Source organism: Budorcas taxicolor, chromosome 4 (genome assembly GCF_023091745.1).
Source record: "Budorcas taxicolor isolate Tak-1 chromosome 4, Takin1.1, whole genome shotgun sequence".
NCBI lineage: Eukaryota > Metazoa > Chordata > Mammalia > Artiodactyla > Bovidae > Budorcas > Budorcas taxicolor.
Window position 1 is genome coordinate 33,247,414 of NC_068913.1, and position 72,089 is coordinate 33,319,502.

Genomic DNA, 72,089 nt, shown 5'->3' on the forward strand with positions numbered 1-72,089 from the left:
GTCTTCCCCTCACTGTTAAGAGCTTCTCCATCCTTCCAGGTGCTCCAGCCAAAGGCCACGGTGCAGTCCTTGATGCCTTTCCTTCTCTGATACCCAGATTGCTTATTGTCCACAGAACATCTGCTGACTTCAAACTGTACCCAGAATCAAACTCTTCCTCAGTGCCTCCAATACACTGCCCTCCCTGTTTCATTCAAAGGGAAAGCCAAGGATTTAGAGTGGTCTACAGGGCCCTATCACGCTTTTTCTCTCTGACCCCTCCTCCTGCTTGTCTTCAGCCACACTGGCCTCCTGCCTGCTCTTGAAGCACAAAGGACACCTCCCACCCTAGAATCCTGGCACTGGCTAGTCCCACCTGCTTTAGGACTTTATTTAGATGTTATCTGCTCAGTGAGGCTCACCTGGCTGTCTTACTTAAATTCAAGCTGCAGGTCCCTTTGCCCACACTCTCAGTTCCCTATTGGCAATGCTTTTTCACAGGTCTTACCTACAACAATGTAACTTCCATGAGAGTAAGGGTATTTTTTCTGTTTTGTTCACTGTGTATTCCAAAGGCCTACAACAGCTTCTGGGTATAGAGTAGATATTTAATAAATATCTCTTGAATGAGTGAATGAACACACACCTTACATTTGAAACTTAATAAGGGAAATAACATCTTGGAATTCTTACTAGGATGTGCTGACCCTCCAGCACAACAAAGCCATTCTTCCACGTAACCCTGAATTCTACTGTTATAGAAACATCTCCACATATCTGAAATGAAGCTGAAAGAAAGTGTAATACTTTCATTTCTGCCTCTTGAATACCCAGCTCTCCACACTCTAGCAGCTCTCCTATCCTAACTTTGCCCAGAGCCACATGCCCACTTAAGGACCAGGCACCCATCTTGAACCCTTGGATAGACATGTTTGAGCACTGACTTCCCTTGGCTCAAATGACCAGGGATTGACCTCAGTTTTCAAGAATTTCACTTCATTACAAACATATTTTTGTTGCACTGGTTTCCAACAAGGATGTACAGTGTTTACACTGGTTCTGTTTCAATCTTGACTCCAGCAAGACTGTTTCTCAACCTCTCTGTGTCTCTCTCTGTTTCCTCATCTGTAAAATGAAGATTGTGGTAATGGTACCTGAGTCACTTGTGCTGAGGAATGATGAGTGAATAGATACAAAATACTTAGAACAGCACAGGGCACACCCTCCAGTGCTCAGTAAATGTTAGCTGTTATTATCAGCATTGTTACTCTCATTGTTAACACTAAACACAGTACCTTATTTGGCCTTTTATTTCTAGCACCTAGTACACTGCCTGGGACAAGGGATGTGCTTAGGAAAACTCTGCTTGATAGATGAACGAATGGATGAGGATGAGCTTTTTCAGTGCAGAGGCTATACATTTTCACTCCATTTAGCAGCTAACAATTCTCTGGAAAGACTTGTTGAATTCTGAATGAATGGCACACAGGAAGGTTCCTGTACATACTCTGTACAGCAGAGAATGTTGAAAGAGGATTAAAAAAAATGAAACTAATGCAGGCATTGAATGATCTGATACTTCAGAAGTGCTGGGACACAAAGCAGAGCAAATCTGTGACTTTGGGCAAATTTTTTTTTAATGATTTTGTATCTCACTGTTATTCCCTAACAACTGGGGCTAAGTAGTCTTTGTGTGCCAGGAAGACTACACTAGACAATGCCTACAACACGTACAATTCAGGGCCTGACACCTGGAAAATCTCATTCAATATATACTGGCTTTAAAATCACATGGCAAGAATAACCAACGCGTGCAGCCCTACACACAAGGCCCAGGAGCCCAAAGGTAAGGCAAGGTGCCCAGGGTTCGGGGACAAGAGCTAAATCTCCAGGGAGCCTTCTTTCTATGATGTCTCTTCCTGTTTGCCTATATAGACACCATCACCAAAGGCACATGTTTCTCACTCCCTGCTGCCCATGACCCCAGGGACAGTCTATATAATTCTCACTTCTATAACCAGAGCTTCTCCCTTTGTCACGTGTGAGGTATTTCTCCAAAACGTTACAAGCAAGTCCAGACAAATTAGCCCTTCAGGAAGCTTGAGTACAAAACTGGTCATTCTCCACTGGCTTCCTCTCCCCGTTTCCTCCACTGGACCCTTGCCAAGTCTGAGCAAGCAAGTAGACAGTGGAAAGGGGACCCGGAGCATGACGAATCTAGCGCTTAACCACAGACGGCATGTGTCTTCAATGCTCGCCCAATATGGACCCAGCTTCTGCTGTAGGTGGTCTAAATCCAGATTACCCAGCAGTTTATAACTCATTATATGACCGTCTGAAAGGTCTGTGTGTGATTCCTTTTATTTTTTTTAATGCCACGTAATATTTTGAATTGTTGGTCTTCTCTGAAAATCTGTGGTTATTTAGAGAGAAAAAAACTGAGAAAAAAGTTGTCTTGCCCTTGGATGAGAGGAGAGGAGGACTGGCTGTCTCGCTGGTGCTTTGGGGTATCTGAACAGGGGAACTGGGAGAAGGATGGAGGAATCAGCTTATCTCTTTGCCTTTCAAAATTAAAAGCTGAAAGCTATTTACATGACAACTGTAAGGAGTTAGAACAATACCAACTCAGCAACAGGCAACTAAATTTGTCCTCCTCCCATGAACTTTGCGAAGCAGACTTAAAAGAGTTCTCAATCTTAAAAGTTGAAAGACGAAAATACTGAAAACCAAACAATGGAATGATGGAGGGGTTAATTCTTATTATCTAAAAATGTCCCCATATTTTTCCATTTTATCCAATAAACGAAAAAGCCATCAAAAGAAAATACAGTTTTCACAGAGCCCATCACCTCAGTGACCACTGAATATCGTCACTCCTTAGTATCTTCATTTTGAAGATACATTCATTTAATTCATTTAACAAATGAATTAAAAGTCTATAGTTGGGGCTTTAGTAATATATTTGTCATATGTGTATCTAGCAATGAGTGTGCATATACACATGTATTAATCTGATGATTCATCCTTTAAGAATCAACTTGAAAATATTATTTCGAGTAGGAGTTGTTGAAGAGAATGGTAGTAAAGTATCAGGGATTTGGTCAGCCTTGTCTCCTACCAAATCTCCATACTGAGAATTATATTCAGTAAATATGTGTTGACTGTATGGACAAATGATATGGTACATTTAACCAAAATTGTGTATTGAAATGCAGTGCTAGTGTGTGCCAGATTCAAGGAAAGAAATTCAAGCAAGCAGGAGAAGGCTTCCGCAATGATACATGACACACTGGTACTGCCATTCTGGGGCGGTTGTTGATTTCAGAAACAAGCCATTGAACTCTCAACTTCTTTTTATCACCATTAAATCTGTGCGCTAGATGCCCTCACTCCTCCACCCCACCAACTGCCTGAAAATTGGCCTTTCCCAGTCCCTACCTCGCAAGCCCATCCTTGCCCCTCACCTTATCACTCCTTTGAATTCCCATATCCTTTACTCCACACTTCCAGGTGCCCCCAAGTCAAAACAGCCTTGGTGTTCAAAGTGTCACCCAGTGTTAATACATGGACCACCAATGGCCTGACCACCGAAGGACGCCTGCAGTGGACACAGAAGAGGCAGAGTGAGAAGAAATTGGAAGGAGTAATCCACAAGGCCTGGCATCCAAGTAGCGGAAGCCATGCAGAGAGTGGCTAAAGTGGGCTGTCTGCCCTGTGCGAGAAGAGAAGAATGAAGACCGTGGGGGCGGTGCCGGGCAGAAGAGGGTGTGAGAGGGTGAGGGTGAGTTGGGCTGGGGCGCGCCACGGTCAGCAGCAACATCAAAGCCTGCACAACTTCACACAGATTACAGATGGCACAGCTCGCACAAAATGCTTCGAACCCATAGTGGGGGGTGTGGTGGTCAGGCTCTGGCAGGGCTGGGGAGCAGAGAGCCCTAAGAAGGAGGTCCCCAAATGACAGCTGTGTCGAGGCTGCGGAGGCCACACTGCAGGCCACAGCCCCTGGTTCTCACCTCTGAGGGCCCCAAACACTTCCTCCCTCTCGTTTATTAGCAAAGTCCCTGCCCATCTGAGGGTTGAGGGGAGGTCAGTCTCACAAGCCACGTGCTGCTGAGGAAACCATCAGAGCTTTACCAGAGAAAAACGCTCATTAGTCTTCTATATCTCACTTTTTCAAACGAAGAACCCCTTAGTAAGAATTCTTCCCCTGAGTGAAAGCGGGGCTGTGATTGGAAACCTGAAGGCAAGCGTACTAGGGCCACCGTGACAAGAGACGCACACATGGAGTGGCTTGAGCAACAGGCAAAGCTTTCCTCAAAGTTCTGTAGGTGAGAAGTCCAAAAGCACTGTGGGTTCCTCCTGAGGTCCTGAGGGCTGTGAGGGACAGATCTATTCCAGGCCTCCCTCCTTGGCTTACAAATGCCTGTCCTCATACTCACATGGCCTTCTCCCTGCATCTTTACCCAGTCTTCCTTCTGCATGCATCCTTGTGTCCAAACTTCCCTTTTTCATAAGGACACCAGACATGCTGGGTTTACACCCATGCTAATGACCTTATGTAACTGGATTACCACTGTAAAGACCCTGTCTCCACACAAGGTCACATTCTGAACACCTGGGGGTTAGGATATCAATATACGAATTTTGGAGGACACCACTCAACCCAGAGCAGCAAGTCAGAGGGAAGGAGTCAGTGTGTGGGGAAGTTCAATTTGCAGGAGAACTCAGGCTAAGCGTGCAGCCTTGGCAGCCATCAGCTCAGCCTCACGGCTTCGGAAATCCCCCGCGTCTGGTTTTCCCAGTTCTCGTAATCTCACCCCACCAAAAAGACATCTAAGTACATTCCATGCATTTCTGGTGAGAAGCTAACTCTGCTGCACTCTGTGCAAAGTGCTAACTAGGTTTTTACTGAAGTGGTTGAAGTGGTTTGGTTAACAGAAGATCTCTGGAGGAATTTCACCTATTCCTTAAGCCTCAACAAATCTGACCCCAGTGTTTAAGACAATGCACAATATTGGACTACCTGAAGCTCCACCTACTCGGGGCAAATTGGGATGGTAATAAAATGGTTGGTGACCTTTTCCATTCTTATCATTGTAGAGAAACTCTACTTCATGTCTCTCCAAATCAGAGGAAGGGCTACTGAGGCAAAGGGATTGCACTCAGGGCAGGTAAACATGGGCTCGGGCACACAGGGCTCAGCCCCTGACAATGTGTCAGGTACTCGGCTAGATTCACCTGTGAGCAGCGCAGCTGGCTGGACGGGAGAGAGAGCTCTAACTTTGCCACAGGCAGGTGGAATTTATAGAGGGCAGACCTGGACGCTCAGAGAGGGGGGCTAATCCTGCTGCTTTCAGCCACAATCTGTGCTTCCTGGTTGTACAAACGTTTTGACTGATGGGCTTCCATGCCTTTGCTATAGCTGTTTAGTCGCTAAGTCATGTCTGACTCTTTTGCGACACTATGGACTACCAGTTGCCAAAATTATTTATTAGCCCTGGACATGAGCATACAGTTGGAGGGAAACTGGGCAAGAGGTGAAGGTGAAAACCAGCTTATGCTGAAGAAATAGGCTTTATATGGTTAGAATTTAGAGAATTTGCTTGAGCCATGTTCATGCAGCACTTCTCAAACATCTTAGTACCAGGACTCTTTTCCACTCTTAAAACTTATGTAGTTTCTGTTAATATTTACCACGTTAGAAGTTAAAACCAAAGAATTTTTTGTAATTTTTTTTGTTCATTCAGTATAATAACTAATCCTTTACATGCTGACATAAATAACATACTTTTTATGAAAACTGTATTTCCTTCTCCAAAATGCATTGAGAAGATTGTCATGTGTTATATTTTGGGAAATTTATTTAATGTCTGGCCTCAGGGAGGACAGTTAGAATCTCACATCTACTTCCACATTTCAACCTGTTAGTTATGCTGTTTTAACAGAAGAATATGAAGAAAATCCAGCTTTACACAGATATGTAGTTGGAAAAACCCAGGGTTTTGTGAATCTCCTTTAGAACCAGGTGTCCCCAGGGGTTCTCTGGCCTCACTTTGAGAACCACTGAACTAATGGTCTTATAATCTTGTTATATCCTGATTGGACCTTCTCTTGTAACTAGACTGTTACAAGAAGATTCAAACTTAAGGATTTCAGTCCATAGCTGTGTGTGCTCCGTCATTCAGTCATGTCCAACTTTTTGCGACTCCATGGACTATAGCCCTCCAGGCTCCTCTGTCCATGGAATTTTCCAGGCAAGAATCCTGGAGTGGATTCCTATTTCCTTCTCCAGGGAATCTACCTGACCAGGGATTGAATTCGTGTCTCTTGTGTCTCCTGCCTTGGCAGGCAGATTCTTTATCTCTGTGCCACCTGGGAAGCCCTTTAATCCATAATATTTAATTTTAAAAATCTAAAAAATTGTAATTTGTCTGTGTTACATACATACTTATGAAGTCTTACTTCCTTCTATTCCCACATTGGAAGAATCAGCTTTGTGCTAATAGTCACTGTCCTTTACTTTGTTTGCAGTAGGTCAGCTAAAAAATAGATTAGAAGCAAATACAATTGCCCAATAACTATATTTAATTACCATAGTTTCATTTTATGCTTCCAACTCTAAGACCAAAACACTCTTAACTATGCACTTATAAATAATATTAAAATATATATGCAAAAGCCATGGGCTTCCCTGCTGGCTCAGAAGGTAAAGAACCTGCCTGCAGAGCAGGAGACCTGGGTTTGATCCCTGAGTTGGGAAGATCCCCTGGAGGATGGCATGGCAACCCACTCCAGTATTCTTGCCTATTGAATCCCTAGGGACAGAGGAGCCTGGTGGGCTACAGTCCATGGGGTCGCAAAGAGTTGGGCATGACTGAGCGACTAAGCACACACACATGCATAAGCCATAGGCAATAGAAGGTATTTTGTGAATTCTGTTCCATCATCTTTTTTGGTTTGCCTTTCGAGGAACTAAGTCATATGAATCATGATGACCACTGACAATTCAAAGGAAGATAAAGGAAACTGGTTCATTGCCCAGCTGTTTCAAGTCCAACCCTGATTAGCACATTATGGCTCTCTATGCTAACGAAGAGGGCTTGATTTTAGCAAGACTTTGGGTGTAGTCACAAGAGACGGACTGGCAAACATCTTAATGAGATGTAGAGAGTCTTACCTTAAAAGCAGCCCACAAATTGTTTCTGTAAGCCAGTGGTTCACAGAATATCATGTGCTATCTAATACAGTTAACAAGAGTGACTGAGAAGAAACCAGTTCATGGGTGCCAAAGAGGTTAAAGAAGGTCCAGCCCAAAGTTAAGTCTTGGTACCAACAGTTTCCACCGGAGTCTTAGTTCCTAGACACAGAAGGTGGGAGGAAGAGAAGGAAAAGAAGTATTCCTTCATCATCTTCCAGAAAATCGGGCTGACCTGAGACACCATGTACTTTGAAAGGCCCCTTTCCACCAACCTGTGTGCCCTGTGTCATCTTGGAAGGTCCCTCTCCCTGAATGCCCAGTGCTTCCCACTGCCCTTGTCCTATGTCACTCAGGTCCTGATTTCCACAGTATCATCTCCCCTCATCGGCTGCCCTGCTCCTTGGCCTCAGTATCTGAGTTGCCCCTCAGAGCTCTGGTGCCCCACCTGGAAGTCCTAACAAGATCAATAACCCACATACAGTCAACCTTCAAACTTTCAGTGCACATTTCCTGAGCCCTGCCTTGTCCCATTCTTTATGCTCAGCCCCAAGGGAAGATCAGAGTTCCTGTCATCCTACCTTCCTTGCTGGGCCATTTGCATCTTTAGAAGTAGGTTTAACCGGTGTTCCTTCAGCAGAGCATCACAAAGAGACATGAAAACACTCACGTGCTGTGAGGGAAATTTTGAGGGCTGGGGAAAGCTCATGAGGACATCTCACACTGTCACCCCCAAAGTTACTTAAAGCTATTCCTGTCAAGAGAGAAGGGTCAAACTCCAGGGAACTCACCTTTGGGTCTCTGATCTGGTGTGAATTCCCTTACTTCCTTTGCTAGAGGAGAAAGTGAAAAAAAAAATTTTTTTTCTAGATTTATTTGAAGAAAAACCAACAGTGCTACTTTTTTAGCTTGGAATGAGGTTTTTTAATGCACAGCCTATGATATCTGGCAAACTGCTGATGCAGTCTAGAGGAAAGGCAAGGAGGCCTCAAAATAGTGTTGCCAACTTAAAGTCGATCATTGTGTCTTTGCTACAATGACAAAACAAAAATGTGCTTTGGTATTTGGTAGGGAAAGGATGCCTTTCTTTCTGCCTCATTGCAAGTAAAGCCAGTAAATTCATGGCCGTATCTGTCAGACTGAACTTTTCTGACACCGCTTTCCCCTTCTTTTGTGGTTTGCTTTTTCTTGGTGATCCTGTTCTACAGTTTTCCTTTTGGGTTAATATCTCTCCCAGATGTTATATAGCAATCCAAAGTCAAGTATGATTCTCCACTAAATCATAATAAAGATGGTATTAATCTGCATCTTGATTGTACCCATCAGTAGATCGATGTCCACAGGTTTCACATGGATGGACTTTCTGGGTTGACCGATTGACTGGAACTCATGAAAGGTTTTATAACCCCAGCTAGATCCTGGGGAAGGTCTCAGGTGCCAGTCAAAGGCTGCAGAAGATATTTCATTCTCAATTTTATTGTCCCTTTAAAAAGGTTAGGCAGAAAAAAGGAAAAAGTAGTGTGCTTCAATTTTAAAGAAATGTTAAATCAGTTATAATTACTGGATTGCATACTTGGATTAAGCTGTGGAATAGGAATAATGGGACCTTAAGAGATAATGTGGTTTGTTTTATTAAAGGGTAAAACACATATACACTCATATTTCATGGAGCAATAGAGGAAATTTTCTCCTGAAAGAGCAAATAAGCTTAGGAAAACTAGACTCATGAATTCGTACACATTCCTGGCTTAATGACCCCCTGGTTTTATTTGGTTACAGTTAACTTTCCACACTTGGCTACCAAAATAGCTTTCCATGTGAGGTTGTTCCTGCAAAGTGAGTAGCTTAAGTTTCCCCCTCACACCTCACCGGATATTAGTCTTTCAGTGTTCTTGCCCTTCCTTTTGCAATGTTCCTAGTTCTCATGCTTCCTATTGAGAAACTGCTGCACACACTGAGGATATCCTGCTTGGTCAGCAGGGTTAGCTGTTCTGAGCGGCCATTCTCAGGAGACATGCCTCCACTATGATTGTTGCTTTGGCAAACACACCTTGTACCATAGTTGTTCTCAGGTTTGTTGGATGCAGGTCGGTTTCTCTGAGTAATCATGATCTTGAACAACAGTTGTCAACGTGGGTCCTCTTATAGAATTGCCATGCCACTTCTTGTTTAGAAGCACTGGACATTTTTAGAGGGGGTTCCCTAGTGATTATGTAGATTTACTTTAGATTAGGTAGAAAAACACATTTTAGGAGTCACAGATACCCCCAGGAAGCACTATCACATTGAGCAGAAACAATTTTAAGTGGGAAGGTGATTTGAGGAAATGAGGATCCCAGCAGGATTTGTTTTTGGACTGTCACTCCTCATAGTACGTTAAGGATTGTTTTGTTAGTGTGGGGAAATCTTAACAGGGAGAAACATGGGCAGTTTGGGAAACAATGGGAAACACTGAAGAATATTTCTTTATCTGAGGGGAAAGGGTTTGCTCCAAGTTGGGAAAAATTGAAAAAAAGTGTGTAGGACTTAAGTCCTAACTCAATTGCCCTCTCAGTTATCTATTACCTAACAAATAACCTTAAAATACAGGGGCTTCAAACAAAAAACCTAGCTATTGTTCAGGATTCTGGGAATTCAGAGCAGGCTCAATGGGGATTGTTTACCTCTGCTTCAAGTGGTGTTATTTGAGGCGAATCGACTGGGGCTGGAAGATGCAAGATGGCTTCACTCACATGCTCAGAGCACTGAGGCTAAGTGTTGGCAGGGAGACTTCCCTTCTCCTCCAAATGCCTCTCACTCCATGTGTCTCCCATCATTCAGCAGTCTCAGTTTGGTTACATGGAGGTTACTGGCTCTCCAAAAGAATTGTAAGTCCTCTGACAGCCCCAAAGTCGGACAGTGTCATGTCTCCCATATTCTATTGATCGAAGTAAATCACAGGGTCAACCTAAGTTCAAATGAAAAATGGACTCCACTTCCAGGCTGGAAGAGCACCATGACTGCCCAGGAAATGTCGATGGCTATTTGTTTGCTGAAAAGCTGCTGCAGTGACTGACTGCTAGAAAAATGCTTCAGATTCCTTCACTTAGCAAATTAACATTAGGCAACTGCCTCCAAAGAAAGAGTTAATTTATTTTATTGACTGTAAAATGCCACCAATTTTAAGATGCACATTATTTGTTATTTAAAAAGAAAAAGGCCATCAAACAAACCATCACATGAGATAAACGGTGATGCATCTTAATTTCAGCGACATTAAAAGGTGGGGAAAATGTGCAAGTAAGAGTCAATGAAAAATGGTAAGTATCTGATATATAACTCAACAGAATTCTGAGATGAATGGACAAAAAGCCAAGGTTTAAGTGTTCTCAAGGAGATAGCACAGGCACAGAAAAGAGAAAGGCAAAAACAGTAATTGATGGCTTTTATTCCAACCATTTTCCTTCTCCCTTCCCTGATCCTCTGTTGGTTTTTTTGTTTTATTTTGTTTTGTTTGCAGTTTTTCTAAAATTAATTTTTATTGGAGTATGGTTGCTTTGCAATGTTGCATTGGTTTCTGCTGTATAGCAAAGTGAATCAACTACACATGTACACATGTCCCCTTTTCTGGGGGTTTCCTTCCCATTTAGGTACCAAAGAACATTGAATAGAGTTCCCTGAGCTATACAGAAGGCTCTCATTGGTTATCTGTTTTATATACAGTATCAATAGTGCATACATGTCAATCTTGATTTCCCAATTCATCACACCCTCCTCCCTTTCCCCCTTGGTGTCCATATGTTTGATCTCTGCATCTGTGTCTCTATTTCTGCTTTGCAAAGGAGAGCATCTACACTATTTCTCTGGAATCCACATATATGAGTTGGTATGAGAAAAAAAAAAAAACACCTCATCATTATTTTTGCCTCTGACTCCATTAATTATCAACCTTCACATTTCTCATCCTGACTAAGGCACTCATCCTGGCCATGATCCAGATAGAAGAGGGCTGCAAGGAATCATTATTTACCTCTTACCTCCTTATCAAACCATAGGGAAAGACAATCCACAGGAATCAGGAGAATAACTATTTATAGCTCAAAAAGCAAAGCTACACTCTGTTGGGAAGTTGATCCCCACTTTTGGTTGCTTTGCACCACTCAGCTCAACACATACACCAAGACCATATAATTTTTTAAATTAATTACTTGAATGTTTTCCACCATTGGTTAAGTTCTTGTTACTTTCACAATGGCTTCACAGATGCCACACACTGTCATAAAAGCAGTGATTATTGTATTTCCAAATTTAATCTATGCTGATTGAGTCTCTATTGTTCATCATACAGTGTGCTAGATGCTACAATGGTAAAAAAGACAGACACAAAACCTTCCTGCAGATAACTCACATTCCAAAGAGGGTGGCACGCAGAGGAAAAGCGAAATAAACATCTTAAATCACAAGAGATGCTGTAAGTCCTGTGAGGGAAATAAAGAAGGTGAAGAGGGAAAATAAGAGGACCCTCTTTCAGACAGAAGTGATCAGGGAGGAGCATTCTGAAGAAGGACATTTAGGCAGAGACCTAATAAAAAGGCTGAGCCTTGAAAAAGCCAAGGGAAGGTGCTCTAGACCAGATGGGAGACACAGTAAGTGCCAGGGTGCTGAGATGGCAAAGAGCTTGGTACATTCTTGGTATTGAAAGTAGATTGGTATAGTTGGAGTACAAGGAGCAAATTTCTCTAAAGACCATAAAACCCATCCCCCAAAAATGCATGTTAAAATTTCTGCTATGTTCTACACAGGCAAAACAAACAAAAAGTCTTTAAAAAACAAAACACCAATAAAAACCATCTGGATCCAGAATTTTATAAGACTATAAACATCTCTGGGAGGAAAAAATGGGCCCTGAGTTGTTTTGGTTGTTTCCTGCTTAGACTATGATGATACCGTTTCTTGCATTTAGAGAAGTTTATTCATTAAGTCAGTATTTCTTTAAAAAGAGTAATGAGAAAAATCCATTGAAGGAAAAATATTTTAAATTGTCAGTGTTCACTTAAATTATTTCAACTATATTTCTTTAAGATGAATGAAGTATATATGCCTTTTGCTCACAGCTCTTAATGCAAATCCAAAACTAAATGAAGTTTACAAATTAAATACAAACTAAGTTGCAAAACCAATAAAGTGCAAATTACTGACATTAATTGAGAGTAATGGACAATGTTAATTGCTGCCACTGAACTGCTGATATTTGGTTATTAGAGTTTCCTATCACTTGTTGCAAACTTGGATCATCATTTGAACTTTTATTGTTATCAGGCTCATCGTTTATCTTTTTAAAAAACGTTTTCTTTTAACAATAGACCCATTATCTTGAAAGGCCAAAGTACACACTTCAAAATACAATATTGAAATTTAAAAATATTAATTAATCAAAAAAATATTTGTTTTTCACTACTACATTCATTTACTACTAACCACTGCTAATTTGTATATTAAAAGATGACATTTCACAATATAGCCACTGACTTCATTAGTATGTATTGATGGTCAAGCTCTGGGGTCCTTACAGTTACACATACCAATGACTGGGCCATTCCGTTGTGCTACCATCTTTCTCTATGGAATGACTGCAAAAGCTTAGAGTGCATAATGTAATTTGGCTTTACTTGGTATTAACATGACCTTATGTACAGTGGAAATGCCCCTATGAAATTGCATGGAATATTCCAGAAAAATATCTGCTTCTGCTTCATTGACTATGCTAAAGCCTTTGACTGTGGATCACAACAAACTGTGGAAAATTCTTAAAGAGATGGGAATACCAGACCACCTTACCTGCCTTCTGAGAAACCTGTATGCAGGTCTGGAAGCAACAGTTAGAACAGGACATGGAAAAACAGACTGGTTCCAAATTGGGAAAGGAGTTGTCACCCTGCTTATTTAACTTATATGCAGAGTACATCATGTGAAATGCTGGGCTGGATAAAGCTCAAGCTGGAATCAAGATTGCCTGGAGAAATATCAACAAGCTCAGATATGCAAATGACAACATGTTATGGCAGAAAGCGAAGAGGAACTAAAGAGCCTCTTGAGGAGGTGAAAGAGAAGAGTGAAAAGCTGGCTTAAAACTCAGCTTTCAAAAACTAAGATCATGGCATCTTTGTCTTCACTTCATGACAAACAGATGGGGGGAAAAATGCAACAGTGCCTGACTTTATTTTCCTGGGCTCCAAAATCACTGTGGACAGTGACTGCAGACATGAAATTAAAAGATGCGTACTCCTTAGAGGAAAAGCTATGACACACCTAGACATCATGTTAAAAAGAGAAAGCACTTAAAAGAGACATCACTTTACTGACAAAGTTCCATATAGTCAAAGTCACGGTTTTTCCAGTAGTCATGTACGGACGTGAGAGTTGGACCATAAAAAAGGCTGAGCACCAAAGAACTGATGCTTTCAGACTGTGGTGCTGGAAAATATGCTTGAGAGTCTCTTGGACAACAAGGAGATCAAACCAGTCAATCCTAAAGGAAATCAACACTGAATATTCATTGGAAGGACTGATGTTGAAGCTGAAGTTCCAATACTTTGGCCACCTGATGAGAAGAGCTGACTCACTGGAAAAGACCCTAATGATGGGAAAGAAGGCAGGAGGAGAAGGGGATGACAGAGGATGAGGTGGTTGGATGGCATTATCGATTCAATGGACATGAGTTTGAGCAAACTCCGGGAGATAGTGAAGAACAGGGAAGCCTGGCAGGCTGCAGTCCATGGGGTCACAAAGAGTTGGTCACAACTGACTGACTGAACAACAACAATAACTTCAATAAAAGGAGTAGTCTGAGAGTTCCAGAATGTGCTATTACTTTAAGATGACCATAAATATGAAAATCCAGAAATGTTTAAATACCATAGATTTTATGGACTCAGGAAATATGTCAGATGATTCCAGGTTGAGAAATGGAGCATGTATTAATAATGGGTTAAATGAAAGAAAAGTTCATCTGAACTGTTTTACAGCATCCAGAACAATCAACCCAATGTGATTACAGCCAGAATAACATGCTACAGAGACAGCATGGGACAGTCAGGCAGTTTAGAAACAATGTGAATAAGGAAGTAAAAAAAATGTACTAGCCAATAATAATGATTAATACTTATTGTATGTCTATAGCATCAGGCATTTTATTATGTAATTAATACATATTAATGATGATTTTAAAAATGCAGTTCTTTTTAGCTACCAGAGACATATCCAACTGGAACATATAGTTCCAATCAGTCTTGGAAAAAAAAAAGGCAGGAGAGTAATTTGTTTCTAATTTAACATATCAGGTCTAAGAATTCGGAAGATCCTGAAGAGAACTTTCCTGCCCAATTTCCAGAGACCCAATTTCTCCCTGGGGCTTTCCTGGTAGCTCAGCTGGTAAAAAATCTGCCTCTAACGCAGGAGACCTGAGTTCAATCCCTGGGTTGGGAAGATTCCCTGGAGAAGGAAATGGCAACCCACTCCAGTATTCTTACCTGGAGAATCCCATGGACAGAGGAGCCTGGTGGGCTACATTCCATGGGGTCACAGAGTCAGACATGACCAAATGACTAACACTTTCACTTTCAATCTCTCCTTGAGTCCCAGACTTGAATATCAGTACACATCTCAAACTCAAGAGTATCACTGGTAGATGGCACTGCAAGTTGACTACCAACAGCTCTTTCCTTCCCTATATATGGATGCTGCTCCTTGCATCGAGAGGTAAAGTCCTACTCCTTTCTCTTTTGAATATGGGCTGGCCTTAGTGGCTTGCCTGACCAGTAAAACAAAGCAGAAGCAACAGCTTGACACTTGCAGAGCTAGGCCATAAGAAGCCATGGTGGAACTTCTGCCTAGCTCTCTTGGAATGCAACTCCCTGGGATACTCACTCTTGGAACCCAGATGCCCTACTGTAAGAAGGTCAAGCAACGTATGTTCACACTGCCATCAACAGCTCTAGCTGAGCTCCCAGCAAATGGCCAGAATTGCCTGCCCAGCCACAGGAATGAGCCCCAAATGACTCACTGCAACTGCCAAAGAAAATCAACCAAGAATCACTTAGATGAGCCTAGTCCACCTTTAAGAAACATGAAAGATAATAATCCATTGTACTTTTAAGTCACTAGGTCTTGGAGTGGTTTGTTACATAGCAATAGGTGAATATAAGAGGAACCGGAACCAAATCCTTCATTTCCCCTCACAAAACCTGCCCCTCCTTTTTACATCCCATCTCAGGAAACACTTCCTCCTAATTAGGTAAAACATCTTGGAGTGATCCTTGGTCTCTCTTTCTCAAATGTTCCATCCAATGCATTGGCAAATCCTGTCGACTCAGTCACTAAGTCATATGCCACAATTCTTCATTTACTATTTCTTCCGCCCCTTCCATCCTTCTCCATGTGGCAGTTACCTCTCACCAGAGCTTCTTCAGTAGCAGCTGGGCAGGCAGCCAGAGTCCTTTAAGAACAGAAATCACTCCTCTGCTCAAAATTCTCTTGTCACCCTTAGGATAAACCCAAAGTCCTGGCCTTGGCCTAAAACGGACTCCAGGACCTGGCTCTTGCTTCCTTCAAAACTCATTTCTTATCACTCTCTCCTCCGTACTTGCTTCAGCCAGAGAGGCCCTCTTGCTGTCTCCTGACCACCCTACTGGAAATCACACCCCTTGGCTGTTTCCACTGCCTGACACTGCTTTAGTTTTATTCAGCCTACCTTTGCTAATGATCTCTTTGCTAACAGTCTATTTTCCCCATTCAAATGGAACTCCTTGAGGACAAGGATTTTGTCTGTTTTGTTCAGTGATATATCTTGAGTGTCTAAAATAATGCTTGGCATATAGCAGGGCCTCAATAAGTATTTGTTGAATGAATGAATGATCCCTGATTCCAGAAGTAGCAATAAGCAGTGACATGCATCCATCTTCCTGACACATAAGTTAACATTTTCCATACTTCCTTCAGCTCTGAAGATCAAGACACATGACTTTTCAGGCTGACCTGGGATGAAAAGGAACACACTTCATCCCTATGTAGTCCACACCATTTTTTTTTTTGCCCTCAATACCATCTGGATATTAAATTCTCATTGCATGACCACATAGCCTTCTCCCAGTCCTGATTTCCTAGAGCTCAGGTTCAGACTGGACTTTGTGGAGGAGTACAGATCTGTGCAAGTACAGATGGCCAATCCTGGTCCTTTGTATATTTAATTAATGTTGGTAGATCCCCTACTGTGTCCCAGGCCCTGTACAGTGAGCTGGTGGACTGGGCTTCACTTATTCAAAGCTGGCATTTTAAGAGATGCCTGAAAGATAAAGTCACTGGGGAATAATGGTCAAATGCCCCAAGAGGCCACCTCGAAGCACAGCCTCAGGTGTGAAATGGAGCTCATAGCTCCCCTGCTTCAGTTCAGACCACACCCCCGAGGTTCCCTGGGTCCTCAAAGGTCATGCAGCCTTCCATCAACCTGAGATTAGACTGGATTTATACCATAACTGCTCTTCGCACAAAATAAAACCTCACATTTGAATGGTGCTCTGAGGAATGATAACTGCCAACATTTATTGCTGTTAATACCATTAAGAGCTCAAAATAGCATCCCATTCTTACCTCACAATTATCTTGAGAGGTGGGGACCTTCATCCCTATTTATAAGTGAAAAAACTGAAGCTCACAGAAGTTCAGTGATTTTTCATGCAGTTCATATAGAGCAATCAGAACCCACATCTGCCTCACTCCAAAACTTACGCTTTTTCCTTAACGCCACATTGCTGCCTATTAAAAATTACAACAAAATGCCCTGGTGTCAATACTTTCAAAAGTATCATCTATTATCTCTTTTTGTCATGATGTATCTTTCTAAGTCAGAGAAGTCAAGGGTTGCTATCCCCATTTTACAAGAGAGAAAAGTCAGTCCAATTGGACAAGCATAATGCACGTCATTTAGGATTACCAGGCAGGACCGTGTTTTCAAAAGTTATTTCCCACATCAGCTGCCCTTGTACCCAACCTACAAAAAGATTTCTTTCTTTGCCTTACAATCTGTTTAAATCTCCAACTGCCTCTTATTAAAATGTGAATATTCTTAGGAAGGCTTATACCCCAAGGAAGTTGTCAGGTATTATCTTATCAGGATCTGTCTGAGAGTCAGTTGAGAAGTTACTGCTTCTAATGTAAGGCACCCATGGGGGAGAGTTCTAAGCACAAACCCCTTCAGAAAACCACTTCGACTGGGCCCTAACTGGAGGTACTCCTTGACTGGCAGTGGTTACGTGACTACATTAGCCAGCCAGACCCAGCACCTCTGGCCTTCTGACTCCAGAGCTTTCGTCTATAGGACTCAGCCACCAACTTGAGCCCACTCTAGTCTGAACTCATCATCCTGGCACTCTTCGGGGACCCATGCAGTGCCTGAGGCTCTACAGCTAACCAGAACAGACCCAGAGAAATCACAAGAGAGCTCTCAAACTCCCTCTGGTACGAAGATTCATGTTCTTTGGAAGTTTGCCCTCTTACTCTGTAAATGCTTGGACTTCGATGGTATGTTACTAAGATGGAATCAATTGCAGTAAATAGAAGACACATCAACAGAACTTACTTGTGTCTCCCCGCTCGAAGACAGAAGCACCACTCCGGGATGTGCTCCAAATCCCTGGGACAGACACATGGGGCTCCAGGGGCCCTTCCTTGGCATCTTCTCTAGATGACATTGGCCATAGGCAGCATACCCACCAAGTTCCACATAACCAACATGCTTTGTCCACACACCACAAAGGCCCTGGGAAACCCTGTGTCAGAGCCAAACAGCTGTAAACCTTCAGGCCTTTCAAAACATTCCTAAGGCCCAGAAGGACAATGTATTATCCGTATTTACCCAGGAACATGAAGGCAAAACCACACTCATGAATATTTTCAGCAGTTGGGGCTGTCAGAAGAGCAAGACACATGATTAAATATACCCAGCCCAGTTTCCCTGCACTATTAGGCAAGGCTTATTTTGGTTTTTGTTTTTAAATACTATTATCTTCAAGCAGCAATCATATTGAAGGAAATAATCATTATGGTAATAAACATCTTTTCTACATCATGAATCATTATAGAAGTTTTTCCTGTATTTATTTTCTCTAGAATTCTTAAATTCCTACGGAACACATTCATAGCAAGATTTTCAACTGGTGGAATCTTCAATGAAGATTCAGCGCTGGGCGGTGGGGAGGTTCACCAGCTCACATAAGAAAGTAGGTGCAATTTCCCACAACTATTAAAAGTCCTCTTTACACTTCTTATGTTGTGTTAATCAACCTCTCTAAACTTCAAACTATCATTTTCTTTTTCAAAAAGGATAAGAATCATTAAAGCATCTTAAGGGCTAATACACAGAGCGCATGTGTTCAGTCATGTCTGACTCTTTGCAATCCCATGGACTATAGCCCGCCAGGCTCCTCTGTCCATGGGATTCTCCAGGCAAGAAAACTGGAGTGGGTTGCCATTTCCTTCTCCAGGGGATCTTCTTGACCCAGGGATCGACCCAAGTCTCTTGTGTCTCCTGCACTGGCAGGCCGATTCTTTACCATTGTGCCACCTGGGAAGCCCTCTATATTAAATGTACAATGTGTTAAGTGCTTTATATAGATTATCTCATTGAATTCTTACAGCAACCCTGTCAGGTAAACACTCATCATTACCACCTCCCTTTTGTAGATGAGGACATGAGACACAGTATGTTTTAGTAACTAGCCCAAGGTCACATGGAATTGGTATTCAAACCAAGATCCACCTGACTGCAAAGCCAGCAAGTATAACCACTAGGCTCTTCAGACTTGTTTCAGAGGTTGACACTACAATAGATACAGCTGCAGCTGCTGCTAAGTCGCTTTAGTCGTGTCCGACTCTGTGCGACCCCATGGACGGCAGCCCACCAGGTTCCCCCGTCCCTGGGATTCTCCAGGCAAGATAGCAAATACAGGTAGTTCCCAAATTTTTTGGTTATTCAATTTATGAATAACATACATATTTGGACACTTGGTGGCAGAGCCCCCTCCACCCTTAGTGTTCTCCCTGTTGACACTTATGCAAATGAAGTCCCCATTCCTTCCCCCAGAGGACTCCCCACCCTCCAGAGTCCCTTCTTCCATCACTCTGCTTTCCCTAACCCCAGCACAGAGGTTGTCCTTTAAGGGCTGCTGAGGGAACTGCTAAAGTACAGGGCATCTCATGGAACCTGCCCTCCCAGGGACCTGTACTATTACCAGCACTGTGATTTCCTTCCAATAAGGATTCTGTTGTGCTACCTGCAGTCGGCCCTCCAACGTATGATTTTCCATGGAAAAATAATATGTTACTTTCAAACAACCAACCCACAATGGAGCCCTATCTATTCCAACTGCCTGTTTAAGATCCTGTGACAGTGAAAACTCCAATTCAACCTTATCTTTCCAAACTAACAGTGAAAACCACCAGGATGAACTTAAGTCAAAGTTTCCTGTTTCACTTTTTACTGTACTTATGTAAATCAATCATTACTGCAGTTTCCCAATGCCAGAAATTATTAGTCATTTCAGTGTTTAATGGTACATTTTGCGAAATCTGGTCCAGTGCAAAACCACACAGCATCTGGGTTATCTGTTTTGTATTCCCTTCCAGACTTTCACCATTTGAAATGATCTGTTGCTTACTTTTTTGTTCTTTATTGGCAGCATTTTCATTCTTCACACTTTTCTTCTATTCTTTTACGCTAATCCTTGAAATGTCAGTCTTAGTCCACTGAAATGAAAAATTAAAAAAAAGAAAAACAAAATCTGTTGAAATTTCTTTAAAGTTGCAAAAGTAATACATGTTATTTATAAAAATTAACTTCTGGGGACCTCTCTGGTGGTCCAGTGGTTAAGACCCCCACATTTGCAATGTAGGGGGCGCAAGTTCAATACTTGGTTGGGTAACTAAGACCCTGCATGCTGTGTGGCACAGCCAAAAAAAAAAAAACCTTAATAAAATAAACATTTTAAATGGCTTTATAAAAAGAAAAAAATATGCTAGGGTGAAGATTTAATAAAATTAATAATTTTTTAAAAATTAACTTTTTTACCAATAAAAATCATCTTTTGACCTTCAATCTAGTAACTTAATTAGAAAAGAAAGATTGTGGCATGTGTTATGAAAATCCCTTTCTTACATAAAACATAACCCTTTAAAATAGTAAATACAGCAGTTTGCAAAACTTGAGCACACGTCAGAATTACCTGGAAGGCTTGTAAAATAAAATTGCTGGATGCCCCCCTTAGAGTTTCTGATTTAATGGGTCTGGGGTGGGGCATTTCTGATAAATTCCCAAGTGATACTGATGCTGCTGGTGGGAAGACCATACTTAGATAACCACTGGTGTAATATTAGAGCTCAAAAAAAAAACAACAACAATAACACCTTGAAGATCATTTCTGCCGATCCCCTGGAGAAGGAAATGGCAACCCACTTCAGTACTCTTGCCTAGAAAATTCCATGGATGGAAGGAGCCTGGCAGGCTGCAGTCCCTGGGGTCTCCAAGAGTCAGACACGACTGAGCGACTTCACTTCAACTCACTAAAGCTCTGTTACTTACAATTTACAAAGTCGTACTCTCACTGGCCCGAGAGCTAGAAGAAAGTTTATTGGGAGCAACTGGGACATCTCCACGACTCCAAGACAAAGCTGAACAATCAGAGAAAAGAGCAGATAGATTGAGGGATGTGGTAGGTGGCAGAGGACTTCCTCTGTTTGGGTCCCCCTCACTCTGACTCTCCATTCGCAAATTCAAACTTGGGATTGCTCTGGGCTAATCATCAAAGGAGAGATCTGATTGGCCCCTGGCCATTCAGTTTGTTTAATCAGCTCAGGTCACAGGTGCAGAATCTCTTAACCCAAGCATGGCACATGAGACAGAAGATGTGGATCTTAGAGAAGAGTGGTATGAGCTTGGCAAAAATACTACATGGCATAACCTGAACTCTTGTTTTTCAAAAGAGAGAGCTATGTTTGGAAAAAGTAAAGTCCTTGCCAAGAAGCACACATGTAATAAGTGGCAAAACTGAAACTAATCGTTTTTTCTTTTTTTAATTTGGGCAGGGGGTAGTATTGCATGTGGACCCAAAGCTGGCCTGCGAGTGGCAAGTAGAGATTTGTTTCTTAGCCAGTGGCAGGCTGGAGCTGCTGGTACCAGTTCCAGAGAGAGGAGTGTTAAACATTTGGGATTTTGGCAGGCAGGTTAACCATGGTAGCTGGAAATGTGCCAGAGTCAAAGCATGTACTAAGGTTACAAACCAACCCTCCTTTTTTTTCTTTCCAAAGAGCCAGTTTACCAGCACACCCTTGCCTAGTTCCCTATGGGGATCATTTACAGTCAGTGCAGACGCCATGTTTCACATGAGAAACAACCCAGTTTTCAGTGTTTTTCGGCAGTTGCCATTTCCAACCCACCATCAGCAGATTGCCCGGGGGCTGCCAGCTAGACCCCATTTTGCACATCCAACCCCTCAAACCCACCTCCTGCAATGGCTGGCACTCTCTCTCTGGGATTCATGCACAAAATGAGCCCACTGTCTTGACCTTCTGCTGCCCTTGTTTCCAGTTCAGAGTCAGCTCCTTCCTAACTTTTGAACAGTAGAACATCAGTCCTATAAGAATAAGACAAGTCTGGGCAAGTGCATGTAAGACCAAGAGCAGAGTCTTTAAGAGACTTGCTTTAAAAAAAAAAAAAAGAAGACTGTTGAGGCAGCCAATAAGCAAATGCCCCCAGGGATAGCGACTCTGTAATTATTTAAAGAAGGAAACTCTTGTGCAAATTGCCCAAGTCATCTCATTTCAGGCTTCCGTTGTGTGGCTTGGCGGCCTGCTGCTTCATTCCCATCAGAGGGCAAAGGCTGAAAGAGAAAGAAATCTCCGTGACTGTAAGTGATTCCCAAGCCCTTGGCCTCTGCCACCTGTCACTGAGCCACTGACGCACCTCCACTGTCACGCTGGCAGGGCTCCACCCGACCTCCTGTCCCACATTTCTTAAGAGGCACAAGATGCATTTACTTCACTGGCCACAAAGACAGCACTGGGAGCCGGGGTGGGGAGATGGCATACTTCCATCTAATAATGCTTCCTGGGCCACAGAGCCTAAAACAACACAAATTGCAGGCTCCCAGAGGAATGAGGGGGGAGCCAGGGCTGCCGCTGCTGTGCATTCAGCAAGACTTCCTGGAACGTAATGTCATCATGAGATTGTCTCCATGGCAGACCTGGAGTTCCGGTTGCAGTACTGGCAAAATATGGGGATGGCGAGACAGATGAAGTCCTGGCACTTAATGTCTGTGAAGACAGAAGCATTTTTACACATTTGAATGCTCTAGCTCCATCCTCTCCTGTTTTCTTCCTTCTTCTTCCTCTTCATCCTCCTCTCTACTCAAAATCTGCCCCCTGCGCCCATTTTACAGTTGTTAAACTTCCACGGTGGGTTCCCACCAAGCATACTAAACTAGATATCTTGAGAAACGCAAAAATGTGTGTTGAGGTGAGAATTTGGCACATGGATCAAGCCACCTCCCTCTCTAAGATCAACCTGCCTCAATGTACCCATTGTTTCTTCAACAATCCCTGTTGACACTATTCTTGGCTTCCCTGGTGGCTTAGTGGTAAAGAATCTGCCTGCCAATGCAGGAGACATAGGTTCGATCCCTGGTCCAGGAAGACCCCACAGGCCACAGAGCAGCTAAGCCTGTGCACCACAACCATTAAGCCTGTGCTCCAGAGCCTGGGAGCCACAGCTACTGAAAGCCCTGAGCCCTGGAGCCCATGCTCTGGAACAAGAGAAACCACTGCGGTGGGAAGCCTGCGCACCACAACCAGAGAGTGGCCCCTGCTCGCAGCAAAGAGAGAAAAGCGCATGCAGCAGCGAAGACCCAGCACAGCCAAAAATAAAACAAATACTAATTTTTTTTTTAAAAAAGACACTGTTCTTAGTGATGGTGGGTATCACATGATCCCTGCCCCAAAGTCTCCTGAGTAAAGCAGATACCTGGAAAACTAAGGAGAACCTGGAGAAATACCTATTGCAAAGTGGTACCTACAAAGTACCACTCTATCTAGTTTTACTCAATCTCACACACACACACACACACACACACACACACACAAGCACTGGATTAGTATATTATTTACTATAATCTTCACACAACCCTAGGAGGTACAGAGTTGTTAGTTTTTTGGTCCAACTGTCCCTCCTGGACTGGGAGCTCCCTTGCTGGAGGGCCCTGGTTACAGACTCAGAGTCTTATAGTTGATGGGACCATAGCAGAAAGCCACCGGCCTAGCACCTTCTTCATACAGATGAGGAAAAAGAGGTAGGAAGGCAGAACGGGGTAGTGACAAAAGCAGGGAATTCTACTTGGTCACCTGGCTTGCTGTCCCGGCTCTCAACCGTAAGCTAAACATAATACGTTGCATGTGACATTTTTTAAGTCTTGATATCCTCTTCCATAAAATGGAATCAACACTATTTTCTCTGCCCATCTTCTTGGGCTGTTAAGAATATTAAATGAGATAGTGGATGTGAAAACACCTTGCAAAACTATGACAAATATGATAGCCCTTTGTCCTGATTTCAAGTCTAACAGTATGTTACACAGCGTAAATGTGGTTGTGTGGGGACCTAAGTGTGTGTGAGCAATTTGGATGCAGTGGACAAGTATCACCAGCACTTAGTATGTTGTCGTTATTTAGTCGCTAAGTCATGGTTGACTCTTTGTGACCCCATGGACTGCAGCCTGCCAGGGTACTCTGTCTATGGGATTTCCCAGGCAAGAATACTGGAGTGGGTTGCTATTTCCTTCTCCCAGGGGGATCTTCCCCACCCAGGGATCAAATCCGAGTCTCCTGCTTTGGCAGGCAGATTCTTTACCACTGAGCCACCAGGGAAGCCCATAGCACTTAGCACAGTGTCTGTTAAAATGCTGCTTTAAACGTATTTGTTAGACAACAACTGGGTAGAAAAACCATAAACATAACTTGCTCAATGGCAGTTCTGAATGTCTCCGGAGCTATTTCAGGGATAACTCATGAACACACCCTCTTCCACCTCTAATTCAGTACCTGTGATAGAGTTACAAGAGGGCAAGATAGTTACCATGTCCCCATTACACCAGAAAGGTCACACGTGTTTCCCCCTGTAGCCTAATGGAGAGGGAGAGTGAAGACTTGCTGCTCTGAGATCTCATCCTCAAGAGGGTGTTTCTCAATTGTCCTTTAGTAAATTCCATCTCATTATGTTGAGGGCTGGCCAAAGACCTTAGGCTGGTGGCCTGTAGGCAGTGCAGCTGGGATTTGATTGACAATCATGAGAATGGAGTCATGAGTTCTCCAAGATACAACAGAGCTACTGGAACAGTCTGCTTCAGGTGACACATTCAGTGTTGAGCACACATCCTTGCTCAGTCCAGATGCAAAGTCTGCTGCCAATTCCAGCTGGTACTGTGTATGAGACACTCCATGGAAATGATGTGCTCATCTTCATCAGCTACTTGATAATTAATTCAAGGGTATTTGTGAAGCACCTGCTCTATCCCGTGCTTGAATTACTGATGTAGAAGTTGTTCTCGAAGGTGAGGGTTGAAGTCACAAGTTTCTTCCTTCAGAGATGGCGTGTGAGTTGACTGGAGTTTTGAAGGATACTTACAGATGGTAATTGGGGCAAGGAAGAGGAACTAAAAGGGGGAGAGAGAGAAAGTGAGTGAAGGAAAGTGAGGTGGTAACAGGGAGAAAGTGACATGTCATCAAAGCCAAAAAAAAAAAAAATCAACAACAACAGGGAGAAGAAGAGATGAGGTAAGTGTATATCCAGTGGGGTCATCAAAAGGAACTCTGATGAAAGACCATTAGATGTGGCAATAAACAGGTCATTAGTAAGATGTGCAAGAAAAAGTTTCAGCTGTGTGGTGAGTCAGGCAAAGAAAACTAGGAGAGGCATAGCTGCCCACAAAGGTGATGCTGTGGTGACAGTTCATGCATTCAAGGATACGGACAGAAAATAACTGTGAGAAGAGATACCAAGGTCAAATGATTATCTTTTCAATTTGGGCAAATATTAGCAAACCAGATGACAGGAAGAGTCAGGAGGGAGGTTGTGAAAATAATTATATATACACACACACACACACACACACACACACACACACACACACACACACACAAATATATATATATATATGTTTGTCTCTGCCCCTGGTTCCTGGCACAAAATTTCTAAAATCCTTGGAATTTCCTAAGTGGTAAGAACACTAGAAACATCCTTTGTTCTACTAATTGGTCTTTGACCCCAGTTTTTGACACAGAGTTCCTCAATCCCTTGGAATTTCCTGGGTGCTAGGAATGTCTTTTGTTCTAATGAGGCAATTCTTGGTGGACTCCTGGGTAGCTTCAGGTTGGGGGCTGGTCATCAGAAAGACCACGCCGTGAGGCGAAACTTGGAACTTTCCACCCACCCTCTATCCTCTAGGAAGGGGAGAGGGACAGGAGACTGGAGAATTGATCCTGCCTATGTGTTGAAGCCTCCAGAACAATCCCAGAATTACTAGCTTCAGAGAACTTCCCGGTCAGGAAGTGCCTGCAGAGTGGTTTGCCCCTTCCTACGCAGCTTGCCCCAGGTCTCTTCATCTGGCTGTTCACCTGGATCCTTCATTATGTCCTTTATAATAAACTGGCATACATAAGTGTTCCCCTGAATTTCGTGATCTTTTCTAGCAAATTACTGAATCCAAGTAGGGGGTTATGGGAATCCTGGTTTATAGCTTGCTGGTCAGATGATAGATAGGTGACCATCTACGACTCGTGACTGGTGTCTGAAGTGAGGGATCCCTTGTAGAAGTGAGATACTCACAGGTAGATGGAGTCAGAACTGAATTATAGGACACCCAACTGGGGCCTCCCGGGTAGCTCAGCTGGTAAAGAACTGCAATGCAGGAGACCCCGGTTCGATTCCTGGGTTGGGAAGTTCCCTTGGAGAACGGTTAGGCTAACCCACTGCAGTATTCTTGGGCTTCCCTGGTGGCTCAGATGGTAAAGAATCTGCCTGCAATGCAGGAGACCTGGGTTTGATCCCTGAGTTGGGAAGATCCCCTGGAGGGCGGCATGACAACCCACTCCAGTATTCTTGCCTGGAGAATCCTCATGGACAGGAGAGCCTGGCAGGCTACAGCCTATGGGGTTGCAAAGAGTCAGACACAGCTGAGCAACCAAGCACAGCACAGCACAACTAGTGTTGCAGAGAATTGTTTGCTGTGTAGAAAACCCCCAGTTCTGATGTCAGAAGTACTGCAAATGTGTGAGTAAAGGAACGCAGGAGTGGTTTTCCTAGAAAGAGGGGAAGGTTCCAAAAAACAGAATGATTGGGGGGTCGGGATTTATAGGAAAAGATGGGATTCACATGATCGAGATCAGGAAGCTCTTCCTCCTAGCCCACAGGAATGAAATGCAGGTGAAGATAAAGGGCAGTGAAGTTACACTATCAGAAGTTAAGTTCTCTGAAGACCACAGAAGTGGAGTTGCTCAGTCATGTCTGACTCTTTGCGACCCTGTGGACTGTAGCCTACCAGCTCCTCCATCCATGGGATTTTCCAGGCAAGAGTACTAGAGTGGGTTGTCATTTCCTTCTCCAGGGGATCTTCCTGACCCAGGGATCGAACCTGGGTCTCCCACATTATAGGCAGACGCTTTACCGTCTGAGCCACCAGGGATGTCCACAGAAAAACCTGCTAATCAAGCAATGCCGAGGAAAGCATATTTACAGGGTCTAGGGGGTCTGGGTTCAAGTGGTTTAAGGAAGTTCTAAGTGGGGAATCTGATTGGGACTGGGCAAGATTCATGACATGATAGTTTAGTACTGGCGGATGCAGCAAGGTGACGGTCAAGTCTTGGGTAAGTACACAGCTGTCTGACAAGTGAACTGTTTGCCCAGGTAAACAGTCTATTGTTCTGAGAAGAGAGCTCTTTGACTAGATGAACGAACTATTTTGCCCAGACCAAAGCAAATAGCAAAGTCATTATTCTTTCTTCCCTGACAAGAATTTCCTGGAAAGAAAGCTGTCATGTTAACAGAGATGGCTGTAAGTTGTCAGTGTAGGTGGTCTTGCTGCTCAATACTGAGGGCTTCCTTAAGAGGGCTCAATACTAAAGGCTTCCTCTCAATACTGACTAGAAACACTGTAGCATGGGTTCCAAACTTTGCTGGACATTGAAATCTTCTGAAGATCTTCAAAAAAATATTTATGCCTGGTTTCCACTCCCCCAAACATTGATTTAGTTGGTATAGGTTGCCACTTGGGCACCGGGACTTCTTTTTTAATTCATTTTTTTATTGAAGTATAGTTGATTTATAATGTTGTGCCAATCTCTGCTATACAACAAAGTGACACAGTTATACACATATAGACATTCTTTCTTTAATATTCTTTTCCATTATGGTTTAGCACAGGATATTGAATACAGTTCCCTGTGCTATGGAGTAGGATCTTGCTTATCCATCCTATATATAATAGTTACATCTGCTAATCCCACATGCCTACTCTTCCCTTCCCCCACCCCTTCTCCCCTTGGCAGCCACAAGTCTGTTCTCTATGTCTGAGTCTATTTCTGTTTTGTAGATACGTTCATTTGTGCCATATTTTAGATTCCACATATAAGTGATATCATATGGTATTTGTCTTTCTCTTTCTGACTTACCTCACTTAGTATGGTAATCTCGGGTTGCATCCATGTTGTGGCAAATGGCATTATTTCATCTTTTTCTATGGCTGAGCAGTATTCTATTGTATAAATGTCCCACGTCTTCTTTAACTATTCATCTGTCAATGGACATTTAGATTGTTTCCGTGTCTTGAATATTGTGAATGGAGCTGCTACGCACATAGGGGTGCATGTATCATTTTGAATTCGAGTTTTGTCCAGGTGTATGCCCAGGCGTGGGGGTGCTGGATCATATGGTAATTCTATTTTTAGTTTTCTGAGGAACCTCCACACTGTTTTCCATAGTGGCTACACTAACTCACATTTCCACCAGCAGGGCAGGAGGGTTCCCCCCTTTCTCCACACCTTCTCCAGCATTTGTTAGTTAATGATGGCCATTCTGACTGGTGTGAGGTGGTGCCTCATTGTAGTTTTGATTTGCATTTCTCTAATAATTAGTGATGCTGAACATCTTTTCACGAGCGCACCACGATTTCTAAATGCCCACCAAGTGATTCTAAAACACAGCATTTGAGAACTACTTCTCTAGAGTTAAAAGAAAAAGTAGCAATGAAATAACCATTTGGGCAATGCCCTGGAGATGTAACAAAAGACTAAAAGATCAATAAACCACAATCAATGTATTATCAAGCTTTGATTCATACTGTATAATTGAGCTGGGCTTTTTGTCAAATAGGTGAAAAAAACTTCTTGGAGTAGTTTTAATTCATGTTTCTTTGAGAATGAGCATATCTTCATATATTTGAAAGTGATTTGTAGTTCCTTTTCTGTCATCCATCTGTTCATATCTTTTCATGTACTTCATTTCAAATATCAATTTTCTTATAGGTAAATCCTTTTTTGTCTTGTAAAAATGAAAATAATTTTATTGCTATTTTTTATTATAGAAATGATTATAATTTTGTTCTCATGATATAAAAATTTTAAAGATACAAAGGAAAAAAAGTATTACTCAATCTCATTCCCAAGAATACTTACTGTTTTTTACATTTGGTTGTTTGTTTTTTCAGGCCATTTTCCAGACATTTGTATATAGACACGTTTTTGAAAAAACATGCTTCATTCAACAAATTTTTATTGTGTGTGAGTATTACAAGGGTCAGACTACATATACTATTTTGCAACATGCTTTTTTCACCTAAAGATGGATAGTGGAAATTTTGTTCATAGCCTGTAAGTGCAGGCACTTGAGTCAACAAAGTACAGAACATAATTTAACAAGCAATAATGCAGTTTCTCTCATCTTCTCTGGGCCACTATGCCTGCCTGTCTTCATAGAGGCACCAACTGAACTGGTGACATGGATTGACAGAGCAGTGTTACCAAGCTGGATGGACCTACCTCTTTGTTCAGCTACGGTGATAGAGTCATTTGTTCAGCAAGTATTTATTGAGGACCTACCTATCAGCTGGGAATTTATTCTAGCTTCTGGGAATGAAACAGGAAAAAGGCTGGACAAATTCCCGGACTTCATGTAGCTCAATGAAGGAGACAGATAACAGGCAAGAGAATCTCAGAATGGGGTGTGTGTTATGAAAAATAAAACCAAATGATATGGGACTTCCCTGTGGTCCAGTGGCTAAGACTCCACACTCCCAATGCAGGAGGGCCCTGGGTTTGATCCCTGGTCAGGAAACTCGATTCCACATGCAGTAACTAAGACCTGGTGCAGTCAAATAAACAAATAAATACCAAGTGATGTGACAGGGATTGATGGAGGGTGTGCTTTAGACTGAGAGGACAGTGAAGATCTACTAAAGAGTATACACATGAGTCAAGGTCTGACTGAAAGAAGGAGCCAGCCAGGTAACGGTCTAAGGAAGAGAATTCCAGGCAAAGGATATGGCAGATTCAGTGGGCTTGACTGGATGTAAGAACACGAAGAAGGCCAGCTCGATGAGCAGAGTGAGCAAATGGCAGGGCTGAGGCCAGAGGCATATATAGTGTCAGTCTAGAAAAACCTTGGCAAAGAGTTTGGCCTTTATTTAGAAAACAGCGGAACATCATTGGTGGATTGGTATGATCTGATTTATGCTTTCACTTTTTTCTTTTGGAGAGCTTTCTGAGAATGTTATTTAAAAATTCCTGGAATGAAGAATGTTATTGGGTTCCATCTCCACTTTATACAAATCTGCAGGATAGGAAAACTCAGACATTAGAAATATAAATTTCCTTTTGATGATCATATATTTGATGCTTCATCATAAATCTCTTTCCTGAACATTATCTCATTTAAACTTTATAAAACCCAGGGAGAAAGGTAACAATATGCCCACTTTAAAACAGATAAAGAAGGTTAGACTCCCATTGCTGAAGGAATTACATAATGCAGGATCAGAACTCAGATGTCCTAACGCTAAACCTCTATGCTTTCCCCCTTCCATCTCTGTGATTCTAAACCAGGTGTTTATCTGGAAGTGGAGAGGGAAATTTTTGTTAAAACCATCTACTGATATTCTTCACAACTATCAAGGTCATGGAACAACAAGAAAAGATTAAGAACCTAGCACAGACTAGAGGAGTTTAAGAAGACACGGCAACTAAACACAACATAGGGTCCTGTGTTGTATCTAAGGACAGAAAAAGGATGCTAGTGAAAGCAACTTACGACAAAAGTATCAAGATTGTGAAAAATGTTAGCACTGGGGAAAAGTAGGCGAAGGATATTCCAGAACTCTCTGTACTATCTTTGTAACTTTCTTGCATCTAAAATATTCCAAAATGGAATTTATTTCTAAAAAATGTACATAATGCACCTATGTGAATGTGCCTATGTGCAGGGTTCTTGGGCTGTTTTACTGTTGGAAATCTAGTAGGTAAGAATTCTTGCAGAGATTCATCTCTCTAGACTGACCACAGCTCTCATTTATAGAGTACAATACATAGTATATGTGGCTAAAAAATATGTGGGAGAGAGAGTTCTTAATCCACAGGCTGGCCATCAGATATTTCTAATCCCTGTAATTCTATAAGTAATTATCATTTTCACACTCTATTATTTTCATTCCATCTCATCATCTACATTTTTAAGGAAATGATTATAATTTAGGATTGCCAAAAAGAAATACAGGATACCCAGTTAAATTTGAATTTCAGGTAAACAATGAATAATTTTTCAGTATAAAAATAATTTTAATAACATTTATACAACTGAAAAGTACTTGATAACCTTAAATTACTTTTTATTTGGGTGTTTTGTGTTTTTATTTGCTAACTCTATCAACCCTATTCTGGCTGGTCTACACACTCTCCCCAGTCTACAGACTTCTGGGGGGCTGGCAGGTAGGCACAAAGCAATTAGTAAGAGGCTTTTTGAGAAGTCCAGGAAGCTAGAGTAGTGGCCCTGGACATGAGGGAAAGTGAGTGGACACAGAATCTATCTTGAAGGTGGAGCCAAAAGGCTGTGGGGTAGGAAAGAAAGTGAGGTGTCAAGGATGACTCCTAGGTTTTCAACACCTGGATGGATGATGGCAGAGAAATTATGATTTCCTGTTTGTTCATTCTACAATATCTGCAGATGTGTAACTACTGAGCATATAATAATAAAATAAGAAGCAAAGTGGTTGAAACTAGGGTAAGGAATCTCTTTGTTATTGAGGACCAAAATCTTCCATCCCCACCTTCCCAAATCAGCTGAGATCAGGTGGTTCTTCCCAGGAGATTCAGTGGTAAAGAATTAGCCTGCCAATGCAGGAGACACAAGAGACTTGGTTCAATCCCTAGGTTGGGATGATCCCCTGGAGTAGGAAATGGCAACCCACTCCAGTATTCTTGCTTGGGAAATCCCATAGTCGGATGAGCCTGGCAATCTATTATAGTCCATGGGGTCACAAGCAGTCAGACACAACTGAGCAACTGAGCACACTTAAAGCCAGTTTATACTCTATGCTTCTCAGACAACTTTAAAGACAACTTTACTTGAATTAAGAAAAAGAGGGAATATAAGATGTTATTCAATAATTAGAATAAGCACTTAACTCTATTTTGGCACTGTACAATAGACAGTTTCCCATTACACAGCAAGAAGCAAATGAGAGTGAGGAGAAAAGGGGTGGAGAGTAGAAAGAATAGAGGCAGGACGGGAAAGAGAGTAACAGAACAGGAAGAGTGGAGAATAGGTGAGAGTCTGACTGGGCTTGGCTTCTAAACTGACTAATGGAACAGTTCATTTCATTGGTTAATAATCCCAAGGCATTTAAGGCACCAGTTAATATATTGACTAACAATAGCAGTTTACTAGTCTGAGGAGTGGGACAAGAAGGACTATTTCCTGAGCCCCTTATTAGATGCCAAGTGCTTCATACATTTTCTCAGTTTTCACAACAACCCACGTTGCAGGCATGTTTACTGCTATTTTACAAAAGTTAGTAACTTGCCCAAGAACACAGAGCAAATGGTTCTTAGACTTTGATTTGAATGCAGGTTTGTCATCTGCCAGAACCTCAAGCATGCAATTTTTCCATTACATCATCTTCCTTCACATAGTTTAAAGAGTTTGAATAATATTTATAATTAACTTCTTTGTTGGCTGTTTTTTCCTTCACAGATTCTCTAATTCCAAGGTTAGGCATTCTTTTTTTCCCTCTGTTCCACTGAATAGAAATAAGGATATTGAGGACAGCAGAGAAGTATATATTTCAGAATGGTTCTGTTTGGAGAACAAAAATCTTCCTACAGACTGTGGTTGTTGCTAGGTGGGAGTGGTTGATATACATGTAGAGGGTAATAGCTCTTTTTTAGGGCTTCCCCAGAGCCTCAGGGGTAAAGCATCTGCCTGTCATTGCAGGAGATGCAGGAGACGCAGGAGACGCAGGTTCGGTACCCGGGTTGGGAAGATCCCCTGGAGGAGGGCATGGCAACCCACTTCAGGATTCTTGCCTGGAGAATCCCATGGACAGAGGAGCCTGGCGGGCTACAGTCCATGGGGTCACGAAGAGCCAGACACCACTGAAGAGACTGAGCATGCCCGCATCTCTTTTTAAAGAAAGACTTTAAAGGAATTTTTGATTGTCTATGATAAGGCTTACACTAACATGAAATGTGGAAAACTGTCCTAAAAAAACAAAAGGAGGTGAAAATCATCTTAACAAAGTAAAAAGTACTCTTCCTTAAGCCAAAAGTTGTGGCTAAGTATCTGGAGAAGTGTTAGATTTTTGTTAATTGCCTTAATTAATGGATTTTCATTTTCCACTGCAATTTAGTAGCTGGGGATTTGGAGAGAAGAGCAAAGATGTGAGTGAAACAATTAGCAACAAGCCAGAACCCAAGGAAGAAAGGTAAAGAAGGACTTATGAAACAGAATAGCTGGATAGGACTGTGATATTTGAGAGCTTTACATTTTTGTTTTGTGCTTTGTAATTCTCCTTACTATCTTCATCTTTAGTAAACTGATTAAACATGCAGTTTAGACTGTGTTAGCAGTTCCTTAGGAAATGAAGGAGAAATTGGATTCTTAGAGCAAAACCAGGAGAGAGAAGCAGAAGCCTTTAGAAGCTGTTGCTACTCAGTAAGAAATCACTTTCCAGAGTCTTCTGGAATACTGTGGAAGAGAATAGATTTCCTGCTATGGTGCAGGACGAAGTTTGAGTATTTTAATTTGCTTATAATAAGAAAACTGAGAGATCATGGGGGGTGGGGTGGGTAGGGGTCAGATTAAATGTCCGGGAAAATTCTCTTAGCACTGTGTGTCTAAGGCAAGAAATTAGATACAAGTTGAAATCCAAGAAGGTCCTGCGGTTGGGTTTCTCCCACAGAAGGAGGAGAAAAATCCCTGCATCCCTAGTCATGCAAATAATATGCAAATTAGGGCAATTACATATTTACTTAGAAAATTTTGATTACCTCATTTTGGCTTCAAGAGGAGTTGGGACACCAAAAGGGAATGTTTGTCAACAGTCCAGAGTTGTTAGATTTTTTCAGGGGAAAACAAAAGGGTAAATTTCTTATCAAGAGAATGCCAGGATAGTAAATGAGTTTTTCAAATACTTTAATATGTCTCTTCCCCAAAGCATACCAGAGAATGATTATGAAATGGTCAAAATGTGAGCCATAGATAAAGCATAAGTGGAAATTTCTTTTTTCCTATTCGTTTTACCACAGGGTACTTTCTCTCTCCTCTCTCTCCTCCTTCCCTTCCTCTGTCTCTCAACAATGTGAAAGAAAGGCCTGGATTTCCCCCTGCAGATGATTTCTAGCCATGTCTCTAAATTCAGGCTTTGAATCTATCTCTTGGGAGTGGTATGGTGATATGTGAGGCTGCGAGCATTGAACAAGTGGACCAGCTGCTTCCATGGCTGCGTCTGTGGCACAGGCATAGACCCACCTGGGACGGCTGTGGATGTTGCTGCCCTGGCAGGGGCTGAGGAGGGAGTCAGGAAACTGCTGTCTCTCCAAAAACAATCTAAACTCGAGCAAAATCTGTCTTGGGTTGAATTAGAAGTCCTTTCTGAACAATAGCTGACCTGATTAGAAGTTAGGCATCTCTCTTCTTCAGCAGAAGATGGTGGAGTATGTCTCCTAGCAACAGGGATAGTTTACCATTTAACAGTAGGACTGTCTCATCAAGGACACTTGTTTTGCTGCCCACAGTTCTCCCAGTAAGTACCAGAAAAGGGTCACAATCAGAACAAATTTAGCCATTGGCCTTCAGTTTCATTGCACAGTCCTAATGAGGTAATGATTCCAAGACCTGGATTAAAGTAAACTGAAGTAACCAGATTTTTCTAAGTGTTTCCCTATGTCTGTTAAAGTTCTCACCACTGACTGCATCAGCTACTGGCTTCAAAACCTTGGCATTATCTGTGTCTTTCTTCCCTCTCCTCTATCTGAGAGGGAAGAGGAGTCTGTCTGTCTGTCTCTGGCTCTCTTTCTGTCTCCCATTTCTCTCTCCTTTCTCCTTAGTCTCTCTCTTTTCCTTCATTGCTTCCCTGAATACCAGCCCCTTGTCAACATCTGTCTTTCACACTTTTCCTTTCCTTCTTCCCCACCTCTGCAGCCATCCTCCAGAAGTGCTGTTAGTTCCACTCTTGCCAGCTCTCAAATCTTTGCTTTACCTTTACTCCCAAATCTCACTCCAGGTCCAGGTAGCAACTCACCCTTCTGAGGGCAGCAAAACTGGTCTGGCTTCTAGTCTTTTCTCAAAACATTTTGTTCTACATTCAGCTGCTAAATTATTTTCTCTATAATAAACAATCTAATTATAACATCACCACGCTAAAAAAAAACTCTCAAGGGTTCCCCATATCCTATGAAGCAAAGTCCAAATTTCTAAGCCTTATATTCTAGGTCCAACATGGTCAGGTTCTGTCCACCTTTTGCAGCTGTTGCTCCCCCTGTCTTCCTTTAGGCAGACACAGCTTCTGCCAAAATGCTTCTTGCCCACTTGGACCTTTTTTCAAGTTGCTTCCTCTCCTGAAAACAAATCACCCTCTCCCGCTGCCCCATCACCCAGTTCCTCCATCTTTACAAAACCAAAGTCACCAGACCTAGCTTGGTGCGAGCTTGCTTTGGTCTATGTAGCTTACCCTGAGATCCCTGGCTAATCATCTGAACCCCTATACAATTTATCCATGTAATGAGGTCACTCTAACAATAATCAACCGGGTACTGCTGGGGACTCTGTCCCACATGCTTATATGGACCTCAGCCTCCCATTTTAAGTTCCATTTTGCCAGTGTTTCTAGAAGTTCCCATCATGCTTCACATATACTCACTGAACAAGGACACTTCTTCCAAGCCACCCCATTGCTCTCTCTGCATCTTCCCCCATCTACTAGGCATCACTGTTCCTGCATAGCTGGGGGGCTGCAGTCCCTACCATATCGAAGGTGAGCACCATTCTGCAAGATGCAGAAAAAACACGTGACTTCTCCTTACTGAGGACTTGGAAGTCACTGTATTAGACAGCCCCTTCCCACCCCAAATGCTGTTGATTCCTAGTTTCCTTTGAGTCACTGTTAAACAGTTCTTTCTGCTCCCCTTCTCTTACCCCAATGTCGCCTATAAATCCAGAGGATTCAGACATTAGGTTAATATGGACAGGACACTGTACTATACTTGGAACTGTCTTTTCTGCCAAGACTATAACAATTTTCATCTGGTTAAGTATGTTACACCTGCTCCAGCTCAATGAGCCCCTAATACAAATGGATGAAGGGTGGCCTGTTCATATATTTTCCAGAAAATGTAGCCTTAATGAGTTACTATTATTGTTGGAAATTTATCATCTCCCTCAGGTATGCTGCTGCTGCTGCTTGGTCACTTCAGCCATGTCTGATTCTGTGCAGCCCCACGGACTGCAGCCTGTCAGGCTCCTCTGTCCATGGGATTCTCTAGGGAAGAGTAGTGGAGTGGGTTGCCATGCCCTCTTCCAGGGGATCTTCCTGACCCATGGATTGAACCTGGGTCTCCTGCATTGCAGGCAAATTCTTTACCACTGAACCACCAGGGATGCCTATCCCTCAGGTATATTGGGGAAGAAAAAATGGTTAAGATGCACTCGTTACTATGAACCATTCCGTCCAACAAGGTGCTTCCCAGGTGGCTCTAGTGGTAAAGAACCCACCTACCGAAGATGGAGACATAAGAGATGAGGTTTGATCTCTGCGTTGGGAAGATCCCCTGGAGGAGGGCATGGCCACCCACTCCAGTATTCTTGCCTGGAGAATCCCATGGACAAAGGAGCCTGGTGGGATACAGGCCATGGGGTGGCAAAGAGTCAGACAGGACTGAAGCGACTCGGCAAGCATGCACATATTGTCCAATGTGGGGCTACTGAGCACTTGAAATGTGGCTGGTTCCAAATGAAATGTTCTACGAGGACAAAATGCACATCAGATTATGAAGATTTAATTCTGCATCCCATCGCCCCAAAAGTAAAATATGTCTTTAATAACTTATAATATTGGCTACATGTTGAAATGATAAGATTGTGGATTAGGTCAAATAATGTGATTAAAATTGATCCAACCCCTGTTTCCTTTTACTTTCTTAATACAGATTCCAGAAAACTTAAAAATACATATGTAGCTTGCATTTGTGGCTGGCATTAAATCTCTGTTGCACAGTGCCACTCTAGAGCAATGATTTTCTAAAAACAGCAGCAGCAGCACCAGGGAACTTGTTAGAAATGCAAATCCTGGGGTCCCTCCCCAGAGCTACTGGGTCAGAAACTCTGGTAGAATCCAGGAGTTTGTGTTTAACAAACTCTACAGGTAATCCTTATTCACATGGAAGTTGGAATGCCATTGCTGCAGAAGGTAAGCTCTAAGGGATGGAAAGTTAAGACCTGGAGCAAAATAGGATCTTCACAAATTTTCTTTAATTTCTACAGTCCCTTTCAAGCTCAAAATTCTTCTATAAGTCTATCAGTCAGACAGAAAGTAAATAATAATATTTGTTCTCAACTGTGGAGGAACAGCTTGCTGCTGCTACTGCTGCTGCTGCTAAGTCACTTCAGTAGTGTCCAACTCTGTGTGACCCTATAAACGGCAGCCCGCTAGGCTCCTCTGTCCCTGGGATTCTCTAGGCAAGAATACTGGAGTGGGTTGCCATTTCCTTCTCCAATGCATGAAAGTGAAAAGTGAAAGGGAAGTCGCTCAGTCGTACCCGACTCTTAGCCACCCCATGGACTACAGCCTACCAGGCTTCTCCATCCGTGGGATTTTCCAGGCAAAAATACTGGAGTGGGGTGCCATTGCCTTCTCCGGAACAGCTTGCTAGTGATTTCAAATGTCACCACTGCTGGTCTGGAAAAATTACAAGTCATTATATCAGGACATCTTCGAAAATTCTCAACAGAAATGTAATGAATACAGTGAACATCCCAGAAGCAAGCGACAGACATGAAATCAGCATAGAGAAAAATAAAACCATGCCGACTAAATTATAATATAAAACATGTCTGGGTGCCACGTGAGAGGGACTGGTCAAGACACCCTGCAGGGGAGTAACCCTGGCTTTTAACACCCACCTCCCCTCATGCCTGTGCCCTGGTGGACAAAGCCTCAGCCCCTCCTGTGCAGCCACCAGAAGATCTTCATCAGCTGTGGTCTCTGACCTGTAGTCCTTGCATATTTCACCTTGACACCTTCTGGTATCCTGAAATTCATATATTTCCTTTCTTGTGTAACATGTGCCACTACGAAGAGTCATTAGTTCAGAACACCACCACAAAAATATTCCAGGCACATGGCAAAGCAGAGCTTACTGAAGTGTGGGTGATGACTAGCATGGAGCAGAAGGGAAATTGTTTTAGCAAGACCTGCTTTCCACACCTGCTAAGTGAAAAATGTTCAGCCCTCAGTCTCTCAGGAACTGATACTATATTTAACACATTTAGTGGTTTTAAAAGTATCATCCCTGTACTTATTAAACAAGATCATTGCAAAAAAAAAAAAAAACTTAAAAAAAAAAGAATGCAGAAGTTCTCTTCTCTGATTCAATTCCATCCCCAGTCTTATTTTGGATTTTAAAATACTGATATTGATACACATTTGTTGCTCAGTTGTGTGTGACTCTTTGTGACCCCATGAACTGTAGCCCACCAGGCTCCTCTGTCCATGGGATTCTCCAAGCAAAAATACTGGAGTGGGTAGCGATTCCCTTCTCCAAGGGATGGTCCCGACCCAGGGATCGAACCCGAGTCTCCTGCATTGCAGGAGGATTCTTTACCACTGAGCCATCTGGGAAGCCCCATTAATATACATACTAGTAGATATATTTTTTAAAATGAGATCATAGCTTTTTCACTGTCGGTATGTCATGGACAACCTTCAATGTCCTATATGTAGAATAACCTTTTATAATTTAATAGTTGTATAGTATTCTATCTATTGTATGAACAGTTTATTTAATCATTGTATATTTCAACAACAGTGCTTGAAATATAGAAAGCTGTCAAGTACTTGTTATTATTATTTATAAACATACAAATATTTTTATATGGCTCAGGCAGTAAAGAATCTGCCTGCAATGCAAGAAACCGGGGTTCGATCCCTGGGTCAGTAAAATTCCCTAGAAAAGGGAATGGCAACCCACTCCAGTATTCTTGCCTGAAGAATTCCATGGACAGAAGAGCCTGGCGGGCTATAGTCCATGGGGTCACAAAGAGTTGGACAAGACTGAGTGACTGACAATTTCACTTCCTAAAACTATTTGTGTACTCTTATTTTAATGTTAAAATTTCTAGAACTATGTGTATTTGAAACAATAAACTATAGCTTTCAATTATCAAGTAAACATTTTAATTTTATTTTTGTCTTTATTACTATATTCTGTTTTCTTTGGGTTAATGTTGATGCTCTCCTTCTAGCCTCCAGAAATTAAATGTGTAGTTATGTTTATATTTTATCCTGTTTTCTGAAAAGTTATTTTAAAGCTATCTAAGAGAAGTATTTTAGTGTAGTTTGTCTATCAGCTTATTTAAATAGGTCTTAATTTCAGTTTTTGGTTCCTTTTGATTCAAGAATTATTTAGAATAATGTTTTTGCATTTCCAAACATAAATAGCTGTGTTGTTAGTGCTAAGTTTGAGTTTTATTGCATTGTGTTTGGGAATATGGCATGCGTGCTTTCTATTTCTCCTACCACGTGTATCCTCAGTGTGCTGATAAGATAACACAATCCGTTAATCAGAAAACATGATGTAGTACAGGATGGCTGCTGTTTATAACAAGTTTGCCATCTGGAAGAACCTCTGCGCATACAGGAAACGAACTGTTGCTTGCTCCATGCTGGAATGCACACCTACTTTGCATGGTGAGCTGCTCAGCTAGAATCATAATCCCATGTTTACTGTTAATATTTGCAAACTGTGATACCAGCAAACTGCAAGGTCAATATCAGAGATGACAGCTATGACTGAAAAATTCCCACTGTATAGACTAAAGGGCAAATGAGAATATCTGATGGTTTAGGGGGCCAGTTTTGATCAACTAATTTGTTACTTTTAACTAGTAATAATATTCTCAACAGATGACCCTGCCTTATACTCTAGAACTTGATGCCAGTAGACACATAGGGTATTTAAATTTTAATTAATTAAAATTAAATATAATTCAAAACTTAGTTCCTCAATAACACTAAGCATTGTGTTCAATAGTTCAATAGCCATATGTGGCCAGTAGCTGTTTTATTGGATGATGCAGAAATAACATATTTCCATCAATGCAAAATCTTCTGTTAGACAGCACAGCTTTAGAGGTAGAAAAAGATAATGTGATGGTCTCTTTTGCTTTGTTTTTATTTTAACTAACTAATTTATTTTAATTGGAGGCTAATTACTTTACAATACTGTGGTGGTTTTTGCCATATATTGACATGAATCAGCCATGGGTGTACCTGTGTCCCCCCGTCCCGAACCCCCCTCCCACCTCCCTCCTCTTCCCATCCCTCTGTGTTGTCCCAGTGAGCCGGCGTTGAGGGCCCTGTTTCATGTGTCGAACTTGGACTGGTCATCTAGTTCACATATGGTAATATACATGTCTCAGCGCTATTCTCTCAAATCATCCCACCCTCCCCTTCTCCCACAGAGTCCAAAAGTCTGTTCTTTACATCTGTGTCTCTTTTGCTGTCTTGCATATAGGGTTGTCGTTACCATCTTTCTAAATTCCATACATATGTGTTAATATACTGTATTGGTGTTTTTCTTTCTGATTTACTTCACTCTGTATAACAGGCTCCAGTTTCATGTGATGGTCTTTTGATGTGTCCACTTGGCTAGGCTGCAGCCTCAGCTGTTCAAACACTAATCTAGGTATTGCTGTAAAGGTATTTAGTAAATACACTAGACATCCATAATCAGTTGACTGTTAGTGAGGGAAGTTATCCCAGATATTTTGGGTTGGCCTGATTCTAATCAGTGGGAAGGTCCTAAGAACAGACCGGATGCTTTCCTGATCGGGAGGAAATTCAGCCATTGTGCCCTTCCTCACAGTCTGCCCTACAGATTTTGGAGCTACCCTACAATAATACAAGTCAATTCCTTGCAATCCATTAGTATCTCTCTATATATACCCACCTTCTCCTGGGTCTATGTCTCTAGTTGAACCCTAACTCATACAAACAGAACTCTCTCATCAACACAATCTCCAAACTGCAAACAGACGTGCCCCATATTTATCTTCATGTGCTCTCCTGTCTCACAATAGAGGAAATGTCTTTTCTCCTTTAAAAAGTCAGTTTCTCCACAGCACTCTGGGTCCCATCTCCTTTTGCTTCCTCAAGGCCTTGCTGCATTAGTCATCTCTTCCCTCTTCTGTATCTTCACTGTTTCCTTTTCTACCAGATTCTCCCCCATCGGGCTCTAGTATGAGTTGAAAGCTTGCATACAGGTAGGTGGTTTATCTAGAAGGGATCTCAGGGTTGGGGACAGAGGGGCAAAACATGCGAAGAAAGAAAGGTAATACATAGATGCTTGCTTTCTTTAAACCACTTTTAAAGGTACCTGATGTTCAGCCTCATGGGTCCTTCTCCATAGACTTATGAAATATGTCTCAAAGTCATCCACCCAAGGGAAAAAAGGGAATAAAGGCATCAGCTCCCACTACCCACTGGTCAATCCTGGCATATTATCTCCAGTGGATTCTGGGTTACATAGGCATGAAAACCAAAAAGCTTCCCTCAGGAGTTCCCAGCCACAAAGTAAAGAAGCCCTAGACTAGCAGGGGCCCAAGGCAAAGCACTGTCAAGTAAAACCTATGGGAAGCAGACTGACTCTGCTTAGAGCTTACCAAGGCAGTGGCTGGGGTGAAAAAATGGAGCCAAGATGTGAAGTGACATAAAAGAGGTGCCCAATACAGTTCCCTTCTGTATTGTTTAATCTCCTCATGTCCCCTCATATTACACTTCTTGGAAGATTTCTGTCCATATGGTATCACTCTCTCTCTTCCTGCTCACAATTAGTTCTACTGTAAACTGGCTTTGTTCGCTCCTTTACCTCCCACACTGTTCTTCTCAAGGTCCTTCATGAACTCCATGTTGCCAAATCCAGTGGAGATTTTTCAGTCTTATTTTACTCAATATCTCAGCATCACTTGACACAGTTAGCAACCACTTTCTTTGCAAAACATTCTCCTCTCTCTCCTTTTTTTTTTTTTAACCAAAGAGCATCTTTGTATTACATTATATTTATGGGAACTGCATGGACATACAAATTTCAAGAAGTTTCCAGTTCAAAAACCTCAGGCTTTCACCCAGTATAACAAATATATGTGATGGTACAGTTGCTAAGCCATATCCAGCCCTTGCAACCCCATGTACTCTAGTCTGCCAGACTCCTCTGTCCATTGGAATTCCTAGGCAAGCACACTGGAGTGGGTTGCCATTTCCTTCTCCAACATTCTCCTCTCTTGATTTTAATGCCACCACACTTCTAGATTCTCCTCCTCGGCTCTCCTTCTCTTTCCAAGCTTCTCCCTTCCCTAAGACTGGATGTCCTCAGGGCTTCACCCTGGGGCCTCTTCTATTCTCACTAGATACTCCCCTTCTTGGTTACCTCATAAATTCTAATAAATTTAAATATATTTTCTGTTCTTTATACTCCCAGATTGATTGCTGTTTCAATTGTAGACCCGTATAACCAGCTTGTACACAACTACACAGGGATCTTTACATGTCCAACATAGAACTCCTGATCTTTTCTTGAAAATGTGATTTCCTGCCAACCTGTGCTACTCAGTAATGGTACCAACATTTATCTACTGTAACACCAAATTCTATTTATTCTACCATTAAAACAGCTCTCAAATCCACTCACTTCTCCCCATCTTCACTGCCACCTCCTTGTCCCAGCCACTTCTCATCTGAACTCGGAAAAATCCTCCTAATGGTTTTTCTAGCACCCATTCTTGTTCTGACTCCAACCCTTTCTCCTGATAGTAGCCAAAGACATTGTTTTATAATGTCAGTCAAATAATTTTACTTCCCAGCACAAAACCCTCAACAGATGTTAGGTTGTCTGTGGGCTAAAATCTAAGATTAGAAACAAGACCTACAGAGCACATAATGACCTGGCTTCCACATGTTTCTCTGGCCCCACTTTGTACCCCAGTATCTTTGCTCATATGTGCACCCATACCAATGTTCTTTCATTTTCTCACAGAAACTAGGCCCTTTTTCTCTTTGGGTCTGTTGCACATGCTATTCCTGTGGACTGAAATGCTCTTCTCCCAGTCTCTGAAGAAATACCCTTCTTTAGGTCTCAACTCAAATATCTCTTTGTTAAAAAGCCTACCATGGTCTACCTCTTTATAGTTTAGCAACATGCATTTTTTTCTTCAAGGAACTCATCACAGTTTGTACCCATATCTTTATTTATGTGACCATTTGTTCTTGTCTCTTCCCCCTTCCACTGGGACAGGAACAACATCTAAGCACTTGCACAGTGGTTGAGACTCTAAAAACATTAACTGAATAAGGGAAGGGAAGGAAAGGGAGAAGAAAGAAGAAAGTATTTATTAAAATCTTGTAGGGAAATTACCTTTTATTGTGAGTCTGAAATACTCTAGCTTTAGGCACATCTTCCCCATTGAGATAACTGTGTACTGAACACAGCCTTTGCGGTGTGGACATCTAGTCTGTTTCTTTAAGCCCCTCTGTCCACCTTCCCATTCTCCAGCCACGGATACTCAGATGACCTCCAAGTTTCCTATCATCATTAACAACTGTCAGCATTTAAAATGATAGTTTTGAAATGTCTCAATATGTTCCTAATAAACTTGAGTTTGAGTGAGTCATAAGCTACCAGAAAGTTTTGAAGGCTATCTTTCATAATAACTTAAGTACCTAAATTCAGTATTTCCTGCAAGCTTAAAATACAGTATTTACAGGCCATTAGAGAAAATACACACATTTTTAAAAAGATACATGATTTCCAATATGGTATATGACAAAAGAAATTGATTAAATATGTAAGCTGAGTTAGCAACTCAACCAACTGAAGAAAATGCTTAACCAGGGTGGCCCCTTCCCATTGGATAACCAACACTCCTTAAGAAGACAGTATAGACAGTCATACCAAACACTTACCTAATTTCTCAAGTCATAAACCTAGGAGTTATCCTTGATTCATACATGATATTTTTATTTCATCATCTGGGACAAATCCTAGTCACTTAACATTTCTGTCTTGACGTTATTATGACTTTCTTCACACAACCTCTGAACTATAATGATTGGCAGGTTCAAAATGAAAATAGCCATAAAATTATCAGAGAATTTTGGTTTTCTGCCAATTCTATGGACGTGCAGATATTTCACAATAGTTATTTCCAGATATCACTCATTGTGTTCCTCACTTTGCCCATATCCTCTCAAATCCCTTCGAATTCATTCTCCACACAGCAGCTAGGATGATCACTTTAAAACTTGAATTTAATTTTGTTACACTGCTTAAAAAAACCCTCATCAGCTTCTCAGTCAAAATCTGTAACCTGAGGGCTGGCCCCACGAGCATTGGCCCTGCCTGCTCTGTGTCTCATCTACCTCCTCCCTTGCTCTTCATCCACCTCTGTTCTCCCACTGCACACTGGATTTCCAGTTCCTCAAATGCACCAGAGCCACCCACCCCCTGCTCTCTCTGCCTGGAAGGCTCTTCCCAATTTCTCCTCCCGGACACCCCCACTCCCACCCCCACTCCCACTCCTGATCTCAGAGCAAGCATCAGTTCCTCAGGGAAAGACTCCCCTGGCCTCCCATTAACTGTGCTCAAATACCATTGTACCTCTTCTTTGGAGTACTTAAAACAGTTGCAAATTATATACAGCTCTGTAAGGCTTTTAACTAGCTCCTGATCATCCTTGTTAGACCAGAGGATTCAAGATCTGAGACTTGTCTAATTACCACCAGAGAGTCAGTGCTCAGAAAATATTTTAAACGGATAAATATATGAATCATTAGGTAATTCATATTTTAAAGTGTTCTATTTACTGTGACCAAAGCCCAATTCCAGTTGAAAAATGTGAATTATTTGTATTTATCCCCTGAGCTTTCTATTTTCTTATTTACTGGGCTCTTTTATTTCTTCTGCACAGATCTGGGTTTGTATGACTGTTACTGGACATGTAGTGTGGACACAGATACAGAGGGATTAGTGGTAACAGCCAGTCTGGGGGACCTGGTGAGAGGGAATCCCAGTGGACATTAGGTAGAGAAAAGATAAGGATTTCAGTCACTATAATGATTCAAGCAAGTGGGTCTATCTTCCAAAAGTCAGAAAAACCAGAGCTGGATTGATATTTAAGGGTACAGCCATTTGGGTTGATGCCTAGTTTATGAACACTGGAAATGGTGCAACCTACATGGCAAACCAAAACCCATCCTCATCTGCATATGGCAACCCTGACCTCAATCCAGAGCTGAAGCATCCACTGTGAGATCGAGTTAGTCAAATTCTCTCTCACAGGGATTTGAAAGCAAGGAATAGAAAATCAAAGAAACTTGGAATTACCAATATTAAGTTCATGAATTAGCAGTGGACCCAAGGGCCATTTATTTCCATGATTGTTCAACTGTTGATTTTATGAGATGTCTCTGTAACCTTCTAACAAAATTTCCCTCCTTTTTTGTAGTCAGTCAAAGCTGGTTTCTGTTATTAGCAACTCCAAGAGCCCCATAACTACAAATATAGACAAGATACCTCTGTGCAGATCATAGCTGAAACTACAAATGTGGGGAGATCATTGTACAAATTATAAGAGGGAAAGAGGGAGACTGAGGGTGAGAGGGTGAGAGTGAAAGAAAGAAATAGGGAGAAAGTGTGAGTAAGAATGAGAGTAGGGCCAGGGCAAGACAAGAGCCAAAGCAGGAGCGGGAAAACCATGAAGAGCAAGTGAGAGTGAGACAGAGACAGAAACACGAGAGGGTGAGGGGGGAATAGTGGAAGACTAGAGGAAGACAGGGAGGCCTGGCGTGCTGTGATTCACGGGGTCGCACAGAGTCAGACACGACTGAGCGACTGAACTGAACTGAAGAGTAAGAGAAACGTACAGGACTTGGAGATCCAGTAGGAAGGGTGTAGACTGAAAAGCGAAGTTTTCTTGGGGCTAAAGTCATCTGCCTGGAGAATCCCAGGCACAGAGGAGCCTGGTAGGAGGCCGTCTATGGGGTCGCACAGAGTCGGACACGACTGGAGCGACTTAGCAGCAGCAGCAGCAGCAGCAGCAAAGTCACATAAAGGCCCTAACTTAGGAAATGAGCCAGGAAGGATAGATAGATAGGTAGATAGACAGACAGATTGATGATAGATAGATAGAATGGAAAAACAAATTTAAAAATGGAGGCATACTAAGTGAAGTAAGCCAAATAACATGTGATATCACTTATATGTGGAATCTAAAAAAATGATACAAATGATCTTATTTATAAAACAAAAATAGACCACAGACTTAGAAAGCAAAGTTATGGTTATTACCAAAGGGGAACAGAAGAGGGATAAATTAGCAGGTTAGGATTAACATATATACACTGCTCTATATAAAATAGATAACCAACAAGGACCTATTCTATAGCACAGGGAACTATACTCAATATGTTGTAATAACTTATAAGGGAAAAGAATCTGAAAAAGAATATATAGATATGTGTGTGTGTGTATATATATATAAAACTGAATATAAGCTTCCAATAAATTTAGTTTAGTTATAATGCATATATATATATACATACACAAACATATATATGAATAACTTTGCTGTATACCTGTAACTAACACAACATTGTAAATCAATTATACTTTAATTTTTTTTTAATGGAGGAAAAAAATCAGCCTGCAGTAATTCTGACAGAGTGATCCACCACACCCAAGGAACTATGAATGGGAAAATATTCCCACTTACAAATGTGACCATACATCAGAATGAATTTGTTTGAAGACTAGGATGACAGAAGCTTCATAAATCCTGAGAAACATGGTGCAGACACACAAGTGCTTGCTTGCTCCTTTTCAGACAAAGATGATGTCTAGACTAATGATTTCCTCACTTGAAAATCCACTGGCTTTACAGGAAGAGATAGCTCTGGTCAAGTTTATAAAGTAGATTTATTGGGCCACTTTTGACCCTCCAAGGAGAGTGAAAAGCTGGCTTAAAATTCAACATTCAAAAAATGAAGATCATGGCATCTTGTCCCATCACTTCATGACAAATAGATGGGGAAACAATAGAAACAGTGACAGACTTTATTTTCTTGGGCTCCAAAATCACTGCAGGTGGTGACTGCAGCCATGAAATTAAAAGATGCTTGCTCCTTGGAAGTAAAGCTATGATCAACCTAGATAGCATATTAAAAAGCAGAGACATTACTTCGCCAACAAGGTCCGTCTAGTCAAAGCTATGGTTTTTCCAGTGGTCATGTATGGATGTGAGAGTTGGACCATAAAGAAAGCTGAGCACTGAAGAATTGGTGCTTTTGAACTGTGGTGTTGGAGAAGACTCTTGAGACTCCCTTGGACTACAAGGAGGTCAAAGCAGTCAGTCCTAAAGGAAATCAGTCCTGAATATTCATTGGAAGGGCTGATGCTGAAGCTGAAGCTCCAATACTTTGGCCATGTCATGCGAAGAACTGACTCATTGGAAAAGACCCTGATGCTGGAAAAGATTGAAGGCAGAAGGAGAAGGGGACGACAGAGGATGAGATGGCTGGATGGCATCAACAACTAGATGGACATGGGTTTGAGCAAGCTCTGGGAGTTGGTGATGGACAGGGAAGCCTGGTGTGCTGCAGTCCATGGGGTCACAAAGAGTTGACACAACTGAGTGACTAAACTGAAAGATTAAATTTTCATAATAGCTTTATGAAAAGAATACAGTTGTTGTTTTTTTTACTAATCATCATACATTATAGCATTTCACAGGTAGTGTATAAAAAACCTTCTTGCTTACTTAGGCTGACTCAGTCAGCAATGCCTTACAGGCCTGAGGTATGACTGGAATGAGCAGGGCAGGGCTGAGCAGGGCAGTACTCACAGATGACAGCTGTCTCCTGTTCTGGGAGGCACTGCCCACCTGCCCTGCCTTGTCCTGAACCTACTTTCATCACACTCTGAGTTTCTGCACTCAGGAGCTCTTCTGTTTCCCTTAGAAAATCTGTCACCTGCTCTCTCTGTCTGGCGTGCTGTGTCCCAGACCCACATCCCCTCCTTCCTTAGCTTCCCTTCTGACATATTTTCATAGCGGAAGAGTTCCTTACCTTCAGGGCATTCCCCTCAAGTTATGATACATACTAATTGGTAAGATTATCTGACTGATGCTGTCTCTAAAGCATCTAGACTGAAGCCTTTATGAGGGCAAGGACTGTGTGCTTTTTCACTAAATTTCATCCCCAGGGTCTAGCAAAAAGCCTGGCACACAGTAGGTGTTCAATAAACACTTGTTAGTGAATGGATACAGCTAATTGATGGCTGCTATCTTTTAACCTCAGTATGCCATTTCTAAAAGGACCAGACAGGCATTTATTTGGGCCAAGAACACTCAAGAGATTGGCATTCTTGTTGTGGTCACTGGTTCTTCCCCTTCCTTCCTGCTGTATCCACTCAGGATCCTGAGAGAATGCTGCTTTTCCACCATTTCTCACATCTGCACCCCCCTCCTCCACTCCCTTCTCAAGGTACCCTGTCCCAGTAACACCATCACATGGATGACTGGAAAACCTGTTCACTTATTGTCTTTGTCCTCCCTTGAATCTCACACCTCCATGGAGTTATTCTGCTCAAACTCAGCCTGAGTTTCCATTTTGAGATGGGGGTCCCACTGGTCCCTTTTGCAGCTTCTTCCAAGCATTGATCAAAACAGTGGCTCTCTACCTTATATATCTAGAATCACCCATGGAGCTCTGTATATTATACAGTTATAATCCAGACACAGGAGGATGGAACATAGCCTATCCTGTTTTTAGCCCAACTGACTTCATCTATCTGAAGAAAAGTTACAGGAAGGTATTTCAAATCAGTCCCCTTGATAGGCCACAGATTCAGACAGCCAGTCACATACCCACAAGGAAGCACATCAGCCCCTCCCTGACTCACTGCTCTCGCTCTCTGTTGTTATTGTTCCTCAGTCTGTGTCACCATCTGGCAGACATGGAAAACCCCAAAAAAGAACTGGGCCAGAAGTAAAGCAGGAGGTGTGTTCTAAAGTTAGTACGTGGCTTCCTAAGAAAAGAGGTCCCCATGAGGAAAGCACTATGGGTGGACAACGATGAAAGACAGCACGGGGACAGTGATGCTGGAAAAAGTTTTTAAAGCTACATGTGGACCATGGGAATATGAGAGGGTCAGGCAAACAGAACTATAAGCAAAACCACATGAAGAGAAAACTTGGACTTTGGAGATGGGACTGGGAGATGGGAATGCTTACAACAGTGCCACAGAGGAGGATTTGAGAAAAGTAACCACCTATCATCCATATTACCCAAGAGTGGGGCCAATGAGGGGCTTCCCTGGTGGCTGAGATGGTAAAGAACCCTCCTGTAACGTGAGAGACCTGGGTTCTCGATCTCTGGGTTGGTCAGTTTTGTCATATTTGAAATGGGAAAAGAGAAGAAATCACATAAACCAAAGCCACAGAAACAACAAAACAGAGGTCTGACCAAAAACTAATATGGGAAAAAGGGCAAGGGAGAATCATTTTGGAAATAGAGAAGAAAAGCAAGCCTCTCCAAAAGTGATCTCCTGCAAAATACAAAAGAAAATTTTAGAAAGCTATTTTATAAGATGTAAAATGACTTACCTCCATAGTGAAAGAAGGGAAAGCTATAAGAAGATCATCTGGCATAAAGAGACTACAAGTAAAAAGGATGATGACAGGTAAGAAAGGATCGCCAAAAAAAAAAAAAAAAAATCTGAAAATGTAAAAGCAAAATTCTAATCTTCATTGATGGCAATAAGGAACAAGATGGACACAGTTGGAAACTGACTGTAGGGTCAGCAAGCTTGAGCATTTTTCACACAAAGCAGAAAAAGTTTGCTGATGCCCAAACCCCATTCCTGAAAATTAGAGTTTAACCGACCCAGAGTGGAGCCCAAGCATTATTTTTTATTGTTTTTATTTTATTTCATCTTTAATCCAGGCCATATCACAGACCAATTAAATCAGAATTTCTGGGAATGGGAGCCAGGGGTCAGTATTTTTAAAGCTCCCAGGAAATGACAATGTGCACTCAAAGTTGAGAATGACAGCTCTGGAGTCATACAAAAATCTGTAGCCTGAGGATTTCAAAGTCATTTTTCGTTCATGAAGACAATAAGAGACACAGTCAGGCATGCAACTTCTTATAAAATACCAATATCTTCTAGAAGAAATAATGTAAGGCATCCTCAACTGACCAAAACACGAAGCAAAAAAAGGAATTAAAAACTAGTAAACTCATGGTCTAAAAGGTAAGGATCCAGCTTACAATATCAATGTTGTTCTTAAAAAAGAATAATAAAATTTAAAAGCATAATTAAAAAATAAGTGCCCATTTTATATTATTAATGACTGAAAAGTGAGGGTAGAGTAAAAACTGTATTATACACATACATGGATAAACATATATACATGTACACATACATATGTGTATTTGTGCATCTATATGTATACACATGAAAAAGACAATTTAAGCAAAATAAAATTATTAAGGCATTTATAAAATTTCTTGAAGTCTCACAATTCTGAATCAATTTTGTAACCAGCTACCTGGTTGTACTACTAGAAATAACAGTGTGATAAGTATGTTTCCCTCTGTGAAATAGAGTACATGTTTTTAAAATATTTTGAGTCACATTTAATCCTGTTTAAACACCCAGCACAAAAAGAAGAGAGGAGTCCCTTCCTACCTTTGCATAAAGTCTATTTTGATCACTGCTAGCTATGGTTATTGCTGCAAACATACATGGTCTGTTCAAGAGCCACCATTCATTCTGACCACTTTCCTCCTTGCCTCAAGTGTAGCCATGCTACATATTTACTCATGTCCTCTGAAATTAAGAGCTTAAGTCTGGGTAATCAATGTAACTTTCTACTTCCTGGAATCCAGCTACTATAGGCAGGTTCTGGCCCTTTTCATTTCTTGAAGTTGTAACCATATTGATTGGCCTTTATCTTAACATAAGGATCAGGGGACTTCTGTCCCTAAGTTAAACGTAGTAGGTCATGGGATATAATGACCTATAATTCCCACTGCAACAACTAGAAAGAGCCAGCTAGATAACAAGTTACATTTTTAAGGGTCTCAGGGAATAAGGAAGCAATGAGGGCTATATGAACTACATTTGTTTTCTTCTTTGGGGATATCCAACAATTCTGGGCATGGACTGAGAATTAAACTTGACTTGTAAAGAATTTTCTTGAGAAAAGAGAAACCAGAGAGGTTTTTGGTAATCTCATGGGGCTGGCGAGAGAAACTAAAAACTTGAGAAGTGCTAAATACAACTGGTTTTCCCCATAGGACATCTTCGGAGTTCAGGGACTATGCAAAGAAGGCTGGGAAGTTTGGCAGAAGAATTCCAAAAGGCATAGTACAATCTCCTCTAGATTCATAGTGCTAAGAAGAAAAAGTCCAACCAGAGAAAGAGGTCCTCCCATTCAAACACATAACCAGGTACCCCTTGGGACATCTTTTAGGTTTCAAAGTTGAGACAGGGCCAGGAGAGAAAGGTAAAGAGCTAAGTTTAAAACTGCAAAGCCCAGCACTAAATTTCGCACTCTCAGGACTGATAAGACAGAGATTCTGTAGGCTCTAATCAAAAGCCCAGATGGACTATGCTTGAAGAACAGGGAAAAATGAGAAGTAGACTAAAGTCTTTCAAAAGTAACCCCTACCCCTCTCAAAGATAAACTCTTCCTTCTATTGCCTAACAGGAAAAGTGTAAACCCTTTCCAGTGTGGAGTGTAAACCCCTTCCAGTGTGGGGCGTCATCTAGAGCCTCTGCAGTGCTTTTCACAATGTCTGACAAAACATTACAAGACATGCAAAAAAATAGCAAAGATGATTGATAATTATAATCAAGAAAAGATAAATAATAGAACCAGACCTACAGATAATTCAAATAGTGAAGCTAACAGACAAGGATTCTAATTGATGAATATATTACAGGAAATAGAAGAAAAGTGAGAAAACGGATGAAAGGATAAGGAATATTAACATAGATAGGGATTCCATGTAAAAAAGAAAAATTAGATGGGCAAAATACTGAAGTTGAGAACACATTTAGCAGCAGACTCAACAGAGAAGACAAGATTATTAGACTCTAAGATAGTACAATAGGAAATATGCAAATTCAAGCATGGGTACAAAGCATGTATAAAAATAAAACAGCATTAGAGACACATGAAGCAAAGTTAAAAGGTCTACCATATTTCAACAAAGTACTAGAAAATGAGAAATAAACTGAAGCAGAAATAATATTTGAAGAAATAATGGCCAAGACTTTTCCAAAGTTAATAAGATATCATCTCCCAGATCCAAGAGAAGCTCAGCAAATTCTAAGCAGGACTAAAACAAGCAAATGAACAAACAAACCAGACATAGACATATTTTTGTCAATGTCTAATAGTCAAGGATTGAGAGAAAATTTTAAAAGCAGCCAGGGCAAAAAATACATTAGCTTCAAGTGAGCAACAATAGGGCTAATGGTTGACTTTTCAATGTGCTATAGAAGCCAAAAGATAGTGCTCTCAAAGTGCTCTTAATAAAAAGATAGCATTCTCAAAGTGCTAAAATAAAATGTTGTCAACCTGGAATTCCACATTCATTTGAAATATCATCAAAAATGAAAGCAAAATAAAGAAACTTTCAGAAAAATCAAAGTGAGAGACATGTTTACCAGCAGATCCATACTGCTGAAACAACGAGAGGTAATGAAAGCATTTGAAAGCACAGGACTGAAAGAAGAAATGAAAAGCATTAGAAGGTGTAAATATGTGAGCAAACATGAAATACTTTTGACTGCTTCATGTAACAATAATAATAATGTCTTGTGGGATTTATAACATGTAAATAAAATGTATGACAATAATAGCACAAAAGGTTAGGATGGACTGTATTAAATCAAGGATGCATATTATAATCTCTAGAGAAATGTCAAAAGAAAACCACAATAATTTATGACTGCTGCTGCTACTAAGTCGCTTCAGTCGTGTCCGACTCTGTGCGACCCCATAGACGGCAGCCCACCAGGCTCCCCCGTCCCTGGGATTCTCCAGGCAAGAACACTGGAGTGGGTTGCCATTTCCTTCTCCAATGCATGAAAGTGAAAAAGTGAAAGTGAAGTCGCTCAGTTGTGTCCAACCCTCAGCGACCCCATGGACTGCAGCCTTCCAGGCTCCTCCGTCCATGGGATTTTCCAGGCAAGAGTGTGACTAGCCACCTATTAATTGAGTAGAGAAATGAAATAATAAAATACAGTTGGTTAATCCAAAAGTTGGAATGAAGAACACAGAAAAGATGAACAAAATAAATAATAAAATGGTGGGCTTAAACCCAACTATATCAATTATTCCATCTAATATAAATGAACTAAATAAGTTTTTAAAAATAGATTATTAGTTTGAATAAATTAAAACCCCACAACTGTATGTTGTCAAAAACAGAATCACTTTAAATATAGAGATACAGAAAGGCCTTAATGGAAGTCTTAACTTTTTTTTTCAAAAAATCAAATCATGTAGAATATATTCTCTGATTACAAAGGAATTAAAATATAATCAATAACAGAAAATAATTAGAAAACCCCCCAAATATTTGAAAATTATGCAATGAACTTCTAAACAACTCAAAAATAAGAAATAAATTAGAAAATATTATGAACTGAATGATAATGAAAGTGATTTACTTAACAGTGATGCCATAAAGGAAATTTATATTTCCAAATGCATAGTGCATATTGGGTGAAGGGAAGGGAGGTCGGGGAAGGAAAGAGAAGAGAAATACTGAGAAGCAACAAACTTAATTCTCATGTCAGGCAAGTTAAATCCAAAGGAAATAGAAAAACAGGAAATATTATGAGTAGAAATCAATGAAAGAGATTAAGAACATGTAACAGGAAATAAAGCCAAAAGTTGGTTCTTAATGCAAGTGATAAACCCTTAATAAAATTGATCAAGAACAAAAGGGAAAACATAAATGATCAACACCAGGAATAAAAAGGAGGCCATTTAATAGACAAGAGAATAATGAACACCCTTATGTAACTTTATTTTTAAAATTTTGATGAAATGGATAAAATGTTTTTTAGTTACCAAAATGGACACTAGAAACCATTTAAAATCTCAACAGTTCTGAATCAATTAAAGAAATTAAATCCTCGGTATATAAAACTGTTTTAAGGAATAGAATAGTTCTATACTCCTAAAAAGATTGAAATAATTTTAAGATCTTTCCATCTCAAAGATTGGACAGAGATGAAAAGACCAAGGACAGGGGCTTGGAGGGGAGGAAGAGCCAGCAGATGAAAGGCCAGTAGAGTAGGAAGAGCCTAGATAAATGTTGAACACAGAAGCCTAGTGGAAGAACATGGCTCAGGAAGGAGGAGTGGTCAACCACATCAAGAGCGGCTGAGAAATCAGCTGAGATGTGGGGAGAGAACTACTGATCCTGTAAGAGCCTGTTCAGTGATGTAGTGGAGATGAAAACCCACTGGAGTGAGCTGAGGAGAGATGGAGAAACATAGACCCGGAGTCAGCTAACAGTTTCAATTTTTTTCAGTGAAGGGAAACAGGGAACACAGCAGTTGCTAAAGAGAATGTGGAATCATGTTTTTCTAAGATGGGTGATAGTAAGTCAAGATCCAGTAGAGAGGGGGAAGTCAATGATACACAAGAGGAAGGAGACAGCTGCGGGGGCTGACGGCAGGTGAGAGTGCATGGGATCAAAGACATACATGCACTTCTCTGCAAGAAAGACTCTTCATGGTCCATACAGAACTGGCTCAGTAAAGAAACCGAAAGACTCTTCATGGTCCATACAGAACTGGATCAGTAAAGAAACCGAAACTTGAAAAGGTAGAAACAGAAAGCAACATTGTTCTTGCCCATCACCATCCTGTGAAACTAATTCTTTCAACTTGTGCTGCCCTGCTCCTGGGTACAACCTCCAGAATATCTCATGGCTTTTTCAGTTACTCTTGACAACAACAACATCAAAAACCCACAGATTGCGTTTAGCATCCAGGACATTATTGAAACTCCAAAATTCATTGAATTTTAAGTTTCTCCCAACTGCCAGCTCTGGCCTGCCCCACACTAGGAAATTATCAGTGAGGGAAGGGAAAGGAGAGGATGTTTTCCCATTCTTGCTTGTTCTGCCTCATCTGTTAGCCTGACCTGCAGGTGTTTGGTCTTTCCTGGGTTGAAGCCTGGTAGGAAGGAAAAGAAGAGGGAAGAAAGGTCTTATTTGATTGGTGACTTACAATTTGGCATCAGTGCCCTTTCAGGGTATAGAATTGAAATACTATTTCTCTCTCTTCTAAAGCATTTTTGTGGATCCTTCAAAGATTCCCCATAGATAAGTTTCCCAACGACAATAGCTGGACTCCACCACGTGGTTTTCTGATGCCACCTCCATTTCTTGGGGGTTACTTTCCCCCTCCAAGCAGTCTTCTTGAATAGAGTACATTACTAAATGACCCAGTCTGGTCCATGGGATCCTTATCTGACCAAGCAGAAATGCCCTTGCCCCACTGAACTCTGGAAATATAACTCATGACCAACCAAACTCTACTCCATGGATCCAGACCAGCCAGCTAGAGACAGTCTGTCCTCTTCAGACTTTTTAGGTATTCCGTCACACTCCAAGGTACACATGACAACTTCTCTGCATCTCTAAAGACTTCCTTAGTGGGTTTGAAATGGCAGAAACATTCCCTCTTCCATCCACTCCCTGCCTGCAACAACTTTCTCCAAAGATACTCTTAATCCTGGCATCTTATCCCTCTTATTCTATCACTTGGAGGTGAGTCATGGACTAATGACAGCAGAACAGGAGTCAGTCTCTAAGCATATTCTGCAAAGGTGGCCTAAAATCTCTCCTTAGGATCCTGGAATATTTGGTTCTCAGGCTTAAGGCCTGTGCCAAAACTCTGAGAGCAAAAGGGTTCTGTTTTAACATGCCACAGGGAATACACAAAAAGAAGCAGGAGTGCAGAGTCAGTGTGGCCAGCTGAGTGGCCAGACTCAGCCAGTGTTGCATTTGAGTCCCACAGATTCTTCATTCCAACACCACACATATCCCTCTTTCTAAGCATTCATCTCTCTTTGTACTTTAGAGCAACAGGAGTAGGAGAAAGCAGGGTGACCATATACCACTGCAAAGGCTATTCACCATACAGGGGCACCAGGCTGAGGGCCAAGTCAGGATTGAAATGGAGGCCATATTTCATCATGTCCCCCAGTCTGGGGCTGTGTTATCCCTGAGGGGCACTTGTTTTATTTAATTTGCAGAAAGTTGGTTAGCAGAGGCCCTGGAAGAAGCTACAAAAGCACAGGAGTAACCACTAGCACAAAATGAATTATAGTAACTCTGGGGTAGAAGAGAGGGCACTACCATAGAGTGTAACTTTTATCTTTATTCCACATGATGGTAGGACCCGATAGAGGAAATCCAGAAGCAACACTGACTGGAGACTGAGGATAAGAGGGAAGCAAAGAGAGGGTCTAATAAGAAGGAATGAGCAAACTTTAAACTGAATTAAAACATTCGTGAGTTGCAGTCAATTTAATTCAAGTACAGAGATAAGCCATGTAAAATTACTTTTTCTCATTTTGAAATATTACTTTGCCTTGGTCTATTTTCTTAAACGTTTAAATGTTACAGACAGGGTTCCAAGCTCCTTTGCACTCACAGGATTCCAGACTCTGTCCAGGGGGTTAGCTATGCAATCTGAGCACACCTCCCTTCCTCTCCTTTGCCTGGAATGTTTGACTCTCTGAGCTCAGCCAAAGACCTGGCTGGGGAGGTGGCTCATTCATTCTCTGTCGACATGAATGGTGGATAATGGTTGTTTGCACCTCCCTTAGGTTAATACTCAGAAAGGAATATAAATCTAGGGAGCTCTAGGAAGGGGGCTTCTGCCTGTAATAATGGTATACTACTCTGGTTATATTTTCTAAGTGTGCCTGGATTGGTGAGAGAGAGAGAGAGGAAAAAATGGGGTGAGGGGTTGTAAGGAGGTAGGGAAAAAGAGAGGGAGGTGGGGAGAGAAAGAAAGCAGAGGGGAGGAAAGGAGAGGAAGTGGGGGAAGGGGTAGGGAGGGCAGGGGAGGGGAGGAGAGGGGAGCTATTGTGTGGCATTTAGTCACCTGAAAATTCTTAGCCATAGTGTTGTCTTTTCTTGGGTATAACACAAAACAAGTTGTTATCCAAGTAAACACAGATTTTTAAAAAATTCTTACCTTTTTAAAATTGAGACATAACATGTAACACTGTGTATGTAAATGTATACAATATATAGATGTGATACATTTTTATATTGCAATATGATTACCACTGTGGTGTTAGTAAACACCTCTGTCACAAACACAGAATTTAAAAATTCTACAAGCAAAACAAACCAAACATAAAAGTGCAAAATTAAACATTACGGTTAAGTACCTTCTTTATTAGCAAGTAAAAGTAGCCATGAAGATAGGTACATTCTCCCCGGAGGTCACAGGCATTTAGCGTTTCATATGGCCCACTATTTATAAAGCTACCCAGTGGCATCTGGGCCTTAACCATTGCCCGGAACTGCTCAGCTTCCTCAGAGCCCCTCCCCTGGTTGGAGAGGCAGCGAGGTGCTTCCTCAATTTAGGAACAGGTTTTTTTCCCGTTTCTTCCTTTTCCGTATCCACACCGGATCCTGACAACTGAGGACAAAACCAGACAATGAGCCTCTGAGCAGATTTACGCTTGATGGGCTTGTTCCTAAACATTCATTCAGGGCAGCAGAGCCCTAAATCAGCTATGACAGGGGGAGGGGTCTGCCTTGCAACCAGAAAGGAGACATGGCTCTCCATCTAACACACGGATTCTTGGCACTGCAGGGACAACAAACATGAAGGGGCTGAGCTCCTTGCCTGGCATGAGAGTCCCCCCTGACAGGTTCTGCCTAGTGGGAGAACTGCTGTGTAGAAAAGAAAGCGTGTTATTAATTTTGAGCAATATTGGGTATCTATATCCAGGTAGATAAAATTGGTGTTGTAATTTATATTTTTGTATTAGCACATTTATTATTGCGTATTTAGTGTTTTTCCTCTATGTTTTCTTTTTTCTCATTATTTTTTTGTATATTAGAAATATCAACCCTTTGATCTGCTATATAGGCGGCACATTCTCTCTCCACTTTTCATTTGTCCTTAAATTTTGTTCAGGGCAAATAATTTGCCATGCAGACATTTTAAATTTTCATGTGATCAGATCTGTTGTTCTTTTAGAACTTCTTGGTGTTATACTATGCTAAGAATGGCCTTTTCTATCTCAACATGATAAAAATTCTCATCCTTCCAGGGTCTTTGTCGTTGATTTTGTGTGAATCTTTAGGGATCTAACATTTTTTTCTTTTCAAATGTTTGAAAAGAGATCTTGCATATCTCTTCTCCAATCTAAATGACTGAACAAGTGAATGAAAATAAGGTTTGGAGCTTGTCAAATATTCTCTCATTTCTTGCCTTTGCGCTGGATACAGAGCAAAGAAGGGATTGAGAAGGGACCACAGAGATTATACATCCCTCCTATTTTTGTCACTTCCTCTAAATAATAGTTTAGAGGCGCTTCCTTTGTAGCTCAGTCAGTAAAGAATCTGCCTGCAATGCAGGAGACCTGGGTTCAATTCTTGGGTCAGGAAGATCCTTCAAAGAAGGAAATGGCAACCCACTTCAGTATTCTAGCCTGGAGAATCCCATGAACAGAGGAGCCTGGCAGGCTACAGTCCACGGGGTTGCAAGAGTCGAATACGACTTAGTGACTAAACCACCACAACCACCTAAATAATAATTAGTTAACAAAACAGCCATATTGGAAACACAATGTCTCTCAGAGACTTGCAATACTTTCACAAGTTTTTACTGGTTAAAGTCTTATCATAATTTTCTTCAGGAGCAACTTTCTTCCCATTCTAGATTCCAGACAGATGATTTGGACTTTGGCAATCTGCTCTGGAAGAAATAAACTAGCATTCCATTCCTGGCTGCATTTGGTTGAGGCTCTATTGAGCGTGGGTGATTTGGGGCAATAAAAAGAAGGCCAGCCATAATAAGAATTGTATCTGTTTGAAAAATGGACACATTTCAATTGCTGCAGATTTCTGGTACTGTTTTAAGATACATGAAAAACCACAGAAATATTTTGCCCACGTGCCCCCAAACTCTCTGTCTGACTATAGCTCTCTTGGATTTAAACATACCAAAGTGATCAAGGGTCATTTCCTGAATTTCTGCCAAATGTTCCGATAAACTTAAATTGGATTGATTCAAATTCCAAGGAAAACACTGAAGTGATTTGTGAAAAGGAAAAGAGATGTTTGAACTAAAAACATAGTCAATAGTAATTTACAAACTGAAGATGATTTTATGTCAATACTCAATTTGGGAAAAGCAACTCTCGTAGGAATTTCCCTTCTTTCCCCCAAGATACAAATAGCCAGCATGTTCATATGGACTCCACAGCTTACTGTAAATGGAAGAACTTGCATTTCACTTCTAAAAATAAGTAAAATATTCCGTAAAAAGAAATAAATCTCATACCAAAGAGTCCCTTATTAAAACAGGTATTTTTACATTTTTACCGTATAGACATTAATTATTTATGAGGTTAAAAAAAGATGCATGTGTCACTAAACTCTTGGACCTGATCTGGAGTTAGGCCTTAGACTGAAAATTCCAAAAGTCTAATTTATTTGGGAAATGCTAGAACATCAGCTTTTACCTTTGTAAGGATATTATTTTGTTGTTCACTGTGGTGAAAGATTAAAGCTTCTTTGTTCATTTACTCACAGGAAAAGAAAAAGACTACTTTAAAACATAATGGCAAACATGCAGGCCTTGACAGATTTTATCAGGCATATGTCTTTCACCCAAGATTCCACATGGTTTTAAAATTCTCACTCTTATTTCATTCAAGCAGTTAAATTTGTAATGAATTTTATGCCCCAAATTTGCAAAAAGGATAAAAATGAAAAGATAGCTTTTAACAAGGGTAAGGGAGGAGCAGGCTAAAGCTTAGAAATTGGAAAGAGCAGTTCTGCTAAGACAAGCAAAAGCATGTGAAAAGATGCTCAGCATCACTAATTATCAGAGAAATGCAAATCAAAACCAAAATGAGGTATCAGCTCACACAGGTAAAAACGGCTATCATCAAAAAATTACAAACAATAAATACTGGACAGGGTGTGGAGAAAAGGGAACATTCTTACACCTGTTGGTGGGAGTGAAAGTTGGTACAGCCACAATGGAGAACAGAATGGAGGTTCCTTAAAAAACTAAAAAAAATCATTGCCATGTGATCCAGCAATCCCACTCCTGAACATATATCCAGAGAAAACCCAATTTGAAAAGATACATGGGACTTCCCTGGGGGCCCAGTGTCTGAGACCCCATGTTCCCAATGCAGGGGGCCTGGGTTTGATTCCTGGTTGGGCAACTAGTTCCCATATGCTGCAACTAAGACTGCACGCCACAACTTAAGATATCATGTACTACAACTAACACCAAGCAGGTGTGTGTGAAATGTGAAAGTCCATCAGTCGTGTCTGACTCCTTTTTTTTTTTTTTTTTTTTTTTGCTAAACACATCTTATACTTTTTTAAAATTAATTTGAGGAGAATTACTTTACAATATTGTGATGGTTTTTGCCATACATTAACATGAATTGGCCACAGGTATACATGTGTCCCCCAGATCCTGAACACCCTCCCACCTCCCTCCCCACCCTAACCGTCTGGGGTGTCCCAGAGCATTGGCTTTGGGTGCCCTGCTTCATGCATCAAACTTGCACTGGTCAGTTATTTTACATATGGTAATGTACATGTTTCAATGCTACGCTCTCAAATCATCCTACTCTCATCTTCTCCCACTAAATCCAAAAGTCTGTTTTTTACATATGTGTCTCCTTTTCTGCCCTGCATGTAGGATCATTGGTACTGTCTTTCTAAATTCTATATATATATTTAATATATAGTATTTGTCTTTGTCTTTCTGACTTACTTCACTCTGTGTAACAGGCTCCAGGTTCATCTACCTCATTAGAACTGACTCAAATGAATTCCTTTTTATAGCTGAGTAATATTCCATTGTGTCCAACTCTTTGCAATCCCATGACTATAGCCCACCAGGTTCTTCCGTCCATGGAATTCTCCAGGCAAGAATACTGGAGTGGGTTACCATCTCCTTCCCCAGGGGAACTTCCCAACCCAGGGATCAAACCCAGGTCTCCTGCATTATAGCTGGATTCTTTACCATCTGAGCCACCAGGGAAGCCCCAAGACCCAGCATAGTCAAATAAATAAATAAATAAAAATATTTGTTTTAAAAGAATAAAAGAAAAGATACATGTACCACAATGTTTATTGCAGCACCACTTACAATAGCCAGGACATGGAAGCAACCTAGATGTCCACTGACAGAGGAATGGATAAAGAAGACGTGGTATATATATACATGAATATTACTCAGCCACGAAAAAGAATGAAATAATGCCATTTGCTGCAACATGGATGGACCTAGAGATTCTCATACTGAGTAAAGTAAGTCAAATAGAGAAAGACAAATATCATATGATATGGCTTATATGTGGAATCTTAAAAAATGACACAACTGAAGTTATTTATAAACAGAAATAGAGTCACAAATGATGTAGAAAAGCAAAAAACTTTAAAATTACCAAGCAACTGCAACAGGGGGATTGTGGTGCTGAATGAAAAGCCCTATTTGGGCTACAACTCTATAAATCAGCTGGACTTGTCACCATCTGAAAATAGATTCCAAGAAAAGAATAATACCTCTAGAATCTGAATAGATGAAAGATTGAAAGACATATATAAAATGTCAATGATGATTATTTCTGGGTTTAGAATTAAAAGAGTTCTGATTTATTTTTAATACTTTTGGGGGACATTTTCCTATAAAACATGTTATTCATATGATTTTTAAAAATTTTTTTGAAGTGCAAAAAACAAACAAAAACAACAAGATAATAAAACCCCTTTATCTTGAGTTATTATCTATTCCAAATGTTACTAACTGTAACATTTACTCTGCCTAACAATGTTGTGTTAGGCAGAGTAAAGGCTCTCCAAAGATGTCCAGGTCCCACTTCCTGGGGCTTGTGCACATGCTACTTTCCATGGCAAAAGGAACTTTGCAGATGTGATTAAGCTGAGGATTTTGAGATGTTCAGGATTATCCTGGATTAACTTGGTGGACCCCCTGTAATCATGAGGGTCCTTATAAGGAGGTAGGAGGATCCAAGTAAGAAAAGAAAGATAGTGATGACAGAGCAGAAAGCTAGAGTCAGAGGAAACGTGCAGATGTTAAACTTCTGGCTTTGAAGATGGAGGAAGGGCTATGAGCCAAGGAATGCAGGTGGCCTCAGAAGCTGAAAAGGGCAAGGAAATGGATTCTCCTTTATGTCTCCAGAAGAAACATAGTCCTGCCAACACTTTTGATTTTAGCCCAGTGAAACTGATTTTGGATTTGTGACCTCTAGAACTATAAGATAATAAATTTGTTTTTTGGGGGTTTTTTTTGTGGTTTTGATTTTTGTTTTCTAATAAAGCACTTCTTTTTTTATTATTTATATACATATTTATTTATTTGGGATCTTCCAAGATCAGGAATCGAACCTGTGTCCCCTGAAATACAAGGTGGATTCTTTACCACTGGATCACCAGGGAAGCTCGGTTTGAGTTGTTTTAAGCCACTGAATTTGTGAGAATTTTTTTTTATGGCAGCAGTAGGAAACTGACACATTAGCCTAGCCCAAATCAAGCGTGAAATGCATAAATTTTCACTGACTGAAAAAAGAGGTCTCACACAGAGAAGGGGAAGCCCATATAGAGATTTTTTTTTTCAATGAGTGAAAATTTATGCATTTCACACTTGATTTGGACTAGACTAATGTGTCAGTTTCCAACTGCTGCCATTAAAAAAAAAAATCACACACAAAATTCAGTGGCTTAACACAACCCAAACTGGGCTTTCCTGGTGATCTAGTAGTTTCTTGCAGTGCAGAGACACACAGGTTCAATCCCTGATCTGGGGAGATCCCACGTGCTGCAAAGTCACTAAGCCTGAGAACCACAACTACTGAGCCGGTATTCTAGAGCCTGCGAGCCTCAACTACTGAGCTGAGTGCTTCAACTACTGAAGCCCACAAGCCCAGACCCTGTGTTCTGCAACAAGACAGCGGCTTTTCAGGGGGTGCGAGTGGTAAGGAATCTGCCTGCCAATGCAGGAGATGTGGGTTTGATCCCTCAGTGGGGAAGATCCCCTGGAGTAGGAAATGGCACCCGACTCCAGTATTCTTGCCTGGAAAACACCATGAGAGGAACCTGGTGGGCCCCAGTCCATGGGTCGGCAAAAGTCAGACATGACTGAGCACATCTCTGTGTGAGAAATTTTGTGTAACAGTATTTTCAACAGATGAATACAAAGGGCTAGCAGCGTGGAGTAGGTGTGTAGGGAAAAGAGCTGGAGGAATTGATCGGCATAGGGACCATACTTGCAATCAAAAAGACCCAAGGTAAGGGAGTGGAGGACATCAGTGGATATCAGCTCCTCCCAAAATGAGAGTTTCAAGGTGAAGAAGACCAATTCCAGCAGACAGCTTGGTGGAGACTCCAATCCTGGAGATTCATTGTTAAATTTTTTTCTTTCCTGAATAGCCAGGAGCAAACAAACAAATTTGCCCCACTCAACAAACATCTCTAGAAATATGTACCCCATGATTAAAACTGTGCCTAGGGGTGGTTTTCTGGGTGATAAGACAAGCATAATTTGTCTTCCTCCCACTTGCTAGTGAGATGACCTGCAGTGGGTCCCCAGGGGAGGCCTGGCAGAGAGGAGAGCTGTCGTCCCTGGAAGTTATTAAACACTCAGTGAGGACCAGTGCTGCCACCCAGCCCTAGACAGGGCCAGGGCCATTAACAAAGAGCAGGATGACAGCTGCCTGAGGCTTTGAGAAGGGAGGTGCCTCCCCTCCCCCTCCCTAGTCAAGCATGCAGGAACCCAGGGCCATCTGTTCTTGGCTGTCCTACCTCCACAGGCCCACTGAAGTCACACAGACCTCAGGGTGGCCAGCTCCCAGCATTCCAAGCTCAGCCACGGAAACAGCTCCTTAGCTCAGGGGCACAGGGTAACACAGGCCAGCATTTCCCCCATGGCTGTCTTTCCTGAAATTCCAGTGTTCACCATATAGATTGTAGGAAAACTTATTTTAGTGAAATTTTGTGTGCTAGACAGCTGTGACTTGCAAGGCATGAATGGGAGTTGTTTTGTAAGGGGACTAGTGGCAGATGGCTTGACCTCAACTACTTGGAATTCTTGCAAATTTCCAATCATCTGAGGGCCTCACTTTCTTCATTGCAAAAAGGGACCATACTATCAGAATCTAATTGAATCTAATTCATATGACGGTTATGAGGTTTTCAGCCTGCAACTTTTCTAGGGTTCAATGTTAGCTGCTATCATTATTGTCATTGTTACTATCGTTGGTACAGCTTTCTCAGGCTTTTCCTTATCCATTCAGCAGAGACATAGTGACTGCTCACTTATGCACAGACACCAGGGACACAGAGGTGAGTAAATTCCCTTAGCAGCCCAAGAAGAACTCAGGTTTAGGACAGATGTATGCAAACCTATAATGATGATAAGCCGGTCATATCACCATCACAATAACACAGAAAAGGAAGTCTAACTGCAGTTACTCACAGTTCTTTGATCCAACCTTATGGATTACAATTGTAAACTGGCACTCACTGACATATTATGTTTGGTCTATTCATATTCAGTGACTTTAAAACTTTTTTTACTTTTTATAAAATGTTTCAAACCTACAGAAAACTAAAAGAAATAATACAATAAGCACACATATGCCCAATATCTAGATTAAATCATTGCTATCCTTTTACTATGCGTGTGTGTGTATACAGAAAGAAAGAAAAAGGAATTTCAAAACATAATTACACTTCATGCCTAAAAATCTCAACATGAAACTCTAAGAAAATTTAAGAACTTCCCTTATATATCATTATATACCACAATACCATTATCACACCCAACTAAGGTAACTAGAAACGCCTAATATCATCTAATACCTTGCTCAAACTCAAATTTTCACAACTGTCCCCATGATATCTATTATAGGTGATTGTTTTTCCAAACTAGGCTCCAAAGACTCTCAGTGCATATGGTTATTATGTCTAGTGTAAACTTTCTCATCTACAACAGTGCTCCAATCCTAATCTTTTTCTTTTCTTATGAATTTGATTTTTATTGAAGGAACCAAGATGGTATGTCTTATATGACAATCCATATTCTGGATATTTCTGATTGTTTCCTTAAAGTATGCTCAAGGTTTTTTAAAAAACTATGTTTTTGAATTAGTGTAACCAAATGGATAAGACCATGGGTTCAAGAGCTCATAAAGTTGGATTCAAATCCCAACTTGCTACTGTTTAGCTAAGTGACTATGACCAATTTGCTTAAACTTGCTGAGCCTCAGTAACCTCATCTTTAAAATGGGATTAGTGATTATCCATGTGATATTTTGGAGAAGGAGATGGCAACCCATTCTAGTATTCTTGCCTGGAGAATTCCATGGAAAGAGGAGCCTGGCAGGCTACAGTCCACAGGGTTGCAAAGAGTCTGACATGACTGAGCAACTGCCCCTCACATGTGATACTTTAAAATATTATACAAGGTGATATATTCCAAGTACTTAAAGCTGACACCTCATCAGTGCTTGGTAAATTGGTGCTTCCAATGATGGATTTCTTCCTTTTGCAATTATACTCAGGACTTTGAGAAGCCAGCAAAGTTCTTTCTTCAATTATTTTCAGCTTGCACCCTCTCTGCTGTGTTTCCTCTGCTTTTTCCACCAGGATATAAAAATAAAAAAATTATGTTGTGTTCTGGCTTTTCTCCAGTGGAGAATAGTCCCTCTCCAGCAGAGTAGATCCTCAGGCTCTTACTGCCCCCCTGTTTCATTGTCCCTCTAACCCCAGGATCCAACACAACATATAATGTTTATGTGTTTCAGAAAATAAAAGGTTTAACTCTGGAATATGCAGGCTTGGTCCACACCTTCACCCCCAAGTTAGAATTAGCGAGTTAAAGAGAATTTTAGAACTTGGGCAATTTTGTACAGAATTCTGGATTTTCTGCTTCTTTGGGGAAACATCAAAAGACCTGTCCAGTTGGTGGCACAGTGCATGAGCTGCTGCCTTTGAGCAGGCCCCCATGCTATCCTCCAGTCAGTCCCAGTACACCTCAGACATCTGAGTGGTCCCTAACACACCTGAGCTTATGACTGCATTAGTTAAGTTTCTCCCGTAGGATACATGTGAAGAAATTTATTTGAAGGAATTGACTCATGGCACTGTGGGGTCTGGCAAGGCTGAAATCCATAATTCATGCTGCATTTTGATATGATGGCCTTGCAGGATTCCTTCTTCTTGGGGAAGCCTCATTTTTGCTCTTAAGGCCTTCATAATGAGGTCTGCTCACATTATGGAGGGTAATCTCTTTTACCTAAAGTCAATTGATTATAAATGTTCATCTCACCTACAACATAACTTCACAGCAACATGCAGAATGGGGTTTGGCCAAACAGATAACTGGGCACCTTCACATAAGGTGAAACATGACATTAGCCATCATGACAAAATTGCTCCAGAACCAAACTTAGGAATGTTGGATTTACTTAGCTTTCTCGTCTCAAAGGCCTTCTCCTCCTTCATATTAGTTTTCCACTGCTGTGTGGAATGGAAAGGTTAAGCCACAAACTTAATGGCTTAAAACAAAACAAATGTATTACCTCACAATTTCTGTAGGTCCGAAATCTGAATGTGGTGGGCCTGGATTATCTTCTCAGGGTCCCCCCTGACTGAGTGTCAAGGTGTCAGGTGGGGCTACATCCTCTCCGAGAGCTCTGGATCCCCTTTCCAAGCTCCCTGCTTTTTTGACAGAATTCATTTCCTCGCAGAGGCCTCAGGGCTGAGGTCTCTCAGCTGAAAACCACATGCTTCTGCTTCTTCTGTGACCAGCTGAAGACAACTCTCTGCTTTAAAGGCTCATGTGATTGGGTCAGGCCTACCAGATAACTTCCCGTAAGGCCAACCATGCTTACAACATAACCTAATCACAAGAGTAAAACCTGTCACGTTCATAGTCTTGCATACTGATTATACTGACCGCCTACTCGGGAGGAAGAGGTACCGAATCTTGGGGCCCACCATAGAATTCTGCTTAATGCAGGCTTATTCAAGTCACTTGCAAAATTATTATCCTCCATATTCAGAGAAAGAACAAAAATATAGTGAGATGCTAAAAAATCAACCAGTGAGCACAATTTCCTAATGAGAGGTAGTTAGTGGCTCAGCCACTTCTTTCCATGGAGGCGCGGGAGAATCTTTAAATAAAGCCTTGTTAAACTGTGCATTCTCATAAAGTATAAAAGGGATCTCCCTTTCTCCCTTTCCACAAGCTCTGCCTTCAGAGTAAGAGTTTACTCATCTTTTCCCAGTCTGAGCTTTATTGTTGGCTTCTTGTAAAACCAGTCTCAGTTGCATCCAGTTAAGCAGGCATAAAAGACTATGAAAGCAAAACCAAAGAGCTACCCAGACTCTTCTGGCATAACATTTTAAAATCATCACAAAAGGGAAAAGAGGGGAAAAATCCCAAACAGGGAAAAAAAATCCCATTCAGACATGCGGTGATCTCAAAGGAGCTTAAGACAGTAAATCAAAGTTCATACAAGTTCCTTGTGTACTGCTATTTGGTGTGTAGGGGAAGCAAATTGAAAAGTGAAAAAGGCAACCTTGAAGAAAGTCTGCAGAAACAAAATTTCAAACCAATAGAAAGGTTGACTGGGCCACAAAATGTGCTGTCACATTTACGGGTTTTATGTTTTTTATAACGCTCCCCTATGTTTTTTCCAGATTATTCGATAAAAAGAAGTCATGCGTTCATCTACCAAAAATCAGCAGTAGCAATACATATTTTTCAAATTTCTGTTATAGGTCAATCTCTGCACTGGTTATGCTGAGAACACTTGCCCCAGAATATTTTCCCAAAAATCTTTGCTGAAAAGTTTGAAAAGAGAGAAAGAGGTGCTTCAATTCACTTATTTGATTTTTCTTTTACTGGAAGACCTGGAAGAAAACCCATGCATGACTAGGTGAGAAGCACTCATTTTCCTATGGACCCAAAGTTTATAAGTTTAAGCAACAGAGAGGAACCTAAACCATAAAAAATAGTTCATAAATATCACCATCGTTATGTATTTCAGTCCATTTTACAATGCCCTGCATTTGACCATAGACTTAGTGATCTTCTGAAATGAACTGTTGGAAGTCCCCGTCAAAAGAACTTTTCCTCCACAAGGAGCCATAAATGATACCTCACTTGAAGTAACTGTGATTAAAAGAGTTTACAAGGAACTGAAATATTCTCATGAATTTTAATGTTTAACTTAAGCATTTCTTCTCCAAATGAAATCTAAACAGAAACTTTGCCAAATACCACTGGTAGCCAGGAGAACTCACAATGCATTCTGCCAAGTGCTCGGAAAGGTTGAGAACAATGGTGGCCATCTCAAGAGAGCTTTTAGATCATGGATTTTCCCCCTGATCTCAACTTTGGGGAGCTATCTATTTTGTAGGTCTAGGATATTTCTTATTATATGTATTTCATGATGGAGAAGAGAGGAGAGGGTGACAAAGAAATATCAAGTTGGCTTACTTGCATGTTGTGACCTAAAGAGAAATACGGGCCTAACACAGGGAGGGAGAACATCAGGAACACAGCCCAGGCAGAGGCTAGGAGGAGTCACCAGAAGCATTTAGTTCTCCATCTTCCTTATCCCCAGATAACCCTGAGTAGCGGTCTGGAAAGACAGCCTGTGGTTTTTTTGGTTGACAGAGCTCATAGTCCATTGAACCAATTTTCTTGTCTCATATATAAACTAAGGTCACTTTCAGCCCTCAGACTTCATTTCAGGGGAAGGTAAGAAAGAGGATACTGCAAACACAAGTGTCCTTAACAATATAAATTATAGTTCCCAGAAGTTTCCTTCATATGTTCCAATGTTATTGTTATTATTGTTTACCCAAATCACAAGCCGTTCCCTGGAGATATCTAGAAGACAAGCTGCTTAAATCAACACCTCCTACAAAGTAAGCAAATTCTCAGTTCTTGGTCTCCATCCATGCAACAGTTCCTTCTTCATGATACTCTCTCCTCCCGCTCCTGACTAAGGAAAATTAGATTCTCTTCTCTGACTTTGCATTAATTTTGCATGAGTGCTCACTTCCTTTTTTTATTCTCCCATGACAACTCCATATCTGATAGGATCCCTTTTAGAACGGCAATTCTCTTTGACAAAAAAATGAAAGTGTTTATTCAGTGTCTACTGTGTGTCTATGGTGTTAGGACAAAGGCTAAATTAGGGTATCTCAACCTTGCTTGAATTTTTGAACTGGATAATCTACTGTGGGGGGGGGAGGGGCGGAGTCAGGCGGGAGGTGTGTAGGTTTAGCAGCATCCCTGGCCTCTACACACCAGATGCAAGTAGCAGCTCCCTCCCTCAGTGTGACAACAAAAAATATCTTCAAATGTTGTTAAATGGCCCCTGGGGAGGAAAATTATCCCTTGCTGAGAAACACTAGACTAAAGGAATTATAAAAGAAATATAAGACAAAGACCCTTTCCTTGAGGAGTTTAAAATCTTATGGAGACAAAAAATGTTAGATACAGAGCATCATTAGAAATGATCTTGATCAAGTCTTTTTTTTTCTTAGTTAATAAACTAAATGAGACACAGAGACATTAAATGACCTAGTCAGTTGTACAACAGAAACATTTTAGAAAAAAAAAAAAAAGGCAAATAATCAAGCGTAGATAGTATTTGTATAGGCTGCAGGTGTTACGAAAACCTAAAGAAGGAAGAGAACAATGCTGGTGAGCAGTGGCATGAGGAGAGTAGAACTGAGTCTTAAACGACTTGGTCAGAGGACCATGCTCTCTCCAGAGCTTCAGAAGGATGAGACGGGCAAGAAGAAGAAGAAAGGCGATGCTAGGATGACCACAGCTTGAGCAGAGGCTTGCAGGAAAGAGCAGAGCATGGAACATTAGAGGAAGGAGGCAGAGACTAAGCCAGACTAGCAGGAGATAAGGATGGACAGGCTAAGTGAGTCTAAATTCTGCAGGCCCTTGATCTCCTAGAGGAAGTTCCAGCGCAGACTCAGAGCCCTCCAAAAATATTTCTGATATCCTCTAGCGGAAGGTAGAAAAATGGAAACTCACAAAATGGGAGTTAAGAGATCTGGGTGCTAGCTGCAGCAGTTCACTGACAGTTGAATAACCTGGACAAGCCCCTTCATTTCCCTGGGACTCAGTTCCTGCATCTCTAAAATAAGATGGTCCAATTGGATGATCCTTGTGGCTCTTTCCAGCTCTCATACTATATGACTCAGTGAATGCACACTCCTAAAAATCCCCCCATGAGAGAAGACAAACCTGATCGTTGGGTTTCACAGCCTGAGAATAATCGTCTGTGATTTGATACACCCTCTGAGCCCACAGCACCTCTTCCTTCTTGGCCAAAAGGGCTGTTTGTCACATGTCCTCACATGTCTCAGCAGGTCCCCAGGGGGTCTTGAGGTTTGTGAGGAGGGAGGAGTATAACTACTGGCCTAACCACACAACATCACATCCATATGCAAAAAGCCTGACTACAAGGAAAATGTGCTAAAACCCCAAATGTTCCTGATTAGTTGCAATGTTTTCTGTTACAGAATAAGGTCTGCCATTCCCGGCCCTGACTTTGGCAAATGCATGATTGCAAAGTCAATCGGGTTCAGAATAAATAATGTACAACAGCTGAAGACAAGTGAATAGAGAACATGTTGGCAAGAGTACTGGAGTGGGTTGCCATTTCCTTCTCCAGGGGATCTTCCCGACCCAGGGATCAAACCCGGGTCTCCCGAATTGCAGGCAGACGCTTTACCCTCTGAGCCACCAGGGAAGCCCACCTAACATGACACTGACATATTTAGTAATAAACTCTGACAAAGCCAACAAAAGGGGTTAGTGTAGTTTAGAATGGATGAGGACAAACAAAGAGAAAATGAAACAAATTAAGACTTCTGTTCAATGAAGTTATTATAGAAAAGGTCCAAAGACAGAAGAAAATGGGGAAAGATATTTGCAATGTTTAAAACCAATGAGTCATTAATAAGTAGAATATATATGGAATTCCTAAAGGTTAGCAAGAAAAAGAAAGTAGTCCCAATGGGAAAACCAGCAAAGGCTATGAACAGGCAATTTCCAAAAGAGGAAGTTCAAAAAGCTAAGAGGCATATCATGAGATAACTCAAAATAAGAGAAGTAGAAAATTAGAGGAAAGATAAGATATTGCTTATACCTATTAGGCTATTTAAAATTAGGAAGCTGGATAATGACATGTTGGCAGAAATGTAGGAACTTTTAAGTACTGTTGGTGGAAGTATAAACACAGAGTTCCAAATCTCATCACATAAATCATCGAAATCAGGTATGGATGAGACTCGAGCTTTAATCTACCCAGAGACAAAATTTCTCTCCATCTGTGTATCTGTGAAACTACAAAACAGGTCATCTGCTTCCAGAATACAATGGTGGAACAGTTATAAGATAGACATTCCTATTCCAAAAGGGGCGGGGGGGGGGGGGGCGGAGTCAAAGGAATAAAGGGACCCCTGGTCCCAAGAAAGTCAGAATCTAAATAGGGAAAATTTCATTGAGTTTCAAAGCCTAAGAATAATCCTCTATGACTTGACATACCGTCTGGGCCCACGGCAGCTCTTCCTTTTGAGCTTACAGTGGGCCCATGGTGACTCTATTCTTTGGGCCTGTAGTTGCACCTCAGAGTCATTCTTCCTTTTTCTCGAATGGCAGCAACTGTTTGCAGTCAAGTAGTTCTTATCAGCTCATTTTCTGTCTGTAGAAT